This window comes from Heterodontus francisci, chromosome 3, assembly GCF_036365525.1.
Source record: "Heterodontus francisci isolate sHetFra1 chromosome 3, sHetFra1.hap1, whole genome shotgun sequence".
NCBI classification, from domain to species: Eukaryota; Metazoa; Chordata; class Chondrichthyes; order Heterodontiformes; family Heterodontidae; genus Heterodontus; species Heterodontus francisci.
Genome location: NC_090373.1, coordinates 44,716,648 through 44,777,595, shown reverse-complemented (window position 1 = coordinate 44,777,595; position 60,948 = coordinate 44,716,648). Strand labels below are relative to the sequence as shown.

At 43.8% G+C, this 60,948-nt stretch overlaps 1 protein-coding gene across 3 annotated transcripts; it reads left to right on the top strand.

The window, feature by feature from the left end:
- Positions 1 to 4,325: 4,325 nt before the first annotated feature.
- Positions 4,326 to 31,555, top strand: LOC137355938 (glutathione S-transferase alpha-4-like). Of its 3 annotated transcripts, none has more exons than XM_068021624.1 (7): positions 4,326 to 4,425; positions 5,683 to 5,780; positions 12,416 to 12,467; positions 12,942 to 13,074; positions 19,157 to 19,298; positions 28,388 to 28,516; positions 31,069 to 31,555. In XM_068021624.1, the coding sequence occupies exons 1-7, from the start codon at positions 4,341 to 4,343 to the stop codon at positions 31,189 to 31,191; spliced, it is 762 nt and encodes a 253-aa protein (XP_067877725.1). In that variant the 5' UTR covers positions 4,326 to 4,340; the 3' UTR covers positions 31,192 to 31,555. The 3 variants fall into 3 exon arrangements, with proteins under 3 accessions (XP_067877725.1, XP_067877742.1, XP_067877735.1); XM_068021641.1 differs by having other exon boundaries at positions 4,376 to 4,448; XM_068021634.1 differs by lacking the exon at positions 4,326 to 4,425 and adding an exon at positions 5,406 to 5,512.
- Positions 31,556 to 60,948: the final 29,393 nt, after the last annotated feature.

Here is a 60,948-nt window from a genome sequence, read left to right as displayed (position 1 = left end):
AGCTCCATCTCCTCCATTCTCTTTCTTCCCTCAAGGTGACTGGTACCATAAGAATGCACAGCTAAAGCAAGTCCCACTATCATTCTTCAGGATTGCACACAGATTTAGAAATAGAATCTCAATACGTTCCTGCATTGAATTTCAGGAAAAGGCCGAATTTCAGGAAAAGGCCGAATTTCAGTTCAAGTTGCCTCTTAATGTGCAGATTCAGCATCTGGACTCTGAGCCTAGGGATAAATTTGTCCTCTCCACAGATGCTGATCTATTGCATCAGACAAGCTACCATTTCAAGTGCAGCCCTTTCATCAGCAAGGGAAGGATTTAGCGATGATTCATATTTAAGAACACACCTCAAGGGACAGAATGGCCTGATAAGTGCTAAAAGAGGTGTAGTGGGCCTATTAGGGACAGAGAGGGTAATATATGCTAAGAGGCGCAGGGCAAGGCTAATATACTTAATGATTACTTTGCATCAGTGTTCACTAAGGAAATGGAGGCTGACAAAATATAAGTAGAAGCAGAGAGTAGAGACAATGGATAGGATAAAAATTGAACGGGCGGAGGGGAGGTACTAAAAAGGCTGGCTATGCTTAGGTCACCTGGTCTGGATGGCTTGTACCCCAGGTTGTTAAAGAAAGTGGGGATGGAGATAACGGAAGGGCTTGCCATAATCTTCCAATCTTCCCTAGATATGGGGGAGGTGCCAGAGGATTGGAGAGTGGCAAACCTTATTCAAGAAAGGGTGTAAGGACAGTCCAAGAAATTTCAGGCCAGCGGTTCAAGAAGGCAGCTCACCACCATCTTCTCAAGGGCAATGAGGAATGGGCAATAAATGCTGGCCAGCGATGCCCACATCCCAGGAAACAAATATAAAAAAAAAAGTTTAACATCAGTGGTAGGTAAGGTTTTAGAAACTATAATCAGGGAAAATATCAAAGGACACTTCGAGAGGTTCAGCTAATTAAGGAAAGCCAGCACAGTTTTGTAAAAGTAGATCATGCTTGACGAATCTAAATGAATTTTTTGATGAAGTAACTGAGAAGGTTGATGAAGGTGGATGTTGTCTATATGGATTTTAAAACATTTGATGAGATCCCACATAAAGGGCTGGGTTAACAAAATTGAAACTCATAGAATAGGAGAGTCAGTGTCCAGTTGGATTTTTAAAAATTGGCTTATAGACAGAAAACAGCGAGTCATAGTAAATAATTAAGTTGTGTTTGCTGACAACGCTACCACTAGGTGGTTCACTGTCTCTGGTCCAGTACACCTACTCAGCATCTATGCTCCAACACTCTGCTTCCCACCTGAAGTTAAAGACCAGTTCTACGAGGAACTCCATAATATCATTAGTAGCATTCCTAATACCGAACATTTGTTCCTGCTGGAGGACTTTCACGCCAGGGTTGGGGCCGACCCTGACTCATGGCCCACCTGCCTTGGGCGCTATGAAATTGGAAGGATGAATGAGAATGGACAGAGACTGCTGGAATTGTGTACCTATCACAACCTCTGTATCACCAACTCGTTCTTTCAAACTAAACCTTGTCACCAGGTTTCTTGGAGGCACCCAAGATCATGTTGTTGGCACCAGCGAGACCTCATCGTCACAAGGCGAGCCTCTATAAACAGTGTCCAAATCACACGCAGCTTCCATAGTGCGGACTGCGACACTGACCACTCCCTGGTGTGCAGCAAAGTTAGACTCAAACCAAAGAAGCTACATCACTCCAAGCAGAAGGCCCGCCCGCGCATCAACACGAACAGAATTTTTTATCCACAGCTGTTACATAAGTTTCTAAATTCACTTGAAAAAGCCCTTCAAAACACGCCTGCAGGGAATGCAGAGACCAAGTGGGCCCACATCAGTTACGCCATCTATGACTCAGCAATGACCACCTTTGGCAAAAGTGAGAAGCAGAATGCAGACTGGTTTCAATCTCACTTTGAAGAGCTGGAACCTGGCATAGCCGCTAAGCACACTGCACTGTTGAACTACAAGAAAGCCCCCAGCGAGTTAACATCCGTAGCATTTAAAGTAGCCAGAAGCGCTGCACGAAGAACAGCCAGGCGCTGTGCAAATGACTACTGGCAACACCTATGCAGTCATATTCAGCTGGCCTCCTACACCGGAAACATCAGAGGAATGTATGATGGTATTAAGAGAGCTTTCGGGCCAACCATCAAGAAGATCGCCCCCCTCAAGTCTAAATCAGGGGAAAAGATCACTGACCTACGCAATCAAATGGACCGCTGGGTGGAGCACTACCTAGAAGTGTACTCCAGGGAAAATGTTGTCACTGATACCGCCCTTAATACAGTACAATCTCTGCCAGTCATGGATGAGCTGGACGAACAGCCAACAAAATCGGAACTCAGTGATGCCATTGATTCTCTAGCCAGTGGAAAAGTCCCTGGAAAGGACGGCATTACCCCTGAAATAATCAAGAGTGCCAAGCCTGCTATACTCTCAGCGCTCCATGAACTGCTTTGCCTGTGCTGGGATGAGGGAGCAGTACCACAGGGCATGCGCGATGCCAATATCATCACCCGCTATAAGAACAAGGGTGACCGCAGTGACTGCAATAGCTACCGTGGAATCTCCCTGCTCAGCATAGTGCGGAAAGTCTTCGCTCGAGTCATTTTAAACAGACTCCAGAAGCTGGCTGAGCGTGTCTGCCCTGAGGCACAATGTGGCTTTCGAGCAGAGAGATCCACCGTTGACATGCTGTTCTACCTTCGTCAGCTACAGGAGAAATACCACGAACAACAGATGCCCCTCTATGTTGCTTTCATAGATCTCACCAAAGCCTTTGTCCTCATCAGCAGACGTGGTTTCTTCAGACTACTAGCAAAGAACGGATGTCCACCAAAGCTACTAAGTATCATCACCTCATTCCATGACAATATGAAAGGCACAATTCAGCATAGCAGTGCCTCATCAGACCCTTTTCCTATCCTGAGTGGTGTGAAACAGAGCTGTGTTCTCGCACCTACACTGTTTGGGATCTTCTTCTCACTGCTGCTCTCACATGCTTTTAAGTCTTCAGAAGAAGGAATTTTCCTCCACACAAGATCAGGTGGCAGGTTGTTCAATCTTGCCCGTCTTAGAGCGAAGAAAGTCCTCATCAGGGAACTCCCCTTTGCTGACGATGCTGCATTAACATCCCACACAGAAAAGTGTCTGCAGAGACTCATCGACAGGATTGCGGTTGCCTGCAACAAATTTGGCCTATGTCCTGAGTACCTTGCTCTACGGCAACGGGGCCTGGACAACATATGTCAGCCAAGAGCGACGTCTCAACTCATTCCATCTTCACTGCCTCTGGAGAATCCTTGGCATCAGATGGCAGGACCCTATCTCCAACGCAGAAGTCCTCAAAGCAGCCAATATCCCCAGCATATACACCCTACTGAGCCAGCGGCGCCTGACATGGCTTGGCCATGGAAGATGGTGGGATCCCCAAGGACGCATTGTATAGCAAGCTCGTCACTGGTATCAGACCCACCGGCTGTCCATGTCTCCACTTTGAAGATGTCTGCAAACACGACATGAAGTCCTGTGACATTGACCACAAGTCGTGGGAGTCAGTTGCCAGTAATTGCCAGAGCTGGTGGACAGCCATAAAGGCGGGGCTAAAAAGTGGTGAGTCGAAGAGACTTAGCAGTTGGCAGGAAAAAAGACAGAAGTGCAAGGAGAGAGCCAACTGTGTAACAGCCCCTGTGGAAGAGTCTGTCACTCTAGAATTGGCCTTTATAGCCACTCCAGGCGCTGCTCTGCAAACCACTGACCACCTCCTTACTTGTCTCTAGAGACAAGGCCAAAGAAGGGTTAAATTAGATTAAATTAATAGGCAGGTATACAATGTTTTATAATCTTTCAGCAAAATGAAAAACTGCAGTGCATTAAAAACATAAAAAGAACGGCAGACTGCCACGTGCAGTGCCTTACTTGGATGTGTCTGAAGTCTTGGAGGAGCTTGACTTCCCTACGTGATCCTACAAATGGTCTTGGAGGTTTAGTCTAGCAGGGGAGTAGCTACGTCATATACCCTAGACCGGCGCAGCGGTCCTCTTCTAGGGGGTCATCCTCTGCGACCGAGCGCTGAGCTTCGGGAGGGACGCACATGGAGCTGTGAGGGAAGGGGGACACCCGCCTAGCCAGCCAGATCAGCCGAATCAACCCTAGCGATCAATGGGGTGACAGATGTCGCAGCCAGATCGCCCTCACACCCAAAGAACAGAATTGTACAGTTCGATATATAAACCACTAGGTGAAGCAACTCCTTTTGGTTATATCGAGTAGCTGAGCTGAATAAATCCCATCAGCCTTTGAGAATATGTATATCACTTGCGCTGCTATTGGTGGAATCGATCCTCCTCTTCGACCTTTGTACTGTTTTTCATTGGTATCCAAGTTTTCAGGTTAGCATTTAGACTTGTTGCTGGTGAGTTCTGTAGTTCTGAAGTTAGACAGCATTTGGTTTTTCTTTTTTTTGTTGCTTGACGAGACGCATTGTCTGAACTGCTTTTAAGTTTCACTGTTGCAGAGTTGCTGGCTTGTGTTTTGAGTTTAATTTAATTGTGTTTTGAGTTTCCTTTTTTTTGTTCAGTGTAAGTGAACTTTTATGGGTTTGCAGGGATCACTGGTGTACTTTTGGTCTGCTTGAGTGCCTGGTCCAAAGGTCCTGCAGTCTATTGATTGTGAAATGGGGAAATGTGACCACCTGTCACTGCACTGAAAGCCCCCCGAATGGGGAGAGGTGTTGAAAGTTTGAGATGCTGGGACTGTGATAGTATCCCCGTTCTCTGTGTTTTTGGATGTGTCGCCCCGCAGCTCAAGGGTGTGCAGGCAGTGGGAATGAGTGACCCACCAGTCACCTGTCCCCTCAAATCGGAGAGTGGGAGTGAAGTTAAATGCCCCAAGTACACTTTTTGACGTGTAAGCTTATTTTTTTCAGAAATAATAGTACAACCAAAAATAATAATTTTGGGGTGACTAGAAGGAAGCTAAATTAAAAAGTTAATTAATTTGTATTTCCCACATTTTGACTTGGTCACTGGATGTCATTACCCATATTACTCATTTACAGGCAGCAAAATGTTTTTTTCCAGCTGTCTCGTGTTTCTGCTTTTAACTTTTTAAAGTGAGCTGGAAATATCCTTCACTGACCTCTGAGAAATACGTAATCAGTATGTAACCTTTGGTAAATTGTACATCACACAGTGTGATATTAAACCGAACAAGTGAGAAAGGTCCCAAGTTCAGTTGCTGTAATCACTCGACAGTGCTACAGACTTTCACTCTTCTCGGTCTATTTGTGCCGGGAAAAGATGAGTTCTTGCTACTGATTGCGATGTAGTGACCACTGTCGGAAGTTGTGTGTGTTGATGTCAGGTTAGCTGCAATAGTTCCAACAGACAAGTAATCTACTAATAATAAAAACAGTGCAGGAAAAACTCAGTCGGTCTGGCAGCATCTGTGGAGACAGAAGCAGAGTTAACGTTTCAGGTCAGTGACCCTTCTTCAGAACTGGCAATCATTGTCCAGAGTTGCACGTAAAGTTTTTACTTCAGGGCTGCTGTTAGCTGCGGAACTCTGCCCCACTATACCACAGAGGCGGGGAATGGTGGAGGATTGCAGAACTGATTTCATGTTGCTTATCTTTTCCTTCTTTGTAGAAAAGAATACCAAGATGTCCAAGCCTAAGCTCTATTATTTTAATGGACGAGGAAAAATGGAGTCTATTCGCTGGCTTTTGGCAGCTGCTGGCATTGAGGTTGTATATAAGAAGAACTGTTTATTTTATACATTGTATCAAACTTAATTCCTGAACCTAAGAATATATATTCAAAGAAGGGTCACTGACCTGAAACGTTAACTTTGCTTCTCTCTCCACAGATGCTGCCAGACCTGCTGAGCAGTTCCAGCATTTCTTGTTTTTATTATCTAAGAATATATATATACCAGGCTCGAAGTGTGTATGAAATTACTGATTCATGACCCTCAAAGCTTAAGAAGTTATTAATGAGTATGGGACTGGATTTGCTACATTAGTGTAACTACAACTTGCACCACCACAGCCATGGTTTTAAACATTTCTCTGTGCAGAACCTTGCAAGTATTGGGATTTCCGTGTGTTTCCCTTCCAAAAATGTTAGCCACCTAAAGGAAAGCAATGTTATCATTGGACATAGCATTTTATCGGTATATATAGCAATAACAGGCTAGCACAGACCAACCTCCCTTACCCCCTTCTCCTGCACCCATCCCAACTCATGACTCAGTGACCCCAGTTTGAAAACATTTGCTCTAGAGTATTAGAATTAGAACATTACAGCGCAGTACAGGCCCTTCGGCCCTCGATGTTGCGCCGACCTGTGAAACCATCTGACCTACACTATTCCATTTTCATCCATATATCTATCCAATGACCACTTAAATGCCCTTAAAGTTGGCGAGTCTACTACTGTTGCAGGCAGGGCGTTCCACGCCCCTACTACTCTCTGAGTAAAGAAACTACCTCTGACATCTGTCCTTTACCTATCACCCCTCAACTTAAAGCTATGTCCCCTCGTGTTTGCCATCACCATCCGAGGAAAAAGACTCTCACTATCCACCCTATCTAACCCTCTGATTATCTTATATGTCTCTATTAAGTCACCTCTCCTCCTCCTTCTCTCCAACGAAAACAACATCAAGTCCCTCAGCCTTTCCTCGTAAGACCTTCCCTCCATACCAGGCAACATCCTAGTAAATCTCCTCTGCACCCTTTCCATAGCTTCCACATCCTTCCTATAATGCGGTGACCAGAACTGCACGCAATACTCCAGGTGCGGTCTCACCAGAGTTTTGTACAGCTGCAGCATGACCTCGTGGCTCCGAAACTCGATCCCCCTACTAATAAAAGCTAACACACCATATGCCTTCTTAACAGCCCTATTAACCTGGGTAGCAACCTTCAGGGATTTATGTACCTGGACACCAAGATCTCTCTGTTCATCTACACTACCAAGAATCTTCCCATTAGCCCAGTACTCTGCATTCCTGTTACTCCTTCCAAAGTGAATCACCTCGCACTTTTCCGCATTAAACTCCATTTGCCATCTCTCAACCCAGCTCTGCAGCCTATCTATGTCCCTCTGTACCCTACAACATCCTTCGGCACTATCCACAACTCCACCGACCTTAGTGTCATCCGCAAATTTACTAACCCACCCTTCTACACCCTCATCCAGGTCATTTATAAAAATGACAAACAGCAGTGGCCCCAAAACAGATCCTTGCGGTACACCACTAGTAACTAAACTCCAGGATGAACATTTGCCATCAACCACCACCCTCTCTCTTTCAGCTAGCCAATTTCTGATCCAAAGCTCTAAATCACCTTCAACCCCATACTTCCATATTTTCTGCAATAGCCTACCATGGGGAACCTTATTTACTTAGTTTTTAGTTGGTCACAACTGACATTTAAGAAGCGCTAGCCTTAACAATTCCAATGCCAATGAATGTTTGGCACATTCTGTGTTATTTTCAGTCATCCACTGCAGATTAGAACTTAAATACATTTGCAGTGATTATGATACAATGATTTGTCCTTCAGTATCGCTTTCATCATGCATGTGGTGTTAGCCATGGCACAGTGGTATCACTGTAGCTCTTGAGTGGGTTTCAGCCCCACTCATGGGATTTGAGCATGAATTCTAGGCTTGTACTGTAGTGCAGTATTGAGGGAGGGCTGCACTGTCTGAAGTGCCGTCTTTCAGTTGAGACGTCTCAGGTGGATGAAAAATATCCCATGGCCTGACACTATTTCAAAGAAGAGCAGGGGAGTCCTGGCCAGTACTTATTCCTCAACCAACATCACTGTAATACATTATCTGGTCATCATCATATAGCTGTTTGTGGGAGCTTGCTGTGTTACAACTTCATTGACTGTAAAGTGCTTTGACATGTCCTGTGGTTGTGAAAAGTGCTATATAAATGCAAGTCTTTCTTCCTGTTGACTGTGAATTGCACCAGTTGTTGGTGTCTGCCATGACATCTGTCACCTACAAGAAAAGAAAGTGGAGAAAGAATAGCTTAAGACCCATTTGAACTTTTTTTTTTAAAAAAGGGGTAAATATGCTGCCTGGTGTATGGGCCAAGCCATGTGGTGAGGTTCTGTACTGAGTTATCTGATGTCCAATGGAGCAGCACCAGCAGGCACTAGAATTGGTCTCCATGTACCTGAGCGAGCGAGGATTAATATCGACCACAATTCTTGCTGCTATTTGCTATGCAATCACACCCATGTTGGAAAGTCAGCTGGGTTTCAAAAGCAATTATTTAATTTCAATTTTTTTTTTAAAGAACCCCTGATCATGTCACTCCTGATAAATATTACCTTGCTTTTTTCAGCTCATTCAGTTCCAAGTCGAAAATAAAGGCATCTTTGGGCCCAATATTAACTCTGCAAGGGGATGGGTTTTGAGTGAGTTAACATCTCGCTCATTGTAAGTTTCAAGTTAGCATTGAGACTGCAGAAGATTAAGGGCTGGATTTTGTGGGGGAGGTGGGGCTCCTGGCGCCAGGTCAAAAAGGTGGGAGGAACACCGCCTGGGCCACTTCACTGCCGCTATTACAGAGGCCTTGGACCCAGGCCGAGCACTGGAACCCCTGACCTCAGATGTGAGGCAAGGTCACCGGGGCCAGTACAGAAGGCTCCGGTAGCGGGGGGGGCGGGGTGGCGTTGGTGTGAAGTCTGGGGGTGTGGGGGGACACAGGAGACATGGAGGTGGAGACTTTGCTGGCTGGGGGCTTCCTTGCCCACGAAGCAGGGTGCCCCCACCACACCTGCTGAGTGTGCACCTCATTTTACAAGGCGCCGTCCTAGTGTGGCAGAGACCCCCCCCTCCCCACCATCCCCGCTGCTGGTTAGACACCAGCGACAGTGGGAAGAGGGAAGAGGCCCTTAAGTGGCCGTTAATACGCCAGTTAAGGGCCTCAATTGCCCTCTGGGTGGGAAGGCTGTCGTCAGTCAATCCCACCCCCGGTAAAATCGCTTGACGAAGGGGTGGCAATGGGCCCTCTGCCCACCTGCCACCCGTTGCAATTCTATGAGCTCGCCATCCTCCGACCCCGCATCAGGGGGCCCATAAAATCCAGCCATGTGAATACCCTTCATCTGTATTTTGAACTAAACCAGTTAGTGAGTAAATATTTGATGAAAGCACTGTGCAGTTTTGGTGACATCAACAGCAGCTAGAACTGTTGATAAAGATGGAGAAATAGCACCAGTTGCCAGCATGAAATGGACAGTGGGAATCACAGAGAGTGCCTGAAAGCAAAGGTTCAAAACCTGATCAGAATTGGGCCTCTTGCCTCAACTGTATGAAAACGAAGACTAGCGCATGTCAATCTATCTTGCTGTAGCTTGGGATCCCATTCAGAACATACAGTTCCCAAAGTGTTCTCACACAGCCCAGAGTGCTCCAACCTGCCCTCAGCTTCCCCAGCTTGCCTGTGCTGGCAGGTTTTACTCAGCTGCAAAGAGTTACAACAGAGCCTCTTGTTTACCCTGGGTCAGACTGATAACCTGGTATCATTAAAGATAAAAATCATGAGTTCTATGTACACAGTAGTGTGATGGATGTGCTGCTTTGTCCTGCTTTAATGTTTTCTGCAATGTATTCTTTTAATAACAACAACTTGCATTTATATAGCACCATTAATGTACTAAAATGTCCTGGGGTGATTACCGAACAAAATTTGATGCAGGCCTTGGCAGCTGAAGGCACGACTGCCGATGGAGTGATTTTAAAATCAGGGGTGCGCAAGAGGCCAGAATTGGCAGAGCGCAGAGTTCTCAGACTGTGAGGCTGGAGAAGATTACAGAGCTTGGGGAAGAAAATCTATGGAGGGAACTGAAAACAAAGATGAGAATTTTAAAATTGAGGCATTGCTAGACTGGGAGCTACAACTTGAGAAAAACGGGCAGAAATTGGAGTAGCTCCTGATTTCCTGTTGAAATTTGTGGCACGGATTGCAGCACATGCCTTAAGACATAGGCTTGACACCCAATCAAAATTGAGCCTTGGTCCTCAACGGCACGAAACTGAAGACTAGTGCACATCAATCTATCCCACCATGGCTCGGGGTCCCTGTCTGAACTTCCCAAGGTGTCCTTACGCAACCGAAACTGCCCTGCCTGGTTCTCAACTTGCCTGTTCTGAAAGATTTTATCTAGCTGCAAACAATTACAACAGCTCTACTTGTTTACCCTGGATCAAGCCAGTAACCTGGTACTATTAAAGGCATAGGAGTCCCATACACAGAATGGTATAATCAATGTGCTGATATGTCCTACTTATCAGAAATGTTCTGCAGTGTATTTTAGCAAACGCAATCGCCGGAATTTTATGTTGAGGCAGTGGCCCCGCCCACCAGCTAAAAACTCAGGGGAGAGCCACTTTGTTCACCTGTTCTATGTCGCAGTGATGAAACAAGGCTGATTTTAATTTTAGATGTACATTAGGTGGCTGACAAGCAGAGTGCATCCACCACCCATAGATGCTCCTTTGAGGCCAGGGCCTCATTTACACATTGCAAATTGGCACTCTGAGGCCACTTGTCGGTTGTCAGAAGCAGGGAATTGGCCAACTCTGCCATTCAAGTGTGGGTTGCGGCCGGGGGGTGGGAGAGCAGAGCAGGGCGGAGGCAATCCAGGGAGTGGGGCCTCACATGGGCACAATTTCTTTCTGGGCCCAGGTAGGGCACTCTTGCTGTTCCTGCCCGTTTCCCCCAAATTAAAAGTTAATATCTTCAGTTGTTTAAGCGGGCTCCAGTAATCCCTTTAGCGACTGCTGTTTAGGCAGCTTAATGCAGGCATCCACGTGGGGAGCTTCAGCAGTACATATTCGATCTGTTTGTACCTCAAAGTTATATGTCATAGGGCCCAATTTTCATATTACAAGTGGCCTCCTGCCTGAACACGGCAGATGCTCCAGTCACATATCTTGGGAAGCTACCCTACTTGGCAGTGCCCAGTACGACAGCTTCGGCATTGTATTTTACCAATGCCATTATTAATGCCAGGCGGAGGCACTTAACATTGACCCCTGTGGGTGTGGAGTTTTGCAATTACATTAAAGATCACCATAGGACTATGTTTCAGAAATTCTGAAAATGGGCTTTCACATTCCAGACAGTTTTGTTTCTATCAAGGCAAGAAATCAGTTGTGAGCATGATTAACATTGCTTGCTACATTTAGTGTAACTTCTTGCAAATTTCTTTCTTGTAGTAAACTCTGACAGTGTGATGCTTTTCCATTTATTAAAGAGGGTAGATGCACATGATGGACAATCCATGTGGAACACCGGTGTGAAATAATTCAGTAAAAGAGCGATCAATAATCCTGCAGCATACTAACCTTCCACTCCACTAAGTTTAGGATCACAGTAGGTCTGGATGTGCTTGTTGAATGTTGCTGTCAGCATAAATAACCATAAGTTAATTAAAATGCCCTTCCCCTGTTATACATTCCACTCCCTCTTTGACTGACTAAAGCAGGATTGAATGGCAGGTGGAGCATCCAGTGTTAAACTGGCCAAAGATCACAGGTAGGAGAGAGCTTGTGGAAGGCCACATCTGCTATCTGTGGATCATCTCACAAGGGGAGTCAGAAAGCCTTGGAGGAATGAGTGGGGAAGAGAATGTGGCAGGCAGTCCAATATTGTTCAGATGCTAGCTGAGCTATGGGGGTAATTCTGACTTTTGGTGATATTGTTAAATAGGCGATATCTGATCGGATTATAAATCTGTCCTGATCTTCCATTCCATTGAAGTCAACAGAAAGGGAAATCAGTCATGACGCATTTTGGATGGCCCCACAATGAAGTGGTTAACAATTGAAGAATCTCATGATTAGGCTCAAACAAAAACAAGAAATGCTGGATTCACTCAGCAGGTCTGGCAGCATCTGTGGAAAGAGAAGCAGAGTTAACGTTTCGGGTCAGTGACCCTTCTTCGGAACTGACTGAATCCAGCATTTCTTGTGTCAGTTCCGAAGAAGGGTCACTGACTCGAAACGTTAACTCTGCTTCTCTTTCCACAGATGCTGCCAGACCTGCTGAGTGAATCCAGCATTTCTTGTTTTTGTTTCAGATTTCCAGCATCCGCAGTATTTTGCTTTTATTCTCATGATTAGGCTGTGTGTTATATGGCTTCAGGATATCAGAATAACAGCGATTATTAGATAACCTCACATCAACAAAATTTTGACAGTGCAAGCTGGGATATAAATGTCATAACGTTCATTATACATTCATACAGCCTGTGAAAGAAAACATTTAACAAGGTTGGAAACAAAACCGATGATCAGCATGTTTGAGACATTTTACCAAGTATCTCATACTAATTATTTATTTCAGTTTGAGGAAGAATACCTTGAGACCAGGGAACAGTACGAAAATCTATTGAAAGGTATGAAGGCTTTACTACAAGTTATTGGGGTAGAAATTACAATGCTGTGTGCCTGTCCGGGCATAAAATGGGCACAAAGCATACCAACTTAGCAATGGGATGGCTTGCGCTCAATCTGTGCAGGTATTGATCCAGCTGCTAAATTCGTGGGGACCTTTTTTCTTTGAGGCATCTAGGGTGGCCAGGAAAGTTAGTCTCTACAAAGACAGACAAATTTCCAGTGATCCTCAGGCCTCCTATCTTTGGGTGTGAAAATGGGCACAGATAAAAATTACCTCAATATCAGAAGAGTTTCTTTTATATGTTTTACATTTGGTACTTCCAATATTTTATGTTGCCAGTAAATCCTTTCCAATATGAGTATCTTTTTAGATAAAATTATTTTCTGTAACTTTTTTTCAATGTTTATAAGTTTATGTAAGCAAAAAAATAAAAATTGGACTCAAATGTATTTGATTTTCTTCCTCTCAACAGATGGAGCTCTCCTATATGAACAGGTGCCTATGGTTGAAATGGATGGAATGAAATTGGTCCAGACCAATGCTATAATGAACTACATAGCAGCAAAACACAATCTTTATGGAAAAGATATCCAGGAAAGAGCACTGTATGTCAAACTAGTACAACTCTTCCTTTTCCTTTTGAGAATTTGATGATGATAAAGTGAAAACAGAACTATACCATTAATCTCATTCTAGAGCATCCAATAATCCTTGTGCATTACTGGGGAGTGCTGCATTGTTGGAGGTGCTATCTTTAAGATTAATATTAAAATGAAAGCAATGGTTCAGGTAGATATTAAAGTTGAGGGAGTTGAATGGCAACTGTGAAATACAATAGAGCAGCATTAGTCTTTACAAAGACAGACTTGGCATGGTATTTATGTAACAGATCATGACAAAGATAAGCATTGATGAGGGAGGCCATTTAACCCATTTAGCTTGGCCTTTTATAGAAACCTTTGATTCCACCATCACCCCCCCCCCCCCCCCCCCCACTTGCCGCATCACCAACCCCGCCATTGCAACTAGCTATCCCATGAATGAATGACTGACTCTAGAGTTTGTGCCTTCATCATCCTACACAGAAGACTATTGGTCAATGTTTGTGTCAAGTGCTTTCACCAGTTCCGAACTCTGACCCCCTTGTCCTGTAGCTGTGCTTTAACTTGAAATCGTGGTCTAAGTTAACCTTTTCTACACCACTTTAAAAAAAAACTAAGATTCCCACACATTCTTCTCTTTCCAAGGCTGTGGCGTTCAAGCTTCTCCTTTAAGCTCAGTCCTCTGACGTTTGGAATTAGATTCTCAATTCTCTCTGTACATCTTCTAGAACATCTAGATTTCTCAAGCCTCAGTAATCAGAGCTAGTCAAGGTGCACCCTGAGCAGAGCACTGTGCAGCTTCAGCATGGCAGCATCAATCTTGTGCTCTACTGATTTGCCTGCACAGCTTTGAATTTTGCTTACACCAGGACTGAATAGTGGGGCTTTAGGTACCTAGGTCAGTGGGCCTCTTTTAGTATTAAAATTTATCAAATCTATCCAAATATTTTTATATCTAATTACAAAGTAAAATAACAAACCATTGTTGCAATACTAAAATCTAGACCTGATTTCTGTATGACCTTCCTGTAATGTTCCCTCTTTTTCCATCTTTAAGTTTGTGTTGCAGCAATCTGAGATGGCATTTAGCTTTGAAAAGGGCTGCCAATGACCTCCTTGGCAACATTTCCAAATGAGTAAATTTACACTTGTGAATAAGAACAGCAGGAAAAGAACTGGTCATTAAACTGCTGCAGCTTTGTTCCCCTTTCTAATTAGCTTTGGCAATTTATTGTGTCACAAAAAAGAAGAATGCCCTTCCTTTGAGGAACAAATCCAAAAACCGCCAAAAACAGATTAACCGATCTTTCTTTTCACTGATGTTTTTAAGATGCTGCACCATAGAAAGTGGCTGCCCTGTTTACCCATGTAACAACAGTTCATTTCAAAGTAATCCATTGTGTGTAAAATGCTTTAGAGCACTTGGGAGACGTGGAGGAGGAAATTCGTAGGTAGCACAAAACAGACGGTATCACTTGAGCTGCTTGTTATGTTCCCCCCACACCCCAATACTTCATTCCATCTTTAGGTCAGTGGAACTGAATATCAGGTTGGGGGGGGTAGTGGTGTTGGGGGGGCAGCCAGTGCAATACCGCTTGCTTGTGTTGCTGCCAAAGGAAAATTTCTCTCCCGTGATCTCTTCAGTCCCAGACTCAAGTCAGGTGTTATTCATGATGTCCTTTAGTATTCACCAAGACATGAAGGTCTACCCTGTTGGATAATGGAAATTGGCCAATAATCAAATCTTCCCAGCGGCATTTCCCTCTTGATGCTCCACTCGTAAAAGTAATTTTTGTGTAATATGCTTGCCTCCTTCCATCTACGAAAGATGATGGACATGAAGCAAATGATCCATTCAGGTGGGGTGGCTTCTCTAGGTAGGACCCTAGGAAGTACAGAAGGACCTTGGTGTACTTGTCCATAGATCACTGAAGGCAGCAGCACAAGTAGATAAGGTGGTTAGGAAAGCATATGCCTTTATTAGCTGAGGCAAAGAATATAAGAGCGGGGAGGTTATGATGGAGCTGTATAAAACGCTAGTTAGGCCACAGCTGGAGTACTGTGTACAGTGCTGGGCACCACACTATAGGAAGGATGTGATTGCCCTGGAGAGGGTGCAGAGGAGATTCACCAGGATGTTGCCTGGGCTGGAGCGTTTCAGCTATGAAGAGAGACTGAAAAGGCTAGGCTTGTTTGTATATAGAGAAGGATGAGGGGGGACATGATTGAGGTATACAAAATTATGAGGGGCATTGATAGGTTAGATAGGAAGAGACATTTTCCCTGAGCGGAGGGGTCAATAACCAGGGGACATAGATTTAAGGTAAGGGGCAGGAGGTTTAGAGGGGATTTGAGGAAAATATTTTTCACCCAGAGGGTGGTTGGAATCTGGAATGCACTGCCTGAAGTGGTGGTAGAGGCAGGAACCCTCACAACATTTAAGAAGTATTTAGATGAGCACTTGAAACGCCTTAGAATACAAGGCTACAGGCCAGGTGCTGGAAAATGGGACTGGAATAGTTAGGTGCTTGATGTCCGGCACAGACACAATGGGCCGAAGGGCCTGTTTCTGTGCTGTATAATTCTATGACTCTTGGTGAACCTTTGCTGACGGCTGTGAAGGCCAATCCTTAAGAAGCAGGTTCTACCACAAGTGCCACACATGAAGCTACCAAGTGACGCTATGAGCTTTCGTTGTTGACATTGGCATCTGTTGCCAAGCTGCTGTAGAAACTGGTCAGGATATGTCGCCATTTCTCTCTTTCACCAGCTAGTGTCTCCCAGGTACGATGGTCAACATTTAGGGCTTTAATATCACGCTTGCAAGCATCCTTGATGCGGAGCTTTGGACGTCCCACTGGTCGTCTGGCCCTGACTACCTCAACATACAGAAGGTTCTTGGGAATGTGACGTGTCCAATCCACTGAAGCTGCCTCTGTTTGATTGATGCCAACACACTTGGGAGCTCTGCCTTTGCTGTATTTGTGATTTTGTCCTGCCAGGATATACCCATAATGCATCACAGACAGCAAAGATGGAAATTATTGAGCTTCTTTTCCTGGTAGTTGTAAGTCGCCCATGTTTCACAGCCATACAGCGAGGTGCTGAGAACACAGGCCTTATAAACCATCAGCTTGGTCCTAAGGGTCAGCTTGGTCCTAAGCCTCAGCTTGGTGTTATCCCATTCGCATTTCATGAGTCGGCCAAAGGTAGTAGCTGCTTTCCCCACGCGTGCATCGAGCTCTGCATCTAGGGACCGATTGTCTGCCTCCGTGGACCCACAGTAGCAAAACTTGCTAACCATTTCCTGTAATATGAAAATAATCTATTTTAGCTGGTCACCACTTTGAACTTTAAATAGCAAACCTGCCCTCCATTTTGTCCTAACAACTACAGAATCTCCTCAGCCTGCAGGTGCCTGTCTTTTTTTTTGTAACTTTCTTGCAGCACTTCACTGCTTGACTAGTTTGTAAGTGTTTATGTCTCTCTTATTCCCTGCTTCACAGACAGACAAGGCCCCAGCACTATTTTAAATTTGTGTCATGAGGTTGGTCTTGGTGTTGGTGCCAATCTGACCAGGGAAACTCATCGCCAAAAAGCAGCAGGCCCAGAAAAAGGTCAAGAAGATAGGCGTAAAATTGGTTATCTTTTGATTTCTTTGTGAACCACAAGCAGGAGTGCTACTCAGGCCCCAGAAGATCGCCCCTCGCCATCTCCCCACCCTTCCACCCCCATTGATTGCATCCAAAAACCTATGACTTAACTGTGTGCTGGAGAGCATTCCCATGGGACCCAGTGGTGTGTTCCTGTTGCTCACTCGCTCTCTCCCACTGTCGCCACATTATTGACACCAGGTATGGCCAGATGAAAATCAGGTCTAAATTATAGAATCATAGAAAAGCACAGCACAGAAGGAGGCCATTCGGACCATCGAGTTCATGCTAGCTTTTTCAAAGAGCAATCCAGTTAGTCTCACTCCCCACCTCTTTCCCTAATTTCCTGCAATTTTTTCTCCTTCAAGTATTTATCTAACTCCCTTTTGAAAGCTACTATTGAATCTGTTTTCACCGCCCTATCAGGCAGTCCATTCCAAATCCTAACCACTTGTTGCCTAAAATAATTTTTCCTCATATCACCTCCAGATTTTTTTGCCAATCACATTAAATCTGTGCCCTCTTGCTATCAACCCATCAGCCATTGGTAAGGGTTTTTTTAAATTCTGTCCATCTAAACCCTTCACAATTTTAAACACCTCTATCAGTCGTCTTAGTCTTTTCTGTTCTAAGAAGAACAACACCAGCCTCTCAGGTCTATCCATGTAACTGTAATCCCTCATCCCGGGAGCCCTTCTAGTAAATCTCTTATGTACCTGCTTCATCTCCTTCCTAAAGTGTGGTGCTCAGAATTGGACACAGTTCTCCAGTTCGAGCTAAACTAGTGAAATGTATCATCTCACTTTTCTGCATTGAATTTCATCTGGCATGTGTCTGCCCATTCTGCTAGCCTTTCTAAGCCCTCTTGAAGTCTGTTACTGTCTTCCTCACTGTTTACTACACTTCCAAGTTTCGCCCCATCAGCAAATTTCAAAATTGTGCCCTGTAACTCCAAGTCATTCATGTCTATCAACTAAACCCTGGGGAACTCCACTGTATACCACCCCCTAGTTCAAAAAACAGCCATTCACCATAACTCTCCGTTTTCAAACCCTGAGCTAATTTTATATCCATGCTGCTCCTATCTCCTGGGGCTATGTTGGCAGGCCGGCCCCACTTGTATCTTGCATGCAATTAAACCTGGGACTAATGGTTGATAGTTGGTTTCTGATTACCCAGTCAAGCTAATGTTTATTCTCTCAGACAAACCACTTCAGTTTAGCATGTTATTTTGATACCCTTCTTTTAAACTTGCAATAGACACTGATTTTAAAAATACAGAATTAAAAATAATTATTTTTCCAAATTCCTTCTGTGGAAAAACCATCAAAAAAAATCTTGAAAACTGATGTTAAGCTCACACTGCACATGCAAACAGACAAGCTTGCTATTGCTTTTAAATTTGATAGTTCCGCACTGAACTGAAATAGGTCATCACACCATTAGCCAATCTTTACACAGAATATACAGCACAGAAACAAGCTGTTCGGCCCAACTAGTCTGTGCTGTTATTATACTCCATATGAGTCTCTTCCCATTACATCTGCCTCATCTCAGCCTTTTAGTATATTCTATTCCCTTTTCTCTCACACATATTCATATAGTTTCGTTTTGAAAGCATTTGAGCTATTTGCCTCAACCACTTCCTGTGATAGTAAATTACACATTTCTTAACTGCTCTGAGTAAAGAAATTTCTCCTTATTTCCCTCTTGGATTTATTAGTAACTACCTTGCATTTATGACCTCTAGTTTTGGATTCTCCCATACTTGGAAACATTCTCACCACCCTGTCCAACACATTTATAATTTTAAAGATCTCTGCCAGGTCATTTCTGAGTCTTCTCTGAGGGGAAAAAAGAAGCCGCAGCCTGTTCTATGTTTCCCGATAGCTGTAATCTCTCACTTCTGGTATGATCCTTGTAAATATATTTTTTTTCACTTCAATGCTTCTGTGTCTTTTTATGGTATTGTGAACAGAACTGTGCACAGTATTCTACCTGTGACCCTAGATTCCTTTGCTCTTCTACCCAATTCAGTTTATTATTTTCCACGATGTGGGTGATGTTTCTGTTATTCCTAGCAATTAGATCACTGAAAAATGACTCCCCCAGCCATCATTATTGACATTAAATCTCAGGATATTCAAGAATATTGATAATGACAGTATTGATAATTGAGCTTTTATTATACATTGAAAAACTATTGTTTACAATAGTGTTATGTGTGTTTCAGAATATTATCTGTAACGTTGGGATGTATTCAAACAAGTTTGGGGTTCCTGGGGGCTATTCAAACAAACCAACAAAGGAGGACATACCCTGTAATGATCCTTGTTTAATAGCAAAGAAAATATAAAAGTAACATTTTAAAACTGCAGTAAGTATTGTTACATGGAAACCAATTGCACTTATTTCCATCTTTTTCATCACAGAATTGACATGTATTCAGAGGGAGCCAGAGATCTGATGACTCTTGTGATGCGACATCCATTCCTTCCTGCTGCCGAAAAGGACAGTAATCTTACACTGATAAACAACAAGGCCAAAAACAGATATTTTCCTGCATTTGAGAAGGTTGGAGCAGGAGATTAATGTTAAAGATAACTTAATCTTATATTGAATTCCCTGCACAAAGGACCAACCACCACTCCCATCAAGAAACATATGAAATTATAGGGACATTAGAGTATGTGATACTGGTGGAATGGTCAGGACTAGGAACTAAATATAACAGCTTATAAGGTCTAGAGGAAGGATAAGCAAATTGGTAGAGGGGTGAGGTAGCCTTATTGATTAAGGATGACATTACTTCAATGATTGAGGATAAATGAGAGGTAACAAGGCATTGGAGACTTTATGGGTAGAATTAAGAAATAAATAGGATTTGATACAGTAGTGGGATTTGTGCAAAGGCAGTGGCAGACTGTACAAATGCAGATATTAGACAAGCATATAGTAAAGGCAGAATGGTTTTAATAGGGAACTTGAACTTACCCAATAATAAAAACAAGAAATGCTGGAACCACTCAGCAGGTCTGGCAGCATCTGTGGAAAGAGAAGCAGATTTAACGTTTCGGGTCATTGACCCTTCATCGGAACTTACCCATACCCATAAGCAAATTAGCTCATGTCAGAAAGGTAGAGAATTTTTTAGAAGTTCATTCAGGATAGTTTTCAGCAAAAATGTATCCGAGAACCAACAACATAGCAGGCCATACTGGAGTTAATAATGAACGGATTTAGTTAACAGTCTAACGGTGCATGAACATTTCTGTAACAGTGATTATGATGTGATCGAGTTCAACATTGTGTTTGAAAGGGAGAAATACAAAATGGCTGTAAAGATTCTAGATTTAGGTAAGGCTGGCTTCAATGCATTGAGACAGAGACTGTCCACAGTAAACTGGATAAATCAACAAGATCAGCAGGTATTCAAAAAATAATGTAATATGAATTAGAACCAGTTTGTACCCCCAAGGGGCAAGAGCTCTACTTGTCAAAAAAAAAGCCATGGATGACAAAAGAGGTAAGGTACAACATAAAAGTAAAAGAAAATGCACACCTAAAGACAAAAAATAGCACGGATTCTGGCAACTGAGAAAGATACAAAGACCAACAAAACACGGCAAAAAAGGTAGTAAGAGCTACTAAAAGGGAATATGGAAAGAAAGGGATCTCATTGTCAGGCAAACCCCCCACCTGCCAGGAATGAGGAAAATTAATTCTGCCACATGGACATTGATTTTAGACTGCTGATGGTGAAGAAAGAACTTGTTTTAAAAAATAATTGGAGACTTTGGCTGGAGAGACACTAGCATATCAACAAACAAGTACTTCAAAGGACAAAGGAGCTATTCCCTGCTCCAATTTAATCCACAATGGACTTTTGATGACCAGACGTTGAAGCATTCCAGATGAACTACTAAGATGGCCGAATATACAAACCGGCGTTGTCAGGCCAGTTTGGTCACAGAACTGACTGACTGACTGACTGGTGGGGTTTTTAAATTTGAGCTTCCGACAGAATTTTGAACTGAGAAAGCACTTTTCTCCTGGACTGAGAAGACCTCTCTCCTGTCTGCTCTCATCTCGCTCTCACCAGCTTCGGAAACCATGAAAGACACATGAACCCCAAGAGAGAAAAGTTTCCTACATTGAACAAGGTTTAAGAAGAATATTGGGCTCCAACGAAAAGTAAGAGCTATCTACAATCAAGGACTCTATGGCGAGCTGGAAGCACAGAAACAGTAACTAGAAACGTCCTTTATGAGTCTGCCTCTCTATTTTATTTTCCTTCTGCTCTTGTCTGCCCCTATTTGCATGTGTGTATCACGTGCATGCTAGCGTGGGCGTGTCATATATCTGTAGGCGTTAACTGTATTAGACTTTAAGTTTAAGATTTAATAAATTTCACTTTTCTTCTTTAAACCTAAAGAAAACCTGGTTTGCTCATTTCTTTGCCTTATAATTGGAAAGCTGTGAACAAGGATTCACAAAGGGGGAGCTCAAAACACAATGTGTTTAAAATTAAACTCTGTTACATTAAGACCAGGTGAAGACAGTAAAAGACCCCTAGACACCTTTCTCACCTGGTCGTAACAGAAATTTATGTGCTAGCATCTGGAATTTTACCCATAGACGAACGAGAGAAATTGGAAGTGGGAAGCCAAATTGTTCCCAAGCAAAAAGAGCAAATTTCAGTACAGGTTTTCTTGTGGTTGTGTGTGATTGAATACTAACATGTCTGCAACTGAAGCTAGTAGCTCTTCAAACCAGGATGAAGTAACTTGGGATAAGTTAAAAGCACTGTCTATGGAGGAGTTGAGAAAAATGGCTGAGCAGTGTGGAATCATTGTATGTGGCAAGGCGAGGAAATCTGAACTGCTAAGACTAGTGGCCAACCATTTTTCCCTTGAATCTGAAGAAGCAGAAGCAGGGTTAGAAACAGACCCAGAGGGGATACTGCTAGCAAAGGAAGCTTGAATTAGAGGGAAAAAAGAGAGAGAGGCAGAGAGGGAGAAAGAGAGAGCCTTCCAAAAGGAACGTGAAGAGAATGAAAGGCCAGAGAGACAGAGAGAAAGAATATTCTGGAAAGAATGCGAAGAGAGTTGAAGCAGCTTGAGTTAACTAGGGGGCGACAGAGTAACCCCAGTGATAGCATAGCCAATATGGAGGGCTGTGTACAAGATTGCTAAAACTCACTCAATTAATTTCAAAATTCAATGAGGAAGATATGGAAGTGAGTTTAGTGTCTTTTGAGAAACTAGCAAGGCATCTAAAATGGCCAGCTAAGACCTGGTCTCTTAATGCAAAGCAAACTAACCAGAAATGCCCATGAGATTTATTCCCTGTTGCCAGATGAGCGTTCATCAAATTATGAACTGACCAAAAATGCTATCCTGAAGGCAGAATTAGTACCCGAAGCCTATCGCTAAAAGTTTAGAACCCTCAAAAAGCAAGCCAATCAAACTTATCTGGAGTTTGAAAGAAGTAAGCAGCTGGCTTTTGACGAGTGGCTGAGCGATTTAAAAATACAGCTCAGCTATGAGACTGTCCGAAGTAATCCTGTTGGAGGAATTTATAAACACTCTCCCATTCTCAATAAAGACGCATGTAGAGGAGCAGTGGGTTCAGGGAGCCCGGCAGCGGCAATTCTGGCCGATCAGTTAACTTTAATTTATGTCCGTTTCCCAGGAGAGAACCTTTCCTAATCCCCCCCCACAAATCTGAAAAGGACAAAGGATAGGAAGGTGACATCCACCCAGGCAATCCTGGAAGAGAAAAGAAAGCAGGAGACACAGGGGGTCCTCCTCCAGCCAAAAAGGAAGGTTATGTGAGCAAGAGTGAGACCCGGAGACCTGTGTGCTTCCATTGTAATAAGGCAGGGCATTTAAAAGCTGACTGCTGAAACTAAAGGGGAAACCGGTAGGGTTAATCCGGGCACACCCACTCAGTGCAGACGGGACCCTGATGGAAAGCACAGAGCAAGCAGAGATTTTAACTGCAGTAAGAGTGCAACCTAGGAAGGTTACTATGGCCAATGCAGGAAAACTTAATAGGATTCCTGAAGGCTTTCAGGGTTTTGTATTTGAAGGGAAAGTAACCCCATATCCCTCGAGTGGGACAAGCAAGCCCATAGTAATTCTCAGGGACACAGGGGCCACCAGATCCCTTTTACTGGGAAAAGTCCTGACCTTTCCACAGAGAGTGCAGTGAACACCAAAATAGTGGTGAATGGTATTGGAGAGCAGTGTATGCCTGTACCTGTACACCGGGTGCACCTGGAGTGCGACCTAGTTTCGGGACCAGTGACTGTAGGGATTATCCTTAGTTTGCCTGTGGATGGGATTGACTTGCTCCTAGGTAATGATCTGGCAGGAGTGAAGGTGATGCCCCCCACCCCACCACCAGTAGTGAAAGAAAGGCCTAGGAGGCTAGAAAGACAGGGCAGTGGCCGGAGACAGTCCCCTGCAGAGTTCCTGAATGTGTAGTGGATCAGGCTATGATCAAACCAGCTCGCCCAGAGGAGACTGCATTGGCACTGCAGATGACCATGAGGTCTGCCTGTGCGAGACTTTCTTTCTGAAGTTAGGAGACCCAGGGAATGAATTATATGGATTTTCCCTAGCTGAGGCTCAGCGAGCCGACTTAGTATTGCGTGAGTTAGCACAGGCTGCCCGTCTGAGAGTGAAGCAGAGGGAGTCCCTGATTGCTACTATTTAAAGAATGAGGTACTGATGAAGTGGAGTTCTCACAGATCTGAGGGCAAGGAGTGGACAGTAGTTCACCAGGTAGTGGTGCTACAGAGGTACCGGGGAGACATGTTAAGTAGGGCCCACGAGACTACAGTGGCTGTACGTGCCTGTATACGAAAGAACAAAGCCTGCAAAAGTCGATGGTGTGACTGGTCAAAACTCCACAAAGATGTGGTGGAGTACTGCAGGAGTTGCCACAGGTGCCAGGTTGAGGGGAAACCCCAAACTACAGTGAAATCTGCAGCTCCACGTCCTGTACTGGTGTTAGGAGGACCCTCCAGCAGAAGGCTGGTGAACTGTAAGGGACCCCCGTCGAGAACAAAAGGGGACAGGCAGACACATGGCAGGCAAAAGTGTAGAAATAAAAGGGGAAAAAAGTGACCAAGAGGACAGGTTAAAGGAAGTCTGGGAAGAATTCCGAATGAAAACCCCTACTGTCCGGTCAACCAACCCCGAAAAAATGTGAAAAGTTAGACTCCACATCCTCCTATGTAAATGCAGACTCTAGGAGAACCCCACCAGAGTTGCTAACAGATTTACAGGAACCTGCAGAGACAAAGAGAAACCTCTAAGGGGCACAGAAACCGTGAGGGTGATGCCTCACCTAGTCGAAGTGTTGCAGGAGAGTGCAGTCAAGTTGCACAAATACCTATAGGTAGGAGTGTCCCAGAGAACAACGGGGAGAGTAATAGACTCCTTCCCCACAATCAGAGGAAAAGGGAACCTCAAATCCCCTGAAATCCAAAGTCTTTGCATGACTCAGAGAGTTCAGTAAAGACCCGTCCACTACTATCTCTCCTGAGTAAAAAAAAAAAGGGGGAAATTAAAACGGTTCTGGCACCCAGAAAAGACCATTTTTTAAAATAAGCTTTAAGATTGCTGAATGAATGGAAAATAGTCAGTGAAATGCATGGCTTTTCTTTCTGTATCTTATATTTTTCTCAAACCCTGTAATGAAATTCACCGTTTTTCTTCAAATCGCATTTCATTCACCTGGGTGTGGAGGTGTCAGACAAGCTAAGAGTGAGGAAAATTAATTTCGCCACATCAAAATTATTTTTAAACTGTTTTTGGTGACAAAAGGACTTGCTTTAAAAAAGGGTTGGATTCTTTGGCTTGAGAAAGATATTAGCATATCAACCGACAAGTACTTCAAAGGACAAAGGGGCTATTCCCTGCTCCACTTTAATCCACAATGGACTTTTGATTACCGGACGTTGAAACGTTCCAGGTTAACTACTAAGATGGCCGCATACACAAACAGATGTGGTCAGACCAGTTTAGTCACATGACTGGCTGTCTGTTGGAGTTTTTAAATTTGAGCTTCCAACAGAATTTTGAACTGAGAAAGCACTTTTCTCCCGGACTGAGAAGACCTCTCTCCTGTCTGCTCTCATCTGGCTCTCACCAGCTTCGGAAACCATTGAAGACACATGAACCCCAAGAGAGAAAAGTCTCCTACGGTGAGCAAGGTTTAAGAAGGATATTGGGCCCCAACGAAAAGTAAGAGCTATCTCCCATCAAAGACTATACAGCGAGCTGGAAACACAGAAACAGTAACAAGAAACCCCCTTCGGAGACTGCCTCAAACCTCTTTATTTTTCTTCTGCTCTTTTCTGTCCCTATTTGCATGTGAATATTGTGTGTGCATGCTAGTGTGGGTGCGTCATATATCCAGAGGCGTAAACCAAATTAGAGTTTAAGTTTTAATAAATTTTACTTTTCTTCTTTAAAACTAAGAAAACCTGGTGTGCTCATTTCTTTGCCTTATAATTGGAAAGTGGTGAACAAGGATGCACCAAAGGGGAGATCAAAACACAGTGTGTTTAAAAATCAAACCCTGTTACAATAACACCAGGTGAAGACAGTAAAAGACCCCAAGACACCTTTCTCACCTGGTCGTAACACCATCCTTTCCCCGTAACCCTGCAAATCTATTATCTTCAGGTGCTTATCCAACTTTCTTTTGAAAGCCATAATTGAATCTGCCTCCACCACCCATTCAAGCAGTGTATTCCAGATCCTAACTCCGAGCTGCATTTTTAAAAAATGTTTTCTCATGTCAGCTCTAATTCTTTTGCCAATCACATTTAAATCTGTGTCCTTTAGTTTTCGACCCCTCTGCCAAAGGGCACAGAATCTCCCTATCTACACTGTCAAGATCCCTCATGATTTTGAACACATCTATCAAATCTCCTCTCACCCTTCTCTTTAAGGAGAACAACCCCAGCTCCTCCAATTTATCCTTGTATCTGAAGTCCCTCGTCTCTGAAACCATTCTTGTACATCTTTACATCCATAGTCTTCACATCCTTCTGAAAGTGCAGTACCCAGAATTGAACATGATACTCTAGTTGAGGTCGAACCAGTGTTTTATAAAGGTTCATCATAACTTCTTTGCTTTTGGACTCTCTGCCTCTGTTTATAAAACCCAGGATCCTGCATGCCTTTTTAACCACTTTCTCAACCTGCCCTTTAACTTCAGTGATTTGTGCACTTATACCTCCGGTCTCTCTCTTCCTGCCCCCGCTTTAGAATTGTATTCTTTATTTTATATTACCTCTCCTCGTTCTTTCTACCAAAATGTATCACTTTCCATTTCTCTGCACTAAATTGCATCTGAAAATTTTGAAATTGTGCCCTGTACACCCAAGTCTAAGTCATTGATATACATCAAGAAAAGCAGTGGCCCTAGTATAGTAATTGCCCAACTTAGTGGCTTGCAATGTCATTTCAGAGGACAGTTAAGAGTCAATCAGGTTGCTGTGTCAAGTCTCGGCCAGACTGGGTAAGGACAGCAGATTTCCTTTCCTAAAGGGCACTAATTGAACCGGTTGCAATTTTTATGACAATGCAGTAGTTTCATGGTGACCATTACTGATACCAGCTTTTAATTCTAGAAATTGAGGGTAACCTAGGGGCTAAAAAGAGTGAGGAAATTGAGGGAATTAATATCAGTATTGGAGAAACTGAAGGGAAGAAGATCCAACATATCCCCAGGATCTGATGGCCTACATCCGAAGGTTCTAAAAGAGATAGCTGCAGAGATAATGGATGCACTGGCTATGATTTTCCAAAATTCCCTGGATTCTGGAACGATCCCAGCAGATTGGAAGTTAGCAAATATAATACTGCTATTCAAGAAAGGAGGGAGAGAGAAAACAAGGAACTACAGGCCAGTTAGCCTCACATCAGTCATCTGGAAAGTGCTGGAATCTATTACTATGGAAGTCTGAACAATGCACTTAGAAAATCATAGTATGATCGCAAAGTCAACATGGTTTTATGACAGGAAAATCATGTTTGACAAATTAATTAGTTTTTTGAGGATGTAACTAGTAGGGTAGATATAGGGAAACCAATAGAGGTAGTGCACCTAGATTTCCAAAAGGCATTTGATAGGATGCCACATAAAAGGTTAATAGGCTTATGGAGTTGGGGTAATATATATAAGCATGGATAGAGGATTGGTTAACAGACAGGAAGCAAACAGTAGGCATAAATGGGGCATTTTCAAGTTGTCAGGCTGTGACTAGTGGAGTGCTGCAAGGATCAGTGCTGGGTCCTCAGCTATTTACAATCTATATTAATGACATAGATGGAAAATATAGAGTAATGCATCTAAATTTACTGTTGATACAAAGGTAGGTGGAAAAGCAAGTTGTGAAGAGGACACAGAGAGGCTGCAAAGAGATATTGACAGGATATGTGAGTGGGCAACAAGATAGTTGATGGAGTGTAATGTGGGGAAGTGAGAGGTCATTCACTTTGGTTGTAAGAATAGAAGAGCCGAATATTTTGAAAAGGCATGAAATTTCTCAATGTTGATGTTCAGTGAGACTTGGGTGTGTTCGTACAAGGAACCCGAAAGTTAGCATGCAGGTACAGAAAGCAATTTGGAAGGCAAATGGCATATTGGACTTTACTGCAAGAAGATTGGAGTACAAGAATAAAACAGTCTTGCTACAATTTTATAGGACTTTGGTGAGACCACACCTGGAATACTGAACTGGATTTTATGCATCTGGCAGGGTCCCCATTTAGGACTGAGATGAGAAGAAATTACTTCACTCAAAGGGCTGTGAATCTTTGGAATTCTCTACCCCAGAGGGTTGTGGATTCTCCATCATTGAATACATTTAAGGCTGGGATGGATAGATTTTTGGTCTGTCAAGGAATCAAGGAATATGGGGAATGGGCAGGAAGTGATGTTGAAGCCTAAGATCAGTCATGATTGTATTGAATGGTGGGGCAGGCTCGACGGACCGTGTGGTCTACTTCTATTCCTGGTTCTTGTGTTCTTATTTAAGTAACTGAATTTAAATTCCTCAACTGCCTTGGTGAAAGATGAACTTGCATATTCATATTATTCATCCAGACCTCTGGATTACTAGACCAGTATCATAGCCACTAGAGTTCTGTACCCAGAAATCACAGCTGAGTCTGATCTTTGACTCTGTCGGACATCTGAAATTAGGAACTTCCAGAAGAGCTTGTCAGATAGCAATTACAGTGCACCTACCTCTGCCAGAATGAGTAGGCTAACGGGGACATTGAACTTTTGACCTTCCTGGGTCTCTGTGGTGAAGATGTGTTCAGCCTAACTCTGTACTACAGCTTCATTAGAGCCACTTCTGTCATTCTGGGGGATGTGTATATAACATTACATTTTGGAATAAACACTGGTTAGGGAAGGAATGTTCTGCACCAGTTGGGAAACTTTTCTTAGCTTTCTCCCACTGTTCTACCCAATTCTGTTCTGCATCCGAAGGCCACAAATTCATTTAGCAATGGCGGCTACTCACCTGTCTGACATTTTAGTTTTTATTAGGATGAAATAAGCCTCTCGAGGTTGGGTTTTATTTGCACCTCTAATATAAAATCCTAATAGCACTTTTTGTCTTGTAGTCCCTAATTCAACCAAGTGGATATCTGGTTGGTAACCAGCTCAGTGTTGCTGATCTTAATGTGCTCGAGGCTATCTTGATGATTGAAGAAAATGCACCCCACATTCTGTCAGAGTTCCCCCGGCTGCAGGTAGGCTTCACATATTAACTCCGAAAGTTTACATTATGTGATGAAGCCGAATAGATATGAGAGAAAAAAATGAATGCACAAAAAATGCAAAAGGTTAAGATATAAAAATGACTGTGCAACCGGTTGTGATTTCGTTTAGACTAAACTAAAACTGACTCAGATTCATATGGTTGCTCCAAGGAGTCAATATTGTCGAAATGTGTCTTGATTTCCTGAGATTGCTTATATTGCTAAATGCCGTATTGGTACTACAACTGGATGTGAGCTTGTATCTTCTGCAATTCTTCACACTGACCCAGGAAGCTCCACAGACCCTCCCATTAGCAGAGGTTTGGAGTCATGAACTTGCATTTGGCATACATCCCACTGATAGAGATCCAACCAAGGAGACCTAAAGTAAAAATAGATGTGAGGCTAGGAGCATCCCTTCCCACCTCATTTAAATGCATGGACTGAATTTTAACCTGCAAGATGTATAGTTTTGGGAGCAGCAAACTGACCGTGTTGAGAAGCTGGCTCCAATCCACTGACTTCTGCATTTAGCTGCAGCATGTTGGGTGCGTGCAAACAAACCCCTTGGGAGAGGCAGCTTTCCACTTGACATATGTTAATCACTCAATTAGAGTGATATTGACAATGGTTTTCAACTTTAACTTTCATGGGTTTCCCGGCTTCCTGGAACTTGCCAATGAAAGCAAGGGCAGTGCACAGCATAATTCAGGGGAGTCCAGCATGTCAGTGCAAAAGACAAGGTTGAAGCATTTGCAACTATCTTCACTCCCAGCATCACAGATGCCCATCTTCGGCCAATTCGATTTACTGCACACAATATCAAGAAATGGTTGAAGGCACTGGACAACATCCTGGCGGTAGTACTGAAGACTTGTGCTCCAGCACTTGCTGTGCCTCTAGCCAAGCTGTTCCAGTGTAGCTACAACACTGGCATCTACCCGACAAAGTGGAAAATTGCCCAGGTATAAATACAAATCCAATCTGGCCAATTACCGACCCATCAGTCTACTCTCAATCATGTGATGGAAGGTGTGCCGACAGTACTACTTACTGATGCTCAGTTTGTGTTCTACCAGGGCCACTCAGCTCCAGACCTCATTACAGCCTTGGTCCAAACATGGACGAAACAGCTGAATTCCAGAGGTGAGGGGAGTGTGACTGTCCTTGATATCAAGGCAGCATTTTACCAAGTGTAGCATTAAGGAACCCTAGTAAAATTGAAGTAATTGGGAATCAGGGGGAAAACTCTCCCCCGGTTGGAGTCATACCTAGCACAAAGGAAAATGGTTGTGCTTGTTGGAGGCCAAATATCTCAGCCCCAGCACATCGTTGTGGGAGTTCCTCATGGTAGTCTTCTAGGCCCAACCATCTTCAGCTGCTTCATCAATGGCCTTCCCTACAACATAAGGTCAGAAGTGCAGATGTTTGCTGATGATTGCACAGTGTTCAGTACCATTCGCAACTCCTCAGATAATGAAGCAGTCCATGTCCAAATGCAGCAAGATCTGGGCAATATATAGGCTTGGGTTGATTAAATGGCTAGTAACATTTATGTCACACAAGTGCCAGGCAATGACCATCTCCATCAAGAGAGAATCTAACCATCTCCCCTTGACGTTCAATGGCATTATGATCACTGAATTCTCCAGCATCAACACCCTGGGTGTTACCATTGACCTGAAACTTAACTGGACCAGCCATATAAAAACTGTGGCTCCAAGAGCAGGTCAGAGGCTGGGCATTCTGCAGCAAGTAACTCACCTGCTGGCTCCCCAAAACTTGTCCATCATCTACAAGGCACAAGTCAGGAGTATGATGGAATACTCTCTCAACTTGCCTGGATGGGTGTAGCTCCAAAACATTCAGGAAGCTCAAATCCATCCAGGACAAAGCAGCCTGCTTGATCGGCATCCCATCCTCAAACAGTCACTCCCTCCACCACCGACGCACAGTGGCAGCAGTGTGAACCATACACAAGATGCACTGCAGCAATTCATCAAGGCTCCTTGGACAGCACCTTCCAAACCCACGACTTCTTCCACGTAGAAGGACAAGGGCAGCAATTGCAGAGGAAAACCATAATCTGCAGGTTTCCCTCCAAGTTACACACCATCCTGACTTGGAACTATATCACCGTTCCTTCACTGTCATTGGGTCAAAAACCTGTAACTCCCTTCCAAACAGCACTGTGGGTGTACCTACCCTACATGGACTGCAGCAATTCAAGAAGGTGGCTCAGCACCACTGTCTCAAGGGCAGTTGAGGATGAGCAATAAATGCTGGCCTTGCCAGCAATGCTTACATCCCATGACCTGCTGACCATTCGTTACCGGTGGGCTGTCACCACTGCTGTTATTCTTTGTCTCTCAGTCCTTCCAGAGCTCTGTTGGAGTCATTTGCAGGATCTCGCAGTCAGTGGCACATAAATGCATAAAACTGATAACTAATGGCTTGTTTTCCAGGACCGCCAATTTAGTGTGCTGCTGTATTGGAACTAATGAGTAGTTTTACCGAATAAGTGTTGTAATAATTCTTTCCAGAGATTCAAGCTGAAAATCAGCACTATCCCAAGAATTCAGAAGTTCCTGCAACCTGGTAGTCCCAGAAAGCCACCACCGGATGATCAGTACGTTCAGATTGTAAGAGAAATTCTCAGATTTTGAGAGGGGATTTCATGAAAGGAGTTTCAAATCTCTGATTTGTCTCCAAAAAGAGTTGAATTCATTCCCCCGCCTCCCAAGCTTAAAGATGGTTTTTTGTTAAAAATGTTCTGAGCTGTCAAATGCACTTCATAGTGTTCTACTAAATGCAAGTGGCATCGTCATAAACTTAACTTTTTAAATGTCGAGCAAGATTAACAACTGGAATATTTTTGATTACCTGAACAAATAGTTTAATGTTTACTTTGTAAATCACAGCAATTAGTGTTTTCTAAGAAATTCATTTCTAACTGCATGTTGAAGTGTGGAAAAATAATTGTGAAATGGGATGGGGAGAAACTTATAAACTGAGATTGAATACTCGGTATTTCATTGTCATTTCTATTGTTTAACAATCCTCAACATCATTTTCTGATACGAAAGCAAATTATTTTGGATATTGAAAACTTTGCTAATTCTGTGCCTCCCTTTTTGTTCTGAAAATTGATGAAGTTGGAATCTCGAGCTACATTTTAGAAAATAGTAATATTTTCTCTACATTTTAAGAAAGAAAAATCTACCGCCCAGGATAAACTTACAAAGCTCACAGATACTAGATAATTTTCAGTCTCATGAGTTGCTTTTGCCTTTGCATTTATTCTAGAATTGTATTTCAGGAGCATGCCTCTGTGAGCTGCCCTTCTAGCTTTAGGCTGTAGGTCAGGATCGTCACTGTACTGCTGCTGGACTCTGCCATCTCAAGCAGAGACCTAGAAGGCAAACTTGGAGGCCAGGATTAAATTCAAAGAAACTGTTCTGTTGAATTAAGGAATCATTCATCGATTCACACTTTTGTCGAGCTAAAGATTGCAAAGGTAGGGGAAAGCAAGTCCATGAATAGCTTTTTAAATGAGGTGTAGGTTTTGAAATCTTACGGAATGAGGGACTTTGACCAGGACATTTTTGGTGCTGTGGGTAAGTTGGAAATCATTAAAGGGATTTGAGCAGAAAGTATTTGCAAAGGTAATTGTAGAGTTGGGACATTTAGAGCTGGATTTTACCAGCCTGCTGGGGACGGGCTGGTAGACGAGGGTGGGGGGGTGTGGCCTGTAAAATGGCGAGGGGTGGGGGGGGTGGGGGGAGGGGTCCGGGCGGGTGGTTGTGGAGTGTCTGTTGTCTTCCCGCCACCATGCCATCTTGCCAGCAGCGGGGTAGGTGGATAGCCCTGCCGCCCAGAGGGCGATTGAGCTACTTGAGTGGCCAAGTAAGGGCCTCTTCCCACTGCCACTTGCATTTTAGCGGTGGTGGGCGGGTCACATGGAGAGACTACCAGGGAAACCCCCAGCCTCCCTGCAGGCTCAGGGGTGGGGGGCCCTCCTATTTAGGCACACTTTGGCCCTTGGAGGGACCCTCAGTGGCAATGACTGCCCTCACAGCAACTGTGCCACTACCTTCACCAAACCCCACCACCACCCGCACCCCCCTCACCAGGGCCTGCTTGATTAGCCTTGGCGAGCCCAGACCCCACTTACCTGTTCGGGAGGGTGGCATCCTTCCATGGCGTCCTCTTCTTCCAGTTGCAGTCCGAGCAGTGGCCACGGCTCTCGGGAGTGCTGCTGAGCGGCCTGCCCTCCAATTGGCCAGCAGCTCTTGGGAGTGGGCAGCCGTCCTTTAAAGGAATGGCAACCAATTAATTGCATGACCATCCTAAAATGCGTCCATGGGTCCCGCAAATAGCCGAGGCCGGATTGCCCCCAGCTTTCCAGCTAGTCGTCGGGACCCCCATCGCGAGAATAAAATTCATCCCTTAGTCTTGGAAGCCAAGTGTGGGCTTGTAGTGTGTGGTGGTGATGCTGGAAGGTCAGGAATGGGCTTTTTAAAGAAGGGTTTTTGAAGGCTGAAAGAAAAGCTCGGGGACAAGAGCAGTTAATGTCAGTGAGGATTGGGTGTCGGTTGGGACAGAGTTGAAGGAGCAGATGGTGGGTTTTGTTGCGGACTGAGGATGGCTGCTGGGGAGGTGGAAGAAAGAAGCTAAAGAGTGTTGTGGGAAAGTAATGGGGTACAAGGAGGCTGAGGCATCAAACTAGAGCATTTTCATTTTGAACTATTTTAATTGAATCAATAAGGGTGACACTGGGTCACTGAACAGAAATCAATATCAGAAATGTCCCTTCAAGCTGAGGAGGGCAAAATCGTCTAATATGAGGTCCAATTAAACTGAAAGAAGCATAGCATAAAATTAAATCACAGTCTTGTTGCTGTGGTCAAGTATGCAATTTATGTCTTGCACTGCCCATCAGTTGTAGAAACAAATTTTGGAGATTAAGAACTCCATGAGATCTTTGCACCTGACTTGAAGAAAATCATTGGAGGCAGTTTGGGGTAAAGTTATGGAAGTTTCTATAAATCAGCATGATCCTGGAGCAGTAAGAGACTTGGTCCCAAAGAAGTATAGTTGATGAAGCTCAGTATGACTGGATGACCAGGTCAGTTATGTGTCAGGTATGCTCAAGCCCATCAACAATGGATGAAAGAAATACTAATTTAAAATAGCAGTGAATACATTCAAACATTCCCCTCAATCCGTGACATGGATAGGAAACAACTAACAATGAGCAAATAACAAAATATCATTGTGCCTTCATGAATACCTCAAATGGTTCCAGACAGTGTTTTTTTATATATTTTATTTTGCTGCCCTGCAAGTGGAGTGCTTATAACGTAAATCATTTATTATACAAAACAATACATTTCAGTTCTATTCTGGTTAAAGTAAATGGTCTGCTGATGTTTAGTTGATTACAGTAAACAGAGGCGCAATTCTCCATGACAATTGCACGGAATATTGTCCAAGCTCTCAATAAATTGCTTAAACGCTTTCCTTATGGCTCAATGAGTTTATCCAGCAAGGATCTTGGGCTATAAGTTTCAGCAAGTTATCAGGCTCGATTTTTGATCTAAATTAGCTGACTTTCTTTGCACAATGCAGGTGCTAGAATGGGGCCACATCAGGGAGGAGAGAAATGCCCAGGGTTTCTGTTCCTAATCCGTGTGTGAAGATTCTTGCTGGCAGTGCACAAGATCAGCCTTGGCTGTGATCAAATAGGTTGCTTCCACTCTCAGTCGGGGCTTAAGCAAGAAAATGTCACATTTGAAAAAAGGTGGCCACTGCTGGCACTGCGGAGGCCTTGGACCCAGGCCCAGCACTGGAACCCCAGAACTCAGGTAAGTGAGGTAGAGTCGCCGAGCCCAGGCCGGAAGGCCCTAGCGAGGTGAGATGAGAGGGTGATTTTGAAGTCCAGGGAGAGGGAGGTTTTGCCAGCGGGCATCCTCTGTGGGTCACAGATTGCCCACGATGGACAGAACACCACCCCCCCCCCCCCCACCTGCCAACCAAGCCTGCAGGGAGGGCGCCTCGTTTTACAAGGTGCCCTTCCCACATGGCGAAGGCACGCCCGCCATTGGTAAGAGGCCCTTCAGTGGCCATTAATAGGCCACTTAAGGGCCATCGTTGGCCTCTGGACAGGAAAGCCATCGTTGACCTATCCCACACCCAGCAAGATCGCTTGGTGATGGGCCCTTTGCTCCTGCCACCTGTCACAATTCCATTGTCCCACCCACCTCTGACCCCCACATCAGTGGGGCCTATAAAATCCAGCCCAATGTTTCAGGTAGATGACCTTTCGTCAGAACTGGGAAAAGTTAGAGATGTAATAGGTCTTAAGCAATTACAGAGGTAGGGAAAGGAGGGAAGTGGAGGAAAGAACAAAAAGGGTGGAAGGCAGGAGAGATTAAATGACACAAGGGATGATGGTGCAAGTCAATGGGAGTGGTATTGTTTAGTTTAGTTTAGAGATACAGCACTGAAACAGGCCCTTCGGCCCACCGAGTCTGTGCCAACCATCAACCACCCATTTATACTAATCCTACACTAATTCCATATTCCTACTACACCTGTCCCTATATTTCCCTACCACCTACCTATACTAGGGGCAATTTATAATGGCCAATTAACCTATCAACCTGCAAGTCTTTGGCATGTGGGAGGAAACCAGAGCACCCAGAGGAAACCCACACAGACACAGGGAGAACTTGCAAACTCCACACAGGCAGTGCCCAGAATTGAACCCGGGTCGCTGGCACTGTGAGGTTGCGGTGCTAACCACTGTGCCACAAGTAAAGGATCAAAAGTTACATTTAGAGGAGGTGTGAATGGTAGAATCATCAACAAAAGCTGCTCAAAAAACAAGAAAATACAAAACTAGGAAAGAGAAAAGAAAAAAATATGGGAGCAACAGTTATGATCAGAAATTGTTGAACTCACTGTTGAGTCCAGAGGGCTAAAAAGTGCCTAATTGAAAGATGAGGTGCTGTTCCTCGAGGTTACATTGAGCTTCATTGGAACAGTGTAGGAAGCTGATGTCAGAGTGGGAATGGAACAGAGAATTAAAATGACAGGTGACCAGAAGCTCGGGGGTCATACTTGCAAACTGAACGGGGGGGAGGGGGTTCTGCAAAGCGGTGTCTCCAATGTGGAGGAGACTACATCGTGAGCAACGAATGCAGCCCACTAAATTGAAAGGAGTGCAGGTAAATCGCTGTTTCACTTGGAAGGAGTGTTTGGGGCCTTGGATGGTGAGAAGGGAGGAAGTAAAATGGCAGGTGTTGCATCTCCTGCGCTTGCATAGGAAATGCCATGGGAAGAAGAGGGAGTGTTTGGGGTGGTTAAGGAGTGGACCACCAGGGTGTCACAGAGGGAATGGTCCCTTTGGAATGTAGAAAGGGGAGGGGAAGATGTGTTTGGTGGTGGCATCGCACCGCAGGTAGTGGAGGATGATCCGTTGAATATGAATATGGAAGCTGGTGGGGTGGAAAGTGAGGACAAGGGGAACCCTATCATGGTTCAGGGAGGAAGTGAGGAGAAGGGGTGAGAGCAGAAGTGTGGGAAATGGAATGGGCACGGTCAAGAGGCTTGTCAACCATGGTCAGGGGGAATTCTCAGTTGAGGAAAAAGGAAGTCATATCAAAAGTGCTGTAACGGAAGGTTGCACTGTTAGAATAGATGTGACAGAGATGGAGAAAGTGGAAGAATGGAATAGAGTCCTTGCAGGAAGCGGGGTGGGAGGAAGTATGGTCGAGCTAGCTGTTGAAGAGAGGGGGCTTATATAAAATATTGGTTGATAGCCTATCCCCAGAAATGGAGACCATGAAGTTGAGGGAGGGAAGAGAAGGAAAGGGGCAAGGAGAGGTAATAACAAAAGGGATGGTCTCTGATAGGGTTAGGGTTAGGAGAAGGCAGGAGAGATTAACTGACAAAAGATTTGATGATGGTGTGTGGCAATTAGACAAACAAAGAATAAGTGAAGAGGAGGCAGGTGGAATTGGAAGTAAAATTGATGACATTTTCCAGGTCAGGACAAGAGCAGGAAACAGCACCGATACAGACATCAATGTACTGGAAAAAGAGGTGAGGGACGGGACCTGAATAGGACTGGAACAATGTATGTTCTGCATAATCCCACAAAAAGTCAGGCATAACTGGGGCCCATACGACTTCTCATCAGTACCTTTTATTTGGAGGAGGTGAGTGGAGTTAAAGGAGAATTTGTTCAATGTGGAATCATTTCAGTGAGGAGGAGGAGGATGGTGAATGGATAGAGGTGTGTAAAAAAAAAATTAAAAGATTTAGATAGAATAAGTAAGGAGAAACTGTTTCCAATGGCTAAAGGATTGATAACCAGAGGCGACATGATAAAAAGTTTGACCCAACTAGAGGTTAGGATTTGGAATGTACTACCTCATAGGGTTGTGGATACAGATTCAATAGTAGCCTTCAAAAGGGAATTGGATAAATACTTGGAGGAGAAAAAATTCCAGGGGTTTGGAGAAGGAGCAGCAAAGTGGGACTAACTGGATTACTCTTCAAAAGAGCCAGTGCAAACTCGATAGGCCGAATGTCCTCCTTCTGTGCTGTACTGCTCAATGATTCCACATTGTAATTAGCACAGTAATTTAACAATGCAGCATTATGAAATGAACGGCATATTCCCCCTAGAACATCTCATTCTCTTCTCAGCGGTTCTTCATTTAAATTTCTACCCTGGTTGCTGCTTGGCCTATCAATCTCTCCAAGTTTACTGTTTTCCTTGCAAGGGACATCAAAATCAATAAGAAGAAATTTTTTAATTACATAAAGGGAAAACGGGTGGTCAAGAGCAATGTAGGCCCACTAAAAGCTGGAAATGGAGATATTGTCATTGATAATGGGGAAATGGCAGACATGTTGAACAATTACTTTGCCTCAGTATTTACAGTTGAAAAAGAGGATAACTTGCCGGAAGTCCCGAAAAAATTAATGGCCAATAGGGGACAGGGTCTTAATACAATTAACGTAAGTAAAACATCAGTAACAAGGAAATTAATGGAACTAAACAGTGAGAAATCCCCAGGACCTGACGGTTTCCATCCGAGGGTGTTAAAGGAAGTAGGGGAGCACATTGTAGATACCCTAACTATAGTCTTTCAGAGTTCCCTAGATTCAGGAGTGGTCCCTCTGGATTGGAAAGTTGCACATGTCACTCCACTTTTTAAGAAGGGTGAAAGGGGGAGCCAAGGAAATTACAGACCAGTTAGCCTGACATCTGTGGTGGGCAAGCTGCTGGAGTGTATAATCAAGGATAGGGTGACTGAACCCCTAGAAAAAATACAGTTAATCAGGGACAGCTAGCATGGATTCATGATGGGAAGGTCATGCCTGACAAATCTCATTGGATTTTTTGAAGAGGTGACTAAGGTATTGGACAGGGGAGTTATCCATGGATGTTATTTATATGGACTTCCAGAAGGCATTTGATAAAGTCCCACATAAGAGACTGTTAACTAAGGTAGAAGCCCATGGAGTTGAGGGCAAATTATTGACATGGTTAGGAAGTTGGTTGAGTGGTAGGTGACAGAGAGTGGGGATAATGGGTAAGTACTCCGATTGGCAGGATGTAACTAGTGGTGTCCCACAGGGATCTGTGTTGGGGCCTCAATTATTCACATTATTCATTAACAACTTGGATGATGGCATAGTAAGTCATATATCCAAATTTGCTGATGATACAAAGTTAGGCGGCATTGTAGACACCATATGATAGCATAAAATTGCAAAGAGATATTGACAGACTAGGTGAGTGGGCAAAACTGTGGCAGATGGATTTCAATGCGGGGAAGTGTGAGGTTATCCATTTTGGACCAAAAAAGGATAGAGCAGGGTACTTTCTAAATGGGAAGAGGTTAAGTACAGTGGATGTCCAAAGAGACTTGGGGGTTCAGATGCATAGATCTTTAAAATGCCACGAGCAAGTGCAGAAAATAATCAAAAATGCTAATGGAATGCTAGCCTTTATATCCAGAGGATTGGAGTATAAAGACACAGAGGTTATGCTGCAGCTGTACAGAACCCTGGTTAGACCCCACTTGGAGAACTGTGAACAGTTCTGGGCACCACACCTTAGGAAGGATATATTGGCCTTGGAGGGAGTGCAACGTAGGTTTACAAGAATGATACCTGGACTACAGGGGTTAAGTTACGAGGAGAGATTACACAAATTCGGCCTGTTTTCACTAGAATTTAGAATGTTAAGGGGTGATCTGATCGAAGTCTTCAAGATATTAACAGGACAAGACAAGCTAGATAAAGATAAACCATTTCCACTGGTTGGAGATTCTAAAACTAGGGGCATAGTCTAAAAATTAGGACCAGACCATTCAGGAGAGATGTTAGGAAGCACTTCTTCACGCAAAGGGTGGTAGAAGTTTGGAACTTGCTCCAACAAACAGCAGTTGAAGCTAGAACAGTTGTTAATTTTAAATCTGATATAGATTTTTGTTAAGCAAAGATATTAAGGGATATGGGCCAAAAGGCAGGTATATGGAGTTAGGCCGCGGATCAGCCATGATCTCATTCAATGGCGGGACAGGCTCGAGGGGCTGAATGGCCTACTCCTGTTCCTATCTTCCTATGTTCCTAATTTTGTATTCATTCAAGATGCACAATCCACAAAGGTCCTGATTTACTGGTTCCTGGTTCAAACACAGAACAGAAACGTAAGGCCCAAAACCTCCATAATTCAGTTTATATCGCTTCTTTTTTCAAAATGCTATGTAACTACAAAGCATTGAAATTTTAAAAAGTTATCAAAAGCTATTTCCCAAGTAATCCACTCACGATTTTACTTATTTTGTCACAAAAAATTGTGAAATATGCAACTTCTATCTCATTCTTAACTTCAGTGGGAGTGATGCAAATGCTACTCTCCAAACATGTATCATGCTTATGAATTAACATGGCATAAGTTGGTACTCATCAGCACAATGACGTTGAAAGAAAAACATTTCTGTGTTGAGGGAAAAAGATAACCAAGCTCCAAATCTTGGAACTGTACATCAGACCCCAATTATATCTCACCTTTTGAGCATTCTCTATGCTACATGTTTAACATAAATGACACTACTGACAGTGATTTAAATGCAATTCCCCAAAATAGAGATTGAGCACCCAACAGAATTATTCCAAGAGGAACAGCTATTAACTTATGTGCAAATAATAAAAATGTTCTTCACCAACAGCACAAATACTTCAGCTTCATATCAAACACCTGCTTATATGTATTTTGTGCATTAAAATGCTGAGATAATGCAAATCAAGGAGTAGTTCACAAACACTGTATAGTAGCTGCATTCAGACTTCTTGCTTTAACAATTACTTAAGTGTATTTTGAATTATTTAAGTACCTAATTTTCCCTGATGCTGCTGTAATACTGCAAAAGTAGTGCACTAACCCTAAAACAAAGGTCAGTGATGTAATATGTAAACAGAGTCACTTTTTTCACACTTGACATGCTTTCAGCTTTCTAATGAAATTTGGGAGTGCCGTGGTTTGTGCTAGTGCTGAATAGGTGTGAAATGGTTAGGATTACACTGAAGCCCACAATTCTGAAGTGTTCTCTGACAGACAGCCATCCCTTTGTTCAGTACCACTGTCACTCGATCAAAATCCTGGAACTCCCTTCCTAACAGCACTGTGGGTGTACCTACACCAGATGGCCTGCAGCAGTTCAAGAAGGTGGCTCACCAGCACCTTCTCAAGGGCAATTAGGAATGGGCAACAAATGCTGACCTTGCCAGCGATGCTCACAACCCATGAAATGAATTTCAAAAAAATCATAACCCAGCATAAATGATGCACAGCTTGCTTTCCCTGGATCACACTCATACCAAACTCATACAAGCTGGCAGAGAGTGAAAGTGCACGCAAATCTTCATTTTTGGAGGATAAAGGAAAACTAGGTGTACATATTTGAGAAGAATCAATTTACATCAATTTACATTGAAACTGGAATTACTTTGGTTTCAAGTTGTTAATGTAATTGCAAGATAAATAATTCCAGGTCCAAATAGTTACCTACATACAGAACAGAGAAAAGGCTAACAGCTGTCTTTAATATACTATGATCAAACGTGGGAATTTAAAAAAAGAAAATGTTTCTGACATGGGTGATCCTGACAAGCTGGCTTTTATTACTCATGCTAGTTATTAGGAGAGCATTAAGAGGCATCAGCATAGTTTAAGACTGAAGACTGGACCAGGTGCCGTGGCAGATTCCCTTCCCTGAGGCACATTCATAAATCTCTTGGATCTGGCAGCTTTCATTGATTATTGATACATTTTTGGAAAAGGATGAAAATATTGTTACCTTCCTATGTTGGCAACATAGGCTCAGTAGTGTTTCTCAGTAACATCTGTCTTTTGGTCTTCATAACTTCAGGAAAGATAAGAGCAAGAATCAAAGGTAACTGATAGGGTATCGATTTTGTTTGAAGAAGTTACAGTACAAACTCTGTTTACTCTAGCAGGTCTATTGATCGGAGTAATATAGCCCAGATAGGAAAGAACAGGAGGTGGTTTATCATCAAAGAAATAATAGGTTTATTTCTTACAAAGACAATGGTAATCTCAGAACAATTATCAGGCTACGGCTTTCTAGGAGGAGAAAATCAGTTGCATTGGAAGGAAACACTGACTCAGTTACATCTAGTGGTTTAAATGAATGTGTGAAATTATACCAGCATAAAGTTGGAATGAAATTCATTCACCATCACTAAATCATAAATCACCACACCACACATCATGGAAGGATGTTTCAGCTCCAGTATAACTGCTACAGCCAGCACAGCAACCCCTAAACTGAAGGTAGCTGCATGTGTAAATTCCTGCAGCGTAAACCAGAAACTGAGTACTGTAGATGAGGCCGCCCTACAGGAGCACGAGCTAATCAAGTCTCAAAGATAAAACCTGATGCACTTGCCTGAACCCCAGATTTTTAACAGTGCTCATTGTTTGAAAGTTAAATCAAATCTTCCATTTATTTTAAACAGATCACATTCTCCATGAACACTTTTTCTTTAAAAAATGCAATCAACAAAATGTTGATACATTAAACAGATCTATAATTTGAATTCAGATTATGCTGGGGTTTTCTTAATAATGATGAACATAAATTGGCGACATGCAATCGTAGTTCAGGGGCAATGAAAGCAGATTTTGATCCCAGACTTTCATAAGCCAAAATAATATAGCTAATGAAGGGCGCCAAACAGAACTAAAGACTAAAAACACTGTTAAATTAGGTGTGTGCATTAAACATCTCAAAAATGTAAATTTTGGTGTAATTTTTTTGTATTTTTAGAAGTATCAATATCAGGCATGCCATTGTTCAATATCAGCCTGAGGGCTACAGCGTAGTTGTGATGTCTAATGCGAATCTAGCTTGCCCCTTTAATGCTATTGCCGAAGTAGCAATCTCAGTAATTGCATCTGATTGTTGCTGAGATCAATTAGAGGAAAATAAATTACTTGTAAATTTCAGGCTCTAGGTCAGAAGAACTAGGATGAAAAAATGTCAGGCTTCCCTTCCCATTTCAGATTGATTTATAAGTTGTGGCATCTAGGTTTTGACAGATGTACTCAGACCAGGGGTTCGAAGTTGGGAGTCCATGGCCTTCTAGGGGTCCACCCTGTCTCCAATGCGCAGACAATGTAAAACAAATTTAATGCCGATCCCCAAAGGTTTCAGCATCCAGGGTGCAGAGTTTTATCTTCCAGCCCCGAGTCACTGATCGGCACCAGCACAGTGTCGCATTAATCCCCAATCCCAGAGGCTCATGCTCATCAGTCCCATGCCATGTTGTCAAGGATACAGCGTCCAGTTTCAGCAGGCATGTTCCACTCATTTATAAAGGGCAAGAGGAGAAGCGAAAGCTGCTATTGCCATCACTGGACTGGTGACCCAGAGACCCAGGGTATTGCTCTGGGGACATGGGTTCAAATCCCACCACAGCAGAAGGTGGAATTTGAATTTAATTAATACAAAAAAATCTGGAATTAAAAAGCTAGTCTAATGATGGCCATGAAACCATTGTCGATTGTTGGTTCACGAATATCCTTCAGGGAAGGAAATCTGCTGTCCTTACCTGGTCTGGCCTACATGTGACTCCAGACCCACAACAATGTAGTTGACACTTACATGCCCTCTGAAATGGCCTAGCACACCACTCAGTTGTATCTAACCGCGGCACAGTGGCAATGGGCAGCACAGTGGCAATGGGCAGCACAGTGGCAATGGGCGGCACAGTGGCACAGTGGTTAGTACTGCAGCCTCACAGCTCCAGTGACCCGGGTTCAATTCTGGGTACTGCCTGTGTGGAGTTTGCAAGTTCTCCCTGTGTCTGCGTGGGTTTCCTCCGGGTGCTCCGGTTTCCTCCCACATGCCAAAGACTTGCAGGGTGATAGGTTAATTGGCCATTATAAATTGCCCCTAGTATAGGTAGGTGGTAGGGAAATATAGGGACAGGTGGGGATGTGGTAGGAATATGGGATTAGGGTAGGATTAGTATAAATGGGTGGTTGATGGTCGGCACAGACTCGGTGGGCCGAAGGACATTAGTGAACCAGATGGGTTTTTACAACAATCGACAATGGTTTCATGGCTATCATTAGACTAGATTTTTAATTCCAGATTTAATAATTGAATTCAAATTCCACCTTCTGCTGTGGTGGGATTTGAACCTATGTCTCCAGAGCAAAACCCTGGGTCTCTGGGTTACTAGTCCAGTGACAATACCACTACGCCACCGCCTCCCCTCGTGGGAAGGGTTGTAGTTTAAATTTGTGCAGTTTGGGGGGTGGGGGGGGGGGGGTGGTGGAAGGTCAGATGGTAAAAGTAAGTGTTTTGGGAGGTAAGGGCAAATAGTTCATTTAATTTTTGGGTGGTGGGAGAGGGGCAAAAGAAATGTATTTCTGTAATTTTATTGAATATTGCTTTAAATATTAAAATAAGCCAGTAGGGCTGACTGCCCTTTAAAAATGGCATCAGCGCCTGCACACAGGTAGTTGACGCCATTGCCGAGGACGGACAGCCCACCCCTTCCAAGTAATCAGGGGGGCGGCCCGCCCAGGCTATTTAAATGAGGCACCGCGCTTGAGATTGCAGCGGCTCTTTGACGCAATACAGCGCAAGATTTATATACAATTTATAAATTGGATGTGGCATTTCCTGTTGCCAGGTGATGAATGAATCTTTTTTTTAAGTACTAGATAACTACAGAGTTTGGATAAAAATATCAGAAGCTCAGCACCTACTAGCTGAAGCCTGCAGCTGCATTGTTACAGGCAACTGTTTACATACAAGGTTTCCATTCTGAACAGGAAGTTTCATTGTTGAACATGGCATGCAAGCATCATCAAAAACCATGACAAGAAATTTCTTGTACAGAACTTTAATTTGCAATCCATTATTCTGATTTCAGAATCATAGAATCACAGAATTGTTACAGTTCAGAAGGAGGCCATTTGGCCCATCGTGTCTACACCAGCTCTCCGAACGAGCAATTCACTTAGTGCCATTCCCTTGCCTTTTACCTGTAACCCTGCACATTCTTAGAACCAGTTTCATCTGGCAGACCAGCGAAGCATGCTCTCCATGAAGAAAGAATTTGTCTGTCTCTCAGCAGAAAATCTATGTTGCCCTACAGGCTGTGTTTTGCCTAAAGGGGGAAAAAACCCTGAAAAGGAATCTTTGTATTGTTGGAGGTAGCTAATTCCCTTTTACTTTCAGTCTCTGAGAAGTCTCTGCCTCAGGAGTGACTTTCTGCTGCCTTTTTATGTTTCTGTATTTCTCAGTAAAGTTTCTACTGATAGACTGCTAATTTAAAAATCCAAATAGACCTATTTCTATACTCCTTGTTGAAAGACCTGTGTAATGCCTGCTGCAGCCAAAGTGCCTTGAACACTATCCATTGCAGACTGTTCATCAAACTCGCCTGGAGACTTTGAGTGGCATCTGACTATTCAACTCTGGGACACCTCACTGCTCTGGGAACGTAACCCACCAAGACTTACACCCCTATCATTCCTAAGAAACAGCACTAATTTAAAACATCATTTTAAAACCAGTTAACCATTGGTTTTGAATTTATGTGTGTGTGCATGGGGTTTAGGAGGAATAAGAAGTTATAAAATCTTTTTAGACATAGATTTATCTCAATATTGTTAAAGATTTAATTTATTAATAAATAGTTAATTTGTTGTTGTTTAAAGATACCTGGTTTGGTGTATTTTATTCTGGGAGTTAATAAAGTGCTTAATTTGACGAATTTCCGGTAGGTGGGAAACTTTAATGATAGGCGGTGATCTGTGGAGTAATGGGACTGAACTGACAGTGCCTCAGTCGTAACATGATCTTTTTTTTCATAGTTTCATCTACTTGCACTCAGCTATTCAAGGAATTAAGTATTTGTCTCCCAGAGTCTAACTTCTTTCACACCCTCAGCATCTTGCCATTTGAGTTATACTCCCATTTCTTTGTCTTTGCCTCCTGAAGTACATTACCTAACACTTCTCTACATTACGTCTACATCTGCCAACTGTCTGTCCATTCTCTAACCTGTCTATGTTCTCCTGAATTTTGTTTTATGCTAAACACTGTGTCTCATTATTTGCTAAAGCTCCTACATTTGTGTCACCACCAAATTATTGCTTCTGATATAATTAATTACAATTTCACTTGATTTGGTGCACATTAAATCGAAGTCTGAAGCAAGGGTCAAAGTATTACCTGATGCCAGCGATGAGACTAGCAGGTACTAACTTTCCAGATTTTCTGATATTGCATTTCCATTATTGCGGTCAAAATTCAAGCAGTTACTGTTATTGAAGGAAATAGAGTATTTAAGCAAACAGAAGAAGCCAGTAAGTGGTACATATACAAGATTTCTTTATCAAAATATTAACAAATAACAATGGAACTGGATTCAATTCCATCCCAAACACTTCTGTCAGCAAGCTTTCAACACAAAATGGGTTTGGGCAGTTTCAATCTAGCTTCTATTGAGCACATAACTGCCCCTAATGTGGCCCAAATTGAAAATCTCATTGAGTGAAGCTGCCAGATGCCAGTGTGGAGAATTGAAAACATAATGCAGGTGCAGTAAGGAGTAATGATCTGAGGTGGGCTGAGAGAGAATAGGAATTGTAGGTATACAACACAGATTAGAGATACAGCACTGAAACAGGCCCTTCGGCCCACCGAGTCTGTGCCGAACATCAACCACCCATTTATACTAATCCTACACTAATCCCATATTCCTACCAAACATCCCCACCTGTTCCTATATTTCCCTACCACCTACCTATACTAGTGACAATTTATAATGGCCAATTTACCTATCAACCTACAAGTCTTTTGGCTTGTGGGAGGAAACCGGAGCACCCGGAGAAAACCCACGCAGACACAGGGAGAACTTGCAAACTCCACACAGACAGTACCAGGAATCGAACCCGGGTCCCTGGAGCTGTGAGGCTGCGGTGCTAACCACTGCGCCACTGTGCCGCCCTAAACAGCTTAAACTCAAATTCATATTTTACTTTCCTTAATTTCAGATATTAAGCTTTGAGAGGCTGCTAAGTGGCACACACCGTGACATTATGAAAAGTGGAACAATACTAAGATCTCACTTGCTAGAAGTCTAAACTAGTCTTATCCTAATTTTTAAACTAGCCTTCATGAAAATATAAACCATCTGTCTACAACAAACACATACGCTGTTTGAGGCAACGAAAAAGAGCAAAACCTGAATTATTTATCTCTGAATTGACTACTGTTACGATCAGGTGAGGTGGGGTCACAAGGCTCCCCTCTTGTCCTTCCTCTTATTTGAACACAACAGGGTTTATTCCTTTTTAAAACAGTGGATGTGCTTACCACTTCAGTGAGTGTTTTACCTTTTACCTTTGTTGTGATCGTAAGAGAACCAATCAGACAGGTTTTTTTGAGTTTAAACAAGAAAGAGGTGAGTTTATTATACATAACAATCTAAACCCGACCTAAAGAAAATAGTAAAATTACGCAACACATTCACATGCACACTCACACGAAAATCTCACACGAACACACTAATAGATTACAGAGTGATGAGGAGTAGATTTGCGATTGGATTAAAATCCAGAACAAATAAAAATTAATATACAGTCTGCGGGGTTGGCTGATCCCAGTCTTCCGGCTGAAGTTGTATTCTTGAAGTCTTTGGCTGGTAAATGTGCAGTTTGTGGCTGGCCTACCTGGTTCAGGCTTTTCTTGCAGGCAAAATTGTAGGTGGCTTTCTTCCCCTGGTGTCTTTGCCTTGGATTTAGCAGCCAGCAACCAGGCTTCGCAAGCCCCCACCAGGACTTCTGGAAAGAGCGAGAGAGAGAGAGAGTCGCCCCTTCTGGCTTCTGCCCTGAAATGAGCCACTGGCTTACGAACATACGAATTAGGAGCAGGAGTTGGCCACTTGACCCCTCGAGCCTGCTCCTCCATTCAATAAGTTCATGGCTGAACTGATTACTCCACATTTCCACCTACCCCTGATAACCTTCCACCCCCTTGCTTATCAAAAATCTATCTACCTCTGCCTTAAAAATATTCAAAGACTTTGCTTCCACTGCCTTTTAAGGAAGAGAATTCCAAAGAATCATGGCCCTCTGAGAGAAAGAAATTCTCCTCATCTCTGTCTTAAATGGGCGACCCCTTATTTTTAAATTGTGACCCCTAGTTTGAGATTCTTCCGCAAGGGGAAACATCCTTTCCACATCCACCCTGTCAAGACTCCCAGGATCTTATATATTTCGATCAAGTCACCTCTTACTATTCTAAATTCCAGCAGATACAAGCCTAGTCTGTCCAGTCTTTCCTCGTAAGACACCCGCCCATTCCTGGTATTAGTCTGGTAAACCCTCTCTGTACTGCCTCCAACACATTTACATCCTTCCTTATATAAGGAGACCAGTACTGTACACAGTACTCCAGATGTGGTTTCACAAATGCCCTGTATAGCTGAAGCATTACCTCTCTACTTTTGTATTTAATTTCCCTCGCGATAAACGATAACATTCTATTAGCTTTCCTAATCACATGCTGTACCTGCATACTAACCTTTTGCGATTCATGCACTAGGACACCCAGATCCCTCTGCATCTCAGAGCTCTGTGATCTCTCACCATTTAGATAATATGCTTCTTTTTTATTCTTCCTGCCAAAGTGGACAATTTCCCACTTTCCCACATTATACTCCATTTGCCAGGTCTTTGCCCACTCACTTAACCCATCTATTATCCCTTTGTAGCCTCCTTATGTCCTCTCCAGAACTTACTTTCCTACCTATCTTTGTGTCATCAGCAAATTTAGCAACTATACCTTCAGTCCCTTCATCTAAGTCATTTACATAAATTGTAAAAAGTTGAGGCCCCAGCACAGATCCCTGTGACACACCACTCGTTACATCTTGCCAACCAGAAAATGACCCATTTATGCCTACTCTCTGTTTCTTGTTAGCTAACCAATCTTCTATCCATCCAAATATGTTACCCCCTACACCATGAGCTTTTATTTTCTGCAATAACCTTTGATGTGGCACCTTATCAAATGCCTTCTGGAAATCAAAGTACAATACATCCACCGGTTCCCCTTTATCCACAGCATGTGTAACTCCCTCAAAGAACTTCAGTAAATTGGTTAAACATGATTTCCCTTTCACAAAACCAAGGGAAAACTCCCAGCTTTCACAGAGATGGACAGGCAGTCACATGACTGCCTCAGTGTATCGTCTGGTACCTTCTAATGAGATTCAAGTTTAGGAATTTCAGTTGCTTAGGCCTCAGGATGTTAATGTTTACACCTGGAAGCGTTGACCATTTCAAGGTTAATGTGCCATGATGGCTTTGAATGACCTGCAAATGAATATGATCTCCTGTGGTTCATTCAATAGACCCAGCTATTGTCTTCGATACAGGCTCTTCAGACATGTGTCTCCTCTTTGACGCCTTGGAATGTGTAAGGTGTACAAATGCAAATTGCGGTGGCCACCTTGGCGGCCAGCTTTTTAAAAAAAGTTAACTGTCGAATTCCAGCTCTTTCTGTTTCATTAAACATTTAATGTAGGTTTCCAATCATGAATTAAAAAATCCCCCACTGGCATAGTAAGTTTTCTTGACATCTCCGCACCACGCTGAATGAAATGTGACCACAGGAACATTTCATTACAAGGTTGCTGAAAAAAATCACACACATTCATTCACTTCTCAAGTTCACACATTAACCTTAGAATTACTGCAGCTGGCATGGTCTGCAACAACTATTCTGATTTGTTTTTTTCTGGGATGGTTCTATGTTGGGTTATGTGTTGTCAAATGGGGTTAAAGTTTCTCTAGCCTCAAGTTATAATACACTGGGTATGTGCATCTCAATAAACATGTGATTGTTGGTGAAGCTTGGAGTATGCAAATTTCCATTACTGCTGGTGACGAGTCCTCCTGTATGTCCAAGCTTTAACTGTTGTTTCTGCAACACGTGGCTTGAACCATTCAGGTTCCAGCACCTTGATAATTTTCCTGTCTATCGTGACAGTGGGTAAAAAGTTTTTTCTTGCCCCTGTGAAGTGGCTGAGATTTCCTCTGTTGAGTTCTGAATTGAAATTACTGGGTTTGATTAGCTTTGGATTTGGGACTTGATCATTGGGTTCTTCAGTGGGTAGCTCCACACTGACCTCACAGTTTTCTGGTGAGTAACACAAGTGTTGTTTACTTTAGGGCATTCTCCCTTCCCTTTTCCCTTTACTGTGGGGAGGGTCTTTTTCCTATTCTGCCCTATGTCCTCTGCCTGGGACATTACTGCTCGCAGGTGCCTGTCCAGCTTTCACTGCACTCACCTGCGGCATTTCAACTAGGTGAGGCATCTCCCTCATGGTTGACTTGCCTTTTTGGGAACTTTCCTTGTCCCTGCAGATTTCTGTAAAGGTTGTTAGCAGCCTTGCTCGGTCTTCTCTTTGTCCTGCCTTTAAATAGGGGAGCGTGGGGTTGAATTTTCCTAACATTTCAGGGTTGGCTAACTGGACAGTAGGGGGTTCAATTTGGGAATTTGGGTACCAATACATGGTCTCTGGACCAAAATGTTCTGGCCTTTGTGTGTTTGTCTGCCTGCTTTTTCACAGCTGTCTGGGAGGTTTTCAGGTGTTCCTGAGCCACTCCATAGTCCCTCGTGAGCTGCTCCCGGAACATAAAAATGTAGTTTAACATGGAAAACTCACCCTGGGGCCCAAAAACCTCTCTTTGATTAGTTTAAGTGGACCTCTCACTTTGTGTTCATAAACTAATTCAAAGGGACTAAAGCCAGTGGACTCATTGGGTAAGACCTAGTGGCAAATGGGACAATTCCCAGCCTTTGTCCTAGTCATGGCGGTACTCATTGCTGTGTGCCCTGACCATTGTCTTTAGAGTCTGGTGGTATCATTCCAAAGTCCCTTGTGACTGTGGGTGCTAGGCTAAGGAATTTAGCTGGGTTATGCCCAGATTGTCTGTGACTTTTTTGAAAGATCCCAGACATGAAATTCGTGCTCTGATCTTATTGGATCTCGGCAGGCAGCCCATATTTGGTAAAGAATTGGGTTAGCCCCTCTACCATTACCTTTCTGAGATAGTTCTTTGGAGAATGGCCTCTGGAAATCGGGTAGCCACATCCATAATGGTGAGAAGATACTAGTAGCCCCCTTTTGTTTCGGCAGGGGTCCCACACAATCCATCAGCACTCTGCTGAAGGGTTCCCCAAAAGCCGCTATGGGAATTAGAGGCGCAGGCTCGTGTGGCAAGGTTTACAGAACTCCACCTCATCTTTGTGGAGTTGTGGCCAGTCAAAATACTGTCTTATGCAGCCTTAGGTTTTTCGTACACTGGCATGTCCAGCCATTGGAAGTTTGTGGGCTGTTCTTAGTACTTCATTACAGTACCTCAGCGACACCACTATCTGATGAACCACTGTCCACTCTTCATCTGTGAGGATGTCTCCACTTCCTCATCAGCACCTCATTCCCTAAATAGTAGCACTCTGGGACTCCCTCTGTTCAGCTTTGATTTGGGCAGTCTGTGCTAACTTTTTTAATACTGGGTCGGCTTGGTGAGCCTCAACCGAGGAAGTTCTGTTTAACCCATCCTTTGGGTCTTCTAACATCACAAAAAAGGTTTCAGATAAGCAGACAGTAGGGACATCTACCTGCAGTGCCAGTTCAGCCTCCTCTGATGGAGCTTGTTTGGCCATGGACCGAGTCACCACACAGTCAGGGAAAATGCCAGGGACCTTCCCCTGCAACTGCTCTGTCTCCCTGACCTCTTTCGGTCTCTCTAAAACTACAGGGGAGGCTACCACCTTTGCCCCAGCCAGATCATTCCCCAGGAGTAAGTCCACCCCGTCCACCAGTAGACCAGGGACAATCCCCATGGTTACTGGTCTCAAAACAAGGTCCCACTCCAGGTGCATCCGGTATAAAGGTATGGATATACACCGCCTTCCGAGACCATTCACTAACACCTGAGCATTCAATGCACTCTCTGGGGGAAAGGTCATGTCTTTTCCCAGCAGAAGAGATTGGGTGGCCCCTGTATCCCTAAGTATGGCTTTGGGCTGGCTCGCCTCACTTTCCTTAGGCTCCAAAATCCCGGTAACTTTCAGGGATTTTGTTACGTTTTCCCATACTCACAGTGGTAGGTTATCTGGGTCGTACTGCCGCAGTTAAAGTGACAGCCTCCTCTTCTGTGCTTTCCATCAGGGCCCCTTGTCCTGCCTTGGTCTGGTGTGCCCTAATTAATCCTACAGATTTTCCCCATAACTTCCAGCAGTCAGCTTGAAGGTGACGTGCCTTCTTATAGTGGAAACACACAGGTCTTCAGGCATCATTCCTGCTCTCAGTACTGTCTTTTTTGGCCTGAGGAGGGACCCCTGTGTGTCCAGCTTTCCCTTCTCACCCATGGCTGTTTGGGCTCCTATCACCCTCCCACTTTTTATCCTTTTCAGGTTTGTGGGAGTGACTAAGGAAGAGTTTCCCTTGGGGTAAGGGCTTATAGATAAGCATAACTTCATCAGCCAGGATTGTGGCCTGCCTGGCTCTTGGAACCTTTAATTCCTCTATATAGCTTTTAATAGGAAGAGGTAGTGAGTTTTTAAACTCCTTGAGAAGGATCACCCCCCTGAGGTTTTCACATGTGGGCTGTAGCTCGAGTACCTTTATCCACTGGTCAAAAGCAAGCTACTTAACTCTTTCAAACTCGAGATAAGTTTGTTCAGGCAGCTTTCAGAGGGTTTGGAATTTTTGGCAGTATGCTTCCGTACTAGCTCATAAGCACCCAAGATAGCACTTTTTGTCACCTCATAGTCTGATGAACTCTCATCTGGCAACTTTGAATAAACCTCATGGGCTTTTCCTATTAGTTTGCTTTGTAATAACTGCATCCAGCTCTCTGCTGGCCATTTCAGCTGTTTTTCAAGCTTTTCAAAAGTGATGAGAAATGCTTCCACATCGCCCTCATTGAACTTTGGAATCAACTGGGAGAATTTTAAGAGCTCAGTACTCAGCCCTGAGCTAGGGGTAGCTCCCTCATTAGCTGTGCCTTCACTGGGTGTATTGGGTCTCCCCCTAGTTAACTTGAGCCGCCTTAACTCCCTTTCCTCCTTCTCCTTCTGGAAAGTTCTTTCATCTCCCTTTCCTGAAACTCTCTCTGCTCTTTCTCCTTCTGGAATTCTAATTCTAGTCTCCTCTGTCCTAGTTGTAACATACATCTGGAGGATTGGGAGAGCCTGACATATTCATACTAATGGAATCATACCATACAATGTCCCAGACATCCCCAACCGCAGCTATGTCCTGACGCACCAGAGATGGTGGCACACTTGTATACAGTCAGAGGGAATTGCCCTGGGAATCCTCAACATTGACTCCAGACCCAATGAAGTCTCATGGCATCAGGTAAAACATGGGCAAGGAAATCTCCTGTTGATTATTGCCCCCTCCAAGTTGAACACTAATTGCATGAAGGGTAGCAAGGGTACAGAATATACTCTGGGTGGGGCCTTCAATTTCCATCACCAAGAGTGCAAGAGTGTTTCGGTAACATCACTGCTGGCCAAGTCCTAAAGGACATAGCTGCTAGACTGGGTCTGCGGCAGGTGGTGAGGGAACCAAGAAGAGGGAAAAACCTACTTGACCTCATCCTCACCAATCTACTTGCTGCAGATGCATCTGTCCATGACAGTATTGGTGGGAGTGACCACCGCGCAGTCCTGGTGGAGACGGGTCTTCACATTGAGAATACCCACCATCGTGTTGTGTGGCACTACCACCCTGCTAAATGGTATAGATTTTGAACAAACCTAGCAACTCAAAACTGGGCATCCATGAGGCGTTGTGGGGTATCAGCAACAGAAGAATTGTATTCAACCACAATCTGTAACCTCATGGTCTGGCATAACCCCCACTCTAGCATTACCATCAAGCCAAGGGACCAACCCTGGTTCGATTAAGTGTGCAGGAGAGCATGCTAGGAGCAGCACCAGGCATACCTAAAAATTAGGTGTCAGCCTGGTGAAGCTACAACACAGGACTACTTGCATACCAAACAATGGAAGCAGCATGTGATAGACAGGGCTAAACAATCCCATAACCAACAGATCAGGTCTGAGCACTGCAGTCCTGCCACATCCAGCCATGAATAGTGGTGGACAATTAAACAATTAACAGGAGGAGGAGGCTCCACAAGGAGCCCCATCCTCAATGATGGGGAGCCCAGCACATCAGTGACCAAGACAAGGCTGAAACATTTGCACCATCTTCAGCCAGAAGTGCCAAGTGGATGATCCATCTCAGCCTCCTCCTGAGGTCCCCAGCATCACAGATGCCAGTCTTCAGCCAATCCGATTCACTTCATGTGAATCAAGAAGCGGCTGAAGGCACTGGATACTGCAAAGGCTATGGGTCCTGACAACATTCCAGCAATAGTATTGAACACAGGTGCTCCAGAACTATCTGTGGCCCTAGCCAAGCTGTTCCAGTACAGCTACAACACTGGGCATCTACCCGGCAATGTGGAAAATTGCCCAAGTTTATCCTGTACACAAAATGCAGGTATGTCCAATTCCAACCCGGCCAATTACTGCCCTAACAGTCTACTCTCGATCATCAACAAAGTAATGGAAGGGGTCATCGGCAGAGCTATCAAGCGGCACTTGCTAAGCAATAACCTGCTCACTGGCACTCAGTTTGGGGTCTGCCAGGGCCACACAGCTCCTGACCTTTGCCCAAACATGGACAAAAGAGCTGAACTCAAGAGGTGAGTTGAGAGTGACTGTCCTAGACATCAAGGCAGCATTTGACCAAGTATGGCATCAAGGAGCCCTAGCAAAACTGGAGTCAATGGGAATCGGGGGAAAACTATCCGTTGTGTGGGTCATAGCTAGCACAAAGGAAGATGGTTGTAGTTGTTGGCAGTTAATCATCTCAGCTCCAGGACATCACTGCAGGAGTTCCTCAGGGTAGTGTCCTAGGCCCAACCATCTTCAGCTGCTTCATCAATGGCCTTACCCCCATCATAAGGTCAGAAGTGGGGATGTTCGCTGATGATTGCACAATGTTCAGCACCATTCATGACTCCTCAGATAATGAAGCAGCCATGTCCAAATGCAGCTAGACCTGGACAATATCCAGGCTTGAGCTGATAAGTGGCAAGTAACATTCGTGCCACACAAGTGCCAGGCACTGACTATCTCCAACAAGAGAGAATCTAACCATCTCCCCTAAATTTCAATGGCATTGCCATTGCTGAATCCCCCACTATCAACATCCTAGGGGTTACCATTGACTAGAAACTGAACTGGACCAGCCACATAAATACTGTGACTACAAGAGCAGGTCAGAGGCTGGCAATTCTGTGGCGAGTAACTCACCTCCTGACTCCCCAATGCCTGTCCACCATCTACAAGGCAATCTACAAGGCACAAGTCAGGAGTGTGATGGAATACTCTCCAGTTGCCTGGATGGATGTAGCTCCAACAACACTCAAGAAGCTCAACACAATCCAAGACAAAGCAGCCCACTTAATTGGTATCCCATCCACCACTTCAACATTCACTCCCTTCATCACTGACATGCAGTGACAGCAGTGTGTACCATCCACAAGATACACTGCAGCAACTGACCAAGGCTCCTTCGACAGCACCTTCCAAAACCGTGACCTCTATTACCAGAAGGACAAGGGCAGCAGATACATGGTCAACACTACCACCTGCAAGTTCCCCTCCAAGCCACACACCATCCTGACTTGGAACTATATCACCGTTCCTTCACTTTCACTGGGTCAAAATCCTGGTATTCCCTTCCTAACAGCATTGTGGGTGCACCTACATCCAAAGGACTGCAGCAGTTCAAGAAGAAAAATCACCACCACCTTCTCAAGGGCAATTAGAGATGGGGAATAAATACTGGCTAGCCAGCAATGCCCAGATCCCATGATTAAATAAAAAAGTTGTGTTCTTTCAGTCTTTGGCTGGTAGAAGTGCATGTTGTGGCTGGCCCACCTGGTTCAGGGTTTTCTTGGAGGCAGAATTGTAGGTGGCTTTTTAGCCCTGGTGCCTTTGTCTTGGATCCAGCAACTGGCAGGTAGGCTTTGCATGCCGCACAAGGCCTTCTGGAGAGAGAGAGAGAGAGAGCCCTTCTGGCTTCTGCCCAGTTTGAGTCACTGGCTCTTCTGCTTTGTTCAAGGGAAACTCCCAGCTCTCACAGAGATGGACAGACGGTCACATGGCTGTCTCAGTGTATTTTCTGGTGCCTTCTAACGAGATTCAAGTTTAGGAATTTCAATCTCTCCCCTTCACCCTTTCAATGTTAATGTCCAAGGATGGCTTTGAATGTCTTGCTAATGAAAACTATCTCAGGTAGTTCAATCAATAGAGCAAGCCATTGTCTTGGGTACAGGCTCATCGGACATGTCTCCTCTTTGATGCCTTGGAATGTGAAAGGTGTCCAAATGAAAATTGCGGTAGCCATCTTTGCTGCCAGCCTTTTTTCAAAGTTAATTGTAGGATTCCAGCTCTTATTGTTTCATTGGAAGTTTAATGTAGGTTTCCAATCGATGAATTAAAAAATCCTCCTTTGGCATATCAGGTTTTCTTGACAAGGTGAAAGATGTTAATGTTGCAGAATGGGAAACTTTCCATTCACCTAATGTCAGCATCCAACACTCACTGGTCACATATTATATAGAATTTCCAGCACAGAAAGAGGCCATTAAGCCCAACTCGTTCTTGCCTATGTTTATGCATGAGCCTCCACCCACCTTTAACACCATCACCATAACCTTCTATTCCTTTCTCCCTTCTATGTTTATCTAGCTTTCCCTTAAAATGTATCTGCACTAGTGACCTCAGCTACTGCTTGTGGTTCCCATCTCTGGGTAAAGAGGTTTCTCCTGCATTCTCTATTGTAATTATTAGCGATTATCTTATATTGATGGCCTCTAGTTCTGGTCTCCCCAGCAAGTGGAAACATCTTCTCTACGTCTACCCAATCAAAACCTTTCATAATATTAAAGATCTCTATCAGGTATCTCCTCAGTCTTCTCAATTCCAGAGAAAGAAGCCCCAACCTGTTCCATCTTTCCTGATAGATATAATCTCTCTGTTTTGGTATCATCCTTGTAAATCTTTTTTGCATTTTCTCCTGTGCCTCTACATCCTGTTTATAATATGGAGACCAGAACTGTTCACAGTACTCTAAGTGTAGTGTGACCAAGGTTCTATACGAGTTAGACATAACTTCTCTGTTTTCAATTCTATTCCTCTTTATGGCCATATTAAACTGTGCTGTCACTTTTAGTGCTTTGTGTATCTGTACCCCAAGATCCCTCAGCTCCTCTACCTTATTTAGGCATTTATTTTTCATGGAGTATATGGTCTGCTTATTCTTCCCACCAAAATGTACCACCTCAGACTTATCTCTATTGAAGTTTATTTGCCAGTTACCCACCCAAGTTTATTAAGCTCTTCCTGTATTTTCTTGCCAACTTCCTTTCTTAACTATACCCTCCAATTTACTGTTGTCTGAAAATTTTGAAATTGTACTTCCTTTTCCAAGTCCAAATTATTTATGTAAATGGTAAACAACAGTGATCCTAGCACTGATCCCTGCGAATCATCATTTCCCACTTTTTGCCAGTCTGGGTAACTATCTTTAACTCCAAGTCACTATTTTTTGTTTATTAGCCAGCTTGCTATCCATTCTGCTACTTGTCCCCTGACGCCACATATTCTGACCTTACTATGCAAGAACTGCTGGTTGCCCAGCCACTGTAGCCCCAGGAGGAGGAGACAGAGCAACAGCGCAGTTTTGATGCGGAGATCCTGTCACTTGGTCTGACTCTCGCAGCCACCAACTCAGATACTGGTACTGCACATACCTTGGAGGCTAGTGTAGAGTTGGCATCTGCACGTGGTGAACCACCAGACACAACTGCAGCCAGACTCGGGGGAAAGGATGGTTTGTTTATCAGCTCATTGGAGGGCAAGGTTGCACATGTGGCTACAGATAAGGACCTTGATGGGGCAGCATGATGGACTTGCACACCAAGATGCTGTGCTTCCTCTCACTGTAAAGGAACATTAGGAATCTGGCTCCAAGTTGGCAGAAGGCATGGTGCGGAGCCTCTGCAGAATCCATCTCCCTGTTATTCTGCAGGCCCAGAGTCACTGCAAATGCTGCTCTATACCTGTTGCAGACTTTGTGTCATATAATCCTCTGCCATCCCTGTGAGGATGCAGCAACACTCTCTTCCAAATCCAGGAACTCACCACAACACCTCCAGAAACACTCCCCAGTACATCCAGGCACTTTGCAAAAGCAGAACTTCTTCAAATTCACTTTACCTGCAAGTTGGGTGCCTGGCCCTGTAAATAATGCTAGTGCTGGGCCCCTTTTGCAACAGAACACTGAATCTTGGGTGAATGATGTATGAATTTGTTGAATGGCCTGCATGGTCCAAATTAGGGCAATGTACATCACATCCGTCGGTTGTGTGTGATCAGGATAGCACAGGTTCAGCTGCTTCTGGCGCACATAGGGGACATCCACATAAGCACCATTCACAAGAAGGCATGCCGTGTGGGCTGTTCTGAAAGCAGCTGGCGGCACAGCGGGCACCCCCAGGAGGATGATTGGCTTCCTAAGCAGCACCTCCAGTGGTGCCAAGGACATACATTTTCATGCCTATTCTCACCACATCTACCCTGTCCAATTCATTCATAATTTTAAAGACCTCTATCAAATTACCTCAAAGCCCCAATCTGTTCAATCTTTCCCTGATAGTTGTCATCTCTCAATTCGGGTATGAGCCTTGTAAATAGCTTCCGCACTTTTTCCAGTGCCTGTGTGTTTTTATAGTATGGAAACCAGAACTGTGCACAGTATCCTAATTGCAAGCTGACCAGGGTCCTATACAAGTTTAACATAATTTCACTACTTTTGAATTCTATACCCCTAGAAATAAATCCCAGTGCAATGTTAGCATTTTAATTGCTTTGCTGACCTGCAATGCTGCTTTGAATGAACCTTTGCTCTTGTATCTCATTCAGTTCTTATTTCCTAAGATGTAGGTGATGTTTTTTGTTTTTTATACCAATGAGACCAATGAAAAAGATAAATATGGCAGCCCGAGTCCCACGGCCACCATTACTGGCAAGAAATCTCAAGGATATTCAAGAATATTGATAATGAGATCATTAATAATTGAAGTTGTATTTTATATTGAAAAATTGTTGTTTACAACAGTGATATGTGTGTTTGAGAAAATTATCTATAATGTAGTTGGGATGCATTCAAACAAGTTTGTGGTGGGGGGGGGATCCTACCATCTGTAAACATGAGCTCATCCTAAACTTTGCTGCCCATGACTTAACCCGCACCAAGTCCCATTCCCTTATCATCTCTGTGCTCGCTGACCTCCATTGGCTCCCGGTCAAGCAACATTTTGATTTTAAAAGTCTTATCCTTGTCTTCAAATCCTTCCCTGGCCTCACCCTCCATATCTCTGTAATCTCCTCCAGCCCCACAACCCTCTAAGATATCTGTGTTCCTCTAATTCTGGCCTCTTGTACGTCCCCAATTTTAATCGCTCCATCATTGGTAGCTGCACTTTCAGTTGCCTAGGCCCTAAGCTTTGGAATTCCCTCCCTACAGCTTTCTGCCTCTCTACCTCACTTTCCTCCTTTAAAACACTCCTTAAAGCCTACCTCTTTGACCAAACTTTTGATCATCTGACCTAAAATCTCCTTATGTGGCTTGGTGTCATACTTTGTTTTATAACGCTCCTGTGAAGCACCTTGGGATATTTTATTATGGCAAAGGTGCTATATAAATATGTTGTTGTCGTTGTCACCATCATTGTTGTTGTCATCATCCTGGGCCTATACAAAAAACCAACACAGGAGGACATGCCCTGTAATGATCCATCATGTTTAATGGCAAAGAAAATAAATATAACAGTAACATTCTAAAACTTCCATAAGTATTGTTACATGGAAACCAATTGGACTTACTTACTGAACTTACATGTATGCAAAGGGAGCCAGAGATCCGATGACACGTGTGATGCACCACCCATTCTTTCTAAAGAAAAGGACAGTGTGATGGAGTCCTCGTGTGCAGTGTGGGATCGGAATTCCTTCCCCCCCAACCCGCACCCACCCACCCCACCCCCAGCTGGACTTTAAAACCGGACTTTGTGGAGTATGGGGAAGGAACCCCAACCCCCAAGGACAATAGTACTATGAATGAGAGCCAAAACTCAACACAAAGCACACAGATGCAGGCTGCATTCCGATGGGTCAATTTCAAACATTCCAACATCACAACAGAACTGATACGGTTAAAGGACGGGAATTTGGGACATTATCATAACAGTGACACAGGATAACTGCCATCATGTAACCCAATTAAGTAATTGGGGAGGCCATTGTTACAACTAACCGACCCCAGACCACAGCATTCACTGCTGTCAAGACAGGAGAAAAACCTTTCTCGCGTATATCAGCTCTGGAGCCTGGAATACCTCAACTTGGTGGAATTCTTTGCTCTCGGTCATGGAAATAACATCTGGACCAGGCAGGTAACAGATGAAAGAGATTAAAAGGTGCTAAGCACTGACCATCCAGCAGGATGGCTTCAGGAGATGATATTTCGATAAGGAGCATCACAAAAAGGACAAGATCGAAGGGTTTGGCACTGCAGTCAAGAAGGAGAGTCAGGAACGGTCAACCTGGCTCGTGGACCTACAGATGCTCACCGGGAGGACCAACCGCATGGAGGATTGTAAGTGATCAGCCAAATCCAAGGTGTATTTGGGGCTGAGAGTTTAAAGCAATTGTAAGTGTAACAATCAAATCCTGAGAGGGTTTGGGGTTTTGAATTGAGTGAGTTTGGGTCAGAAACATGGGGTTTTGCCTGTGGTTTTTCAAAAAAGGTTTATCGTATAAGTTGTGGTGACTTGTGTGTTTGGGTGGGAGCCGAGGTTAAATAGTGGAGGGATTTAAATCGGATAACCAATCAAGGTGTCATACAGTTTTACAGCACAGAAACAGGCTCTTCGGCCCATCGTGTCTGTCGTGTGTGGTCCTTTGAATTAGTTTAGAGGTCTTTATATCAGGGTGTTAGGAGGGTTTTAATAAACAAGTTTGTGGTTCAGCCCAACCCAGTGTCTGTGCAATTTGTCCTTTATAAAATCCTAAAGTCAAGAATCATCAGTCAGGGGGGAAACGGGAGCAGGAACCTCTTACACAGACAGCGTTCTATACAGTTAACTTGTTGAATGTACTGTTAGGTTTGGATTTAAACCTTGTGTTTTTATTTCTGAGGCAGTCATTTACTGGAATTGAAACTGAAAGCTCCAGAGAGTTCTGGAAAGATAAAACTGGTCCTAACCAGTTTAAAACAGTCTTATGATCAGAGGTGTGATCAGACAGATGTGACTGGAGTTCAGGGGCTGAATTTTAACAGCCCTCTGATGTCAGGGGTCATGACGGGGGGGACCCAAGAAAATCTTCTGGGGGAGGCCCACCTCAACCCCCGACGCTGAGAAGGCCCAGCCGCATTTTACTGGCAGTGGCGAGGCCTCAGTGAGGACCCTCCCCGCCCACCCACCATCCACCACCCCCCCCCCCACCACTGCTCGGCGGCGGGGCCTTCATTTTAATATTAAAATTAATTTTAAAACATGCAAATAAATCTACCTGGTCCCGATAGCCGTCCCAGCCGCCCGGCGGAACTACCGCGCCTTCAGAACTCGACTGTGATTTATCTGTTTGTTCATGTTTAATTTATGTTGATTTTGGTTTGAA

Coding starts and splice junctions, on each gene's coding strand:
- LOC137355938 (XM_068021624.1), top strand. CDS start 4,341: ATGTATATCACTTGCGCTGCTATTGGTGGAATCGATCCTCCTCTTCGA. Junction 5,781..12,415: donor TGGCAGCTGCTGGCATTGAG/GTTGTATATAAG, acceptor TATTTATTTCAG/TTTGAGGAAGAATACCTTGA. Junction 19,299..28,387: donor ATTTTCCTGCATTTGAGAAG/GTTGGAGCAGGA, acceptor TTTGTCTTGTAG/TCCCTAATTCAACCAAGTGG.